Here is a 72,089-nt window from a genome sequence, read left to right as displayed (position 1 = left end):
CCACTAAATACCATAGTCGGTGCGTCCGATTCTGTGCTGCATCTCTGAGTGCCAAAAATCGGGACGCATGTGCCGTGCGACTGGGACACATATACAGACTTAAAACCTCGGCTAACTGCGTGCGGTATTGACACAGCGTGCGACTGAGAGTCATGCCCAATCTGTGTACCCGTTTTATGCTGGATACACATCTCAGACACTATAGAACCCACTTACAACCCTATTGTACACCCTATTAGGCATCGTCAGGGCCGTAACTAGGGGTCAGTGAGCGGTGCCGACACTTAGGGCCCACAGCCCTGGCGGGCATCAGTACTTTTTGGGGGGCAAGGCCGAATCACCGGAGGTGTGGCTGGGGAGAGAGGCCGCTGCTCCTGCTGAAAGGTGATAGGGGGGGGGGAGTCAGTGACGGACCTGGGCCCCCTCCGGGACCCTCCAACAATCCTGGACCTGTTTAATTAGTACCATCCCCTCTCGGCGGCACTGAGCCCAGGGGGTGGCATCGTTGCTGCCTTATGGCAACTGCACTTTGCACAGGGTGCCTTGAACGGCACTTTGCCGCCTGTAGAGTCATCTAGAGTATCCATAGGATGCTCCAGGCACTCACCCTGTAGCCTGTAAGGTCGTCTGGGGAGTGTCCCAGCGATCCCGCCTCCTCGATGTGACTTTATGATATTCATGGAGGCGCGTGAGACAGTGGCATCACTAGGATTGGTGTCACCCAGTGCGGTAACTCATGGTTTCACAAACCCCCACCCTATGGACTTCCTCCCGTATCCATACCACCTAACATGTGTGATATTAAAATCGCCCAAAACGGGGCAGTCGCTGCTGTTGTCATCACTCGATCCGCCGGTCTAAATCCAGACGGGGGAATGAAGGCACAGGACTTAAGATAGGCGTCAAAATACTATCGCCTATCTTATTTCCTACGCCAGAACACAGGAGGACGCCAGCCCAAACAAGGTAAGTCTGCGGCGCCCTTAGAGTTAGTCGCGGGTGGGGGGGGAGGGATAGTTTTATGCAGCGTAGCAGCAGGTTTTGGGGGGAGGTTAGGGTTAGGCACCCCTAGGGGGGAGGGTTAGGCACCACTGGGGGGAGGGGAGTTAGGGTTAGCCACTAAGGGGTTAGGGTTAGGTTTAGGCACAAAGGGGGGAGACTTAGATTTAGGCACTAATGAGGAGGGTTAGGGTGCGGGGTGGGGAGGGTTCGGTTTAGGCTACAAGAAGGGAGGATTAGGGAGAGAAGGGGGAGGGTGAGTATACTTACCCAACTCCTGTCAGTATACTAACCCTCGGGAATGCCGCTGTCTGTATTTTGATAAGAGGCATCTCGATAGCCGGCATTGCATACCTAATCCAATATAGGTACTGTATGTTATTTCAGTTTCATGATGATATGTGGAGGCAGCTATAGAATAACATTTATAATGCTGGGATATTTTGGACATTTGCATTGATGTTATTTGTAATGATGTTACTCTTAGGAATACTGCATTGTCTGTGGATTTCGGCTGTGCTATGTACAGTTACTTTCAACACATCATGGTCATCGGAAAACAGGAAGTGAGGCTGAAGAAGTCCAAAGTATGTGTAGCCAATGGGTAAAATTATATAAGGTGTCACAGTCCGCAACAGAGACCACAGGATCTGACCCCGTCACTTACCTTTGTGGGCGCTGACCCGCGGTGTCTCCCGGCTCCCACAATGTGCAGCGGTGTCTTCTCCCTCTGGTGCGGGTCCCGCTGCTGTACTCTCTGTCGGGTCCCACCGTCCTCTCACTTCCACGCCGGCTCCTGCTGACTGCTCCGGTTCCAATACTCACATGCTGGAAATGCTGCCCTCTGGTCCATAGGCGCGGTCATCTTGGTTTTGCCCATGTTACTCCACTACTACTAATGAGGATGTTTCTCCTTTCTCAGTCAATCAGCGTCCTGTGGATCCTATGAAAGGATTGCCTGTTGCACTCACAAATTCCTAGTGCAACAAGTCCCTTAGTCTGACTAATTGAGCCTCTTCACTGAGCTCCGTGAGTATTTGCTACCATCCAGCAAATACTTCTCCAAATGGCCTCCCAGTCGCTCCAAGCAGTCCGTACTGCCATCATTCTCCAAACGGCTTCCCAGCCGCTCCTATTAGCCCTGTGCTAACACCATTCACCTTACAGCTTCCCAGCCGCACCAAGTAGCTCCCGTGCTACCACCATTCACCTTATGGCATCCCAGCCACACCAAGTAGCTCCCGTACTACCACCATTCACCTTACGGCATCCCAGCTGCACCAAGTAGCTCCCGTGCTACCACCGTTCACCTTACGGCTTCCTAGCCGCACCAAGCAGCTTTTGTGCTGCCATCCTTCTACACGCACTCATAAGTATCTACAGTTTTATACTCTTTCATGTGTAGAAACTTCATCAAACCAAGTCTCCTCCAGAGAGCATCTGAGCTTAATGGTACAGGTCCAAGACCCAGCCCAGGAACACAGCCTCAAAATCCCACGACTGTGACATAAGGAAAGTAAATATAAATATGCTTTATATAAAGGCAAATGCCAGCTTGTCTCTGCAGCATGTCACATTTATTGCCAGTAGAAGTGTTTGTCCCTGACACCCCAGCTGTGCTACTCTAAAGGGGCCCATACATCTGAGGAGCATTCCCGATCCAATTCTTTCTGTCAATCGGAAATGATGATCGCCGACCCGTTGGGAATTACAAAAAATCCCCAATTTCCTGATAACGACCATTTTCGCTTTGGGATCGGGGAATCAAGATCTTTCAATATGTTGAATATTGCTCATTCCCTGACCCCGCCTTCAGCAGAACAGGGAAGCCCCAATCCATCGTAGGTATATTGGGGCCTTTAGTCAGACTGGAACAACCTGCAGCTCTTCAGCTGCCATGAAGGTACAAGTCTCAGCATACCCGCTGAGTAGCTCCACAGCAGCTGTTGTCATGACATGCTAAGAGTTGTAGTTCACCAGCAGCAGGAGAGCCCCAGGCTGTGTATAATTGTGTGTATTTGTGTTACTGACTTCCCTCTGCTTTCTCCTCCCCTGCTTTGATGGTCACGGTGATGGAGTTTGCTCCTCGCCCTCACACTGGAACTCCCCCATACTTGTTGCAGCTCACATCGAGGAAGAATCACTTGGAGTCCTTGGTGATGGACATGCCCCCCCCCGGGGAGCACTCTGTACAGCCCACCAGCCGCTCCTCAGCCGCTACCTCCCCATGGGCTGCCTGTCTTTCAGTTACCCACTCTCTGCCACTGCTTGCCACTCTTATTGGTGTCACCCATTCAGATGGTGCCACAGTGTGGTCTGGTCCCTCCTAATGACGCCAATGGCGTGAGGAGAAGTGGCTGCAAGACTTTTTCCTTTAGTTCATCCCGCCCTAACTGTGTGGAGTTTGTATATTCTCCCTGTGCTTGCCTGGGTTTCCTCCGGGTGCTCCGGTTTCCTTACACACTCCAAAAATATACTGGTAGGTCAATTGGGTCCCAACAAAAATTAACCCTAGTGTGTATGTGTGTGCGAATGTGATAGGGAATATAGGACCTCATTCAGAGCCGGTCGGTCTGAATGAGGGGAGGACCTCTTGAATTTTCAAGACGTCCTCCTAAGGTGACGTCCTCCAGCCTTACGACCGCCTAAGGTGATGGTCGCGATGGTCAAGACCATCGGGGCTTACGACGAGACCCTAGGGTAGGGTCTCCCTTGTCGTAAGCCCCGGAGAGCTTTCGGCTCTGTCTGAGCTGGAAGCTCTCCACTGACATCACTAGTGATGTCAGTGGGGCCGCCCCCAAACGGTGGGCGTTCCCATGGGAACGCCCCCGTTTGGGCTGCCACCCCCCCGGTCCGCCTTCCAAACGGGGCGAGCTGTCAATCAACATCGACAGCTCGCCCCCTTTGGATCGAGACCTGCTACGACTGGCGCTGTCGGTCGTAGCGGGTCTCACGCATGCGCACGACGGTGCCGGCGCCGTCGTGCGCATGCTCTGTGGGGGGCCATCGACCCGGTCTGAATGACCCCCATAGAGTGTAAGCTCCGCTGGGGCAGGGACTGAGATGAATAGACCAATATTCTCTGTAAAGCGCTGCAGAATATGTGTGCGCTATATAAATAACTGGTAATAAATATATAAATATAGGTTGCTGTGTGAATTTGTTTAGCTGAATGTGGGATGTATCTGTGAGAAACATCGTGTCTGTCAGGTTTGTCTGCAGTTTTTTTTTAAACGATTTTATTGCATGTAGGGTAGGTTAGCCCTGCCTGCTGGGTCCCCTGTTCTGTTTCTTGCTCCTGTGTCCTTTCAGTCAGCCGGTACAGAGCACTTAACATTATTGCCTGAGAGCACAAAACTCCAAACTTTAGCCTCAGCCATGCTCGAGAGTGCATGGTTTTTGGTAAATTTAAAGTTTTTTTTCACGTTGCTTGTTAAAAGTGCATTGATTTGGTGCATTGAGGTGCGATTTTGCAAAAACGATTTTTAGTAAATTTGTGATTTACGTCTTGGTACCAATGTTATTTTGACGATGTATGTTCCGATGATGATTTGCCACAATTTGGTGTGCGAAGTCGGATTTTACATGCAAATTCCATACGAACTGCTCCTTAGTAAATTAGCGATTAGGAAAATTGCGCCACTTTAAACAAAAAAAACCCCTACAAATCGCACCAACACAATTCTCAGTAAATTTCCCTCCACCGTCTAATTACTTTTTGACAGGTGAAGAGATAAATCTTTCCACTAGAAGTCTGGGCCTGATTTAGACTCGCTCGCTAGGAAGCGTTCGCTCATAGCTGGTGATGTTTCGCAATGAGCGCATGCGTATGCATCACAGTGCGCAAACCAGTGCGAGAGATCAGGAAGCGTTCGCTCGCTGCGCATAGACAGCCCAGCAGAGTGAGTGACAGGAGAAGCCGTTTGTGGGTGGTAACAGGCTGGGCATGAAAAACGGGGGAGTGGAAGTGCGAACGCAAGCGTGCCCGAGAGTCATAACGCCGTTTCAGAGGCGTGCATAATTAAGAGGCAGCGTCATAGTACACGTCACTTGGTCGAATTTTACAATGAAGTGCTCGCAGTGCTTGCATTCGTGTATAGTCAACATCAAGCGCTGCGTTCACTTCCGATGGTACCCGATGTACCGATGGTTGCATACACTTCCTGGAGATGAAGTGCGCAAGTGGGCATCCTAAAACCGGCTGGTGGGCGTCTACATACACAAAGCGATCGCACGCCAAGACATAGTGGGCGTGCTAAGCCTTGCCGTGCGATCGCCTGCCATGCCGTCGCTTAGCCGATTTTGCATATGCTGAGAGCGAGCGTATGCATCTAGCTATCGGGTCTGAATCGGGCCCTCTGATCCATGGGGCAGATTGTAATAAAACATCACCGCTCACTACATGTTGGGCTGTCTGTCCCCTCCCTGCTGTAAATCTCATAAATCTGACTGGCGAGAGAGGTATACCCTATACTATATATACCCTATACTATATATAACCTATACAATATTTACCCTATACTATATATACCCTATACAATATATACCCTATACTATATAACCTATATTATATATATCCTATACAATATATAACCTATACTGTATATACCCTATACAGTATATAACCTATACTATATATACCCTATACTATATAACATATACTATATATACCCTATACTATACCCTATACTATATATAACCTATACTATATTTACCCTATACTATATATAACCTATACTATATATACCCTATACTATATATAACCTATATTATATATACCCTATACTATATATAACCTATACTATATATATCCTATACTATATACCCTATACTATATATACCCTACACTATATATAACCTATACTATATATATCCTATACTATATACTCTATACTATATATACCTTATACTATATATAACCTATACAATATATATACTATACTATATAACCTATACTATATATACACTATACAATATAAAACTTATACTATATATACCCTATACTATATATAACATATACAATATATACCCTATACTATATGTAACCTATACTATACCCTATACTATATAACCTATACTATATGACCTATACTATAAATACCCTATACTATATATAACCTATACAATATATACCCTATACTATATATATCCTATACTATATACCCTATACTATATATAACCTGTACAATATATACCCTATACTATATATATTCTATACTATATATATCCTATACTATATATACCCTATACTATATATAACCTTACAATATATACCCTATACTATATATACCCTATACTATATATATCCTATACTATATACCCTATACTATATATACCCTATACTATATATAACATAAACTATATATACCCTATACTATACCCTATACTATATATATCCTATACTATATATCCAGCTGAATCTGCTGACATTTAGCGCAAGTGTTGCCTCCGGTGATGCCCTGATGCATTGGAAGATTCCTCCGCTGTCACTACTCCTAAAGGAGCATACACACGGTCAGATGAACGATTGAACGATTTGAACTACGAACGATTTTTGACTGCATTAAAATGACTGTAAAATCGTCCAAGTCTGACTGCAAACACATCAGATGTCAGATATCGTTATCTGAACTTTGGGAACGCGCATGGTTCATCGTTCAGACATGTCAGATTTTCCTTCAGATATGAACGATTGAGCGATTTTAAAATCTTTATCGTTCAGATCTGAAGAAAAATCTGACCGTGTGTATGCACCAAAATAATCCTCTCATTAGCTGCAGGTTATAAATGACAGAGAGACCTGATTCAGAGGCGGAAGCTATTGCAGCCTCGGCTGGGTCTTTTAACGCAGCGCGCCTGCGTCATTGTGCTAACTCCACCGCTGATGGGCTTCCCACTGAGACGCTCGATGGCAGTGCCGCTAACCCGCCGCTGTAAATATATCAGTTGCAGCATCGGCGATTACATATACGCTGTGGCAGGTACAATTTCTGTGTCTGAACTTGGCCGACGGGGTCAATGTAACTGTGTCTGGCCACCCCCGTTTCCTCCCAGAAACTCTGATAACTGAATAGCTTGGAGTGAAACTGTACACTAATACTAATTCCCACAGGAGAACAATAAAGGAAATATGAAGGAAATCAATGAATAAGACACACACACAGCGGTCATTTTATTGTTAATCACTTATTTCTGAACTTTAATCACAATTCTAAATCTATATATTTTAATTATTAGAAATTTTTTGTTTCACAAACAATATACAGTATGACTAACATATATTGTCAAAAGTAGAAATTAAAAGTTAAGTTTTAATTTTCAACACGAGTATAAGGATATACTATCGAAGCCGTACGTAAGACATATTCCCGCAGTGCACCTATATATCTCACCTGTACTTGTCTTGATGTTTTTGATGTATATATTGTGAGACTGTAGCACCAGCTCTCTTGTATGAGAGTACAAATAGATATTAAGGTTACATCTTAACCAATAATAGGATATAAATCCTCTAAAAAGGGAATTATAGAGAATGAAGGGAATTTTTAGGAATTACATGAATAAAACCACCTTCCTTACTTATGATTAGGTTCTGTGCGGAGCCACAATATCTTTTGAAGGATTATGAGATACCCTAGTTACTGAAATGTAAATACAACTTTAGCGTTTCCTAATAACACTGTCATCTTGTATCCCTGGACGCAAACCATTTACATGTTTATAATCACATGGTGGTTATTTGGTGCATGTCCCTCAGAACCAGGCTCTATGGGGGATACATTTACTAAATGTTGGTTTTTAGATGTGGAGATGTTGCCCATAGCAACCAATCAGAGTCTACTTAACATTTATTTAACACATTCTAGAAGATAATAGCTAGAATCTGATTGGTTGCTAAGGGCAACATCTCTTTAGTAATTATACCCCTATATCTTGTTTTTACCTTTCTTTGAGCTACATTGAAAATACTTTTGAGGGAAGAAGGAATGCTTAGGAGGACCCTTTATTTTGCGTTTTGAATGTGTACATTGGTACCGAGTCCATTCACTGTAATATATAATAGTTTTGCACTAGAGGGCGCCATTGTTTTACTTTTTTTCACTACAGACAACGCAGTGGTGTAAATACAGTGTGTATATATATATATATATATATATATATATATATATATATATATTGCTCCACAACCACCAGTCAGCTCATTTTGGGCATGACCCACGTCGGATAACCCTGGTTGCACCGTTTACACTGCACCATTACCCAGGTTGGATTGCTGGGTCACTTGACCAGGTTTTTTTTTCAGGGATCCTTTTACACTGAGCTGAGTCCCGGGTAGACCCAGCAAAAACCCAGGTTTTTGCTCTGGTGTACAAGGGGTATAAGTAAGTGGTGCGGGAATCATGGCGTAAGATTTAGCTGCAGGTTACGCAGTTTTGAAGGAAATTTGACGCTAAATGGACTACGTAGCAACCAATTACAGTACAGTACATAACGCTAATAATTACTAGAAAAATGATAGAATCTGGTGAATCTGGTCCCAGAACTGACCCCCACAAATTTTATATGACAGAAAATAAATCAAGACAAATGAGCAGATTTGATTTTTTTTTTATTTAATTATTATATTTTTATTAAGAAATGACAGTGGGAATTACACATCACTGCACTGCCATCAATAAAACCACATGGCTATTTTGCACTTTGGAAAGGTTAAAAAATACAAATTTTAAAAGGCTCGTCACATTCTACAGAAAGTCAGAGCTTGTCACATTATAGACCTACAGAAATGTGATCATACAGGATTCAGAAGTAAGTACAGCTGTCATGTACTGCATATGCTCTGTGGCGGCAGGTGGCGAGGTGCGCTGCGTGCCGATATGCAAGTGAACGGTATGTTGTGATTCTCATACAGACACCGTATATATAAACTGGAGTATAAATTGGAGTTTTTAAGTCTGTCAGGCTCTCCGCACTAGTTTATTGATGATCAGCGAGAGTCACCTACGTAATAGCATTATGGATTCAGAAAAAAACAAACAGGATTAAATGCCCGCCTCTATCGTAACAGTAACTCCCCTTGGCATTTTTTTGATATGTGATTTTTTTTTTTGTTATAAGCAAATGTTGTTAAGTCAATTACAGAAGATCAGCATTTCATGCATTAGTTAATGAAACGCGTGGGAAAAATCAATCAATCAAACCACTATAATAATGAAATGCCTGTCAGGTCCCCAATGTACAAATCCTCTATTGAAATTACAGTGTGTTACAGAGTTTCTAAACCCTATAATTCAATGACGGATCATGACTTTACAGCAATGTAAAAAAAGAAAAGAAATAAACTTGTTTCTATAAGCATCATGCTTGATGTTTGAAGACCTTGCACATTAGTGATCATGTTAGTTGGTACCTAAAAGTTTTCTTAAAAACAGCTGTACTAAACAGCGCCTTCTTGTGGCAAAAAAAGTGAAATGCAGGTTTAAGTATCGTAGCACTAATGATTAAATAGTGATTCCACTGCTAAAATTAAATGGGTATCATTGAAAAAGTCTTTGAAAATATATGGGAAAAAAGGCACTGATTCTGTGTTGCCATGCTTAAATCATAGTGAATGAGCTTATTCGGAGAATGCGTTTATGAAAAGAATAAACTTTGGTCAGCATCAACAGTGAACTGCAAACAGGATATTGTTAGATATCATCTGTGTTTATACAACAGAGAAATACAAAGTTCTTAAAATTGTAGGCTGAAAGCGCCGTTTTGCAGAAGCCTCCAATACCTCCCAACACAGACGCCATTTACAAAAAAAAAATCAACTTTATATAATTATGTTGTACATGCAAAACAGTTGTGCTTGTGTTACAAACATTGCTTTGCGACCCTACAGCTTCAGTGGTTGTGTTAAATGTACGTCTGCGCTTCCACAAATCAAAATTGCTAACATTGTATTACTTTTTTCTTTAAGTTCACGTAGGTCTAGGGAATTATGCACAATATAATTATTACATTGCATGCAAATCAGGGTTGCATAAAACTGGATTTTTAAAAAAATAAAAATAAATCAAAAACGGATTTATTTGATTTAAATAGGATTTTTTATAATTTTTTTTTTAAATAAACGTTTAAAAATTTAAACCGTTTACTTAAAAAACTTTTTAATAAAAAATCCTATTTAAATCCAAAAAAATCTGATATAAATCAATAAATCTGTTTTTTGATTTTTTCTTTTTAAATTCCGATTTTTATGCAACCCTGAAAAAAAAAATGACTTTTTTCTTTTGTTATGCACAGAAGTTTTCCCTTATTAATTATAATTAGTACAGCATTGACAAGTATTCCTAACAATGGTGTCTTTTTTTTTTCTAAATTAATTTTAGCTAGTTTATGATTATATTTCAACTTTAACAAACCATTTGATTGATCCATTTATATTACAATAGGATTGCCCTAAACAATCAGCCTGTTTTAAAGTGTTAATGGCAAATAATGGAAGCAGCCATTTTTATGCTCATGGAACTATAGTCGAGCATTTCACTAGTGCTTCACAAATCTTAGGCCAGTCTTGGAATATTTGCTTGTGAAGTTCCTGAGTGATGTCACTGTTTTCTAGTGATTTGATAGGCTGCATTCCTATAATATGGATTCAGCTGATAAGATGGCTGCTCCCACTCTGCAGAATCACCAACACGGGGGAAATGTATCAAGCTTTGGAGAGATAAAGTGAAGAAGTTACCCATAGCAACCAACCAGCTTCTGTAATTCTAAAGACTGTACTTGACAAATGACAGATAGGAGCGGATTGGTTGCTATGGGCAACTTCTCTTTCTGTCTCTCAAAGTGTTGATACATCTCCCCTCAAGTGATCTCGATGGGAAAAGGTTGGAAAAAAAAACCACTGATGTAACCATTTTCCTCACCCGGAGCCCTGCAAACTAAAACCCACACAAGATTTTGGACACATTGACTTGCATATTGTTAAATAACATTTAGATTTGATACTAGACATGTTCTTGTATGTTGTATCTCTATGGAGCAGTCTTGTAAATTGTACATTATGTTATTATGTCTCTTAACAGTCATACACCTCTAGGTCACTGACCAATATTAATTCTGAGTATCGCAATTCCACACTGGCATTGAGTGTACACGTTTGCAAATCAACTTATTCTTATAAATAATCCTATACATTTGCTCAGTTCCTAATATTTATATATATATATATATATTATCTCACTACTGTACAATATTCCAGTTAATTGATATGTATCTAGTAATATATTCCTATAAACATTCTCATTTGAGAATATTATTTAAATCCCTCTCAACAGCCATTTGCTTATTTTGTGTAACATAATTTCCCAAAGTCGTTATAAATCTGTCACAATGTGTATATACATTATGTAACCAGTAACACTCAGTACACTGATAATGTTTATACATTGTGCACCCAAAATGTCACTCAACGCAGCCATTTGCAACATTGCATTAACTGGTACCCACGGTACTTCCACAGGATGCAAATACTGTATTACAATTAATATTGTCAACCCCATCTTAATATTGTTCTACTTTATGGCTCTGAATCTAGGCAAGGATATTCGCCCCTAGGCAGAATTGTACAAATCTACGCCATCGGGCCTCCCCTATCCGTATGCTTGGCTGTACAGATCTTACCATTATTAGTCAGCACTTGCCCAAACATTGGGGTCTATGTACTAAGCCTTGGACAAATATAAAGTGGATGGAAAATGACAGTTAGGAGCTGATTGGTTGGTGCTTTATCGCCATCCAATTTATCTCTCCCCAAGATTTAGTACATAGACCCCTATATCCCTGGTGCAAGAAATCCATCTAAAACCAGCATATACGACACTTTGCATCCCGCAATCCCATCAACAGACTAAACTGTGTCTAAAGTAATACGCCCAGTTGCGCCCCATAAGCCGCAGCTGAGTTGCTTGTGACTATGCAACTCCCGCGGTCGCCTGCACTCGGCTCTAGAGCATACGCAGTGCGGAAGCACCCAAGATCCGCCCGCAAAACTGCCTCGCGTTAAACTCTGCTTCAACCCTAAAGTGTACGGGATGCATCATGAAAATGGATAGGCCCGCCCACAGCGACACGATATGCTGTAACAAGTAGATGAGTGTTTGATGTCATATAGATAACTGGAAAAGACTTGGCAGAGGTTGGAGAAGTTATACAATCTGTGAAATTAATGGCGTTGCCATAACCTAACTCTGTAACTGGTGTTTTACAGGGGAAATGTATCAAGCCTTTTTAAGAGTAGATAAGAGCCCAAGTGGAGAAGTTCCATCCTCCCCTCCATAGCAACCAACCAGCTTCTAGCTAGCATTTATCAAGTGCATCCAACTTGCCCACTTCTCCACTCTCTAGAAGGCTTGATACAATTCCCCCTTAATGGTAGATTGGACAGTGATTACTGCACCAATATTCGGTTATTTACCGTCCTGGCAACAGTGCTTGCGTTGTTCCTGCGTACAATTGCTACGTCAATCATGTCTGACGTCACCTCAGAGGGGAAATAGAAGTTCTTTAATGGAATCGATCTCTCTACCTTTTACGACTTTAGACAAATACACAGCAGCCACGGAAATAAAAAGCCGTAAAGCTCCCCAGTGTTACATAAAATATTCTGTATGAAAATCCGCTGTATAGGGCACAGGAAGAATTGCTTTCCCTTATTATATAGTTGTGGCTATATGCCTGGCTTGCGGAACGCACGTAGATAAAGGAAGGATGGAAGTGACTTTGTATAAAGGTTAAATGTATACAAAATGAAATAATGGCAGCGCAGTGATTTATTGATCCCCTGTAGTAATTCTGCAGTCGGTAAATCAATGTTCTCCTGGGAAATTCTGACAGGTATTACCAGAATTGAAGCACATACCGTGCTGTGTGTCATGTAGGGGACAGTTATTTATTACTTCTTCCAATGCTGGATCTTACATTTGTCAGGAAAACTAGTTTTTACAAAGGTATTGAGTTGATTTATGTTAATAGTTGCTCTTTACGGGCCTTTCTCTAGGGCGGCAGTGCCTGTTTATGTTCATTTTTCATCCCAGTGATGTCTGTGTGTAAGTCACTGGGAGTGGGGTTGTGGTCACCCAGCAATCAGAGCGTTAGAACGTTGTCAATACAAAAGTAAACAGAACCAGCTCTTATGAAAACGGCAATACAATGGACGAAACGCGCTTCTGAACAAGATTTTTTTTCCTATTTGTTTCCACCTTGCCAGACGTCTTGTTATGGCCAAGTCTTTCATATTGCACAAATATAATGGGCTTTGCGTGACATCATTATTTTGAATAAACTGACATCTACTAAATCCCTCATGTGATATGGGAAATATTATCTGCCCACGTTAATTTCAGCAACAGGGTCAAATCTGTAGTTACTGTGAATACTCAAATTTTTTTCTCCACACTGATAATTGTGTCCTTATATTTCTGTCTCCCAACAGTAATTTCCTGGCTTCAGGAGGGTTTGAGGTCTAGAGGTTTGGGGGACGTTTATGAAAACTGATGCCCAAGAAGAAAATGAGGTACCAACTAAATTGTAATGCACAAATTCACATAACGTCTAGAGTGACATAGATTGAGAATTTGGATACGGATACACCAGTGATTTAACTAATGCAGTGTGGGAAATATAAGCTAACATCTGATTGGATGCTATGCTTAATGCCACATTATTCCATCTATCCTCGTATATGTCGTCTGTTTTCAGTTTGTCTACAATACATGGATTATTATCAGGGCCGGCCCTGGACATAGGCCATGTAGGCGAATGCGTAAGGCGCCACTGTTGTTGGGGGGGGGGGACAGACAAACACTGAGCAAGTACTGGAGCCCACCCCCATGTCGCCCTGAAAGGAAGGAGCCACCAGCGCTCCTCTATGCGTCTCTCCACCACATCAGCAGACCACGAGACCACTCCCAGCAGCGTGACCACGTCACCGCCCGCGAGGAGATGGGCCATCAATTGGTGCCATATTCACGTGAGCTGGGGGCACCGGCTAAAGTCTTGCGCAGGGCACTAAATCGGTGAGGGCCGGCTCTATTGATTTTGAAACCTAACCCGCAGAAACAAGGTGAGACCCTCCCGAGATAACACGTATGTCCCATATATTGCAGAAGCGCGTATATATAATTAGACCGAGGAACGGCTCTAAGCAACATAAAAATGTACAATATTTTCTTTATATATGCAATAAATAAGAAATCTCTGCACTTCTGATCTTACCAAATGCACCCAGGTTTATGGTCCGTTCTTCTACACAGGTACAAAATACATAACAACATTATATATACCTCCCACCCACCTCGACTCCTGTCACAGCATAATAATGTTTTCCCTCTGATTTTCCAGCCTATAATTATGGGGGCTGAATTAATAACCGGAGTTAAAGGGATTTTTACACTTCTATTGATTGATAAATTCAGCCGGAGTTATTGCACGCAAAGATAAGCAGGAAAAGCAGAGACCTATTATAGTCACCGTGCGCAAAAAGGAGTGAGGTTGGAAGGTCGGTAAATGGGTGAACTTTTTTCTTTTTTAGAACTAAAATTTAGAAACCGGATTGGCGCATGAAATAAATTTAAGATTGTAAGCTCTTCTGAACAGGGACCATATAATTGTATTATGTTTGAAGTTGCTTGCTCCCTCACAATTTGTCACTCATGCTGGATCCGTGTGTATTCTGTTTACCCATAGAATATAAACCTTGTATGTAAAATCTAATGAAATGCAAGATTTACATTACTATTATGGCTACCACCAGCGGAGAACCAGACTCTGGGTGCTGAAATGTATTTACATTTATATCACAGCGCCCCCTAATGGAGGTGACTGGACAAGACAATGGGTGCTGAAATGTATTTACATTTATATCACAGCGCCCCCTAATGGAGGTGACTGGACAAGACAATGGGTGCTGAAATGTATTTACATTTATATCACAGCGCCCCCTAATGGAGGTGACTGGACAAGACAATGGGTGCTGAAATGTATTTACATTTATATCACAGCGCCCCCTAATGGAGATGACTGGACAAGACTCTGGGTGCTGAAATGTATTTACATTTATATCACAGCGCCCCCTAATGGAGGTGACTGGACAAGACAATGGGTGCTGAAATGTATTTACATTTATATCACAGCGCCCCCTAATGGAGGTGACTGGACAAGACAATGGGTGCTGAAATGTATTTACATTTATATCACAGCGCCCCCTAATGGAGGTGACTGGACAAGACAATGGGTGCTGAAATGTATTTACATTTATATCACAGCGCCCCCTAATGGAGATGACTGGACAAGACAATGGGTGCTGAAATGTATTTACATTTATATCACAGCGCCCCCTAATGGAGGTGACTGGACAAGACAATGGGTGCTGTCATTGGCTTTGACAATTTTTTATAATGTCCATTCGCTAGCTTCCAACACAATGCAGGAAATGAAAAGTTCCCCTTTAGGGGGTAACGTAGAAAGCAATGCAGGCCCAGCTCAATATTTAAAAATGCATTGCCTAATTATGGACATTACGCCCTCCCTGCTGTAAATGGTATAGGTCACCTGGATGTTCTGTACAAGCACCTGTGGCTGTACAGTATGCGGATATTTCAACTCAGTATTGCATTATATATGTATATATAGTCTATATTATCTCTGCATGCTGCGTAAGGTACTATGTAAAACATATATAATAAAATGGACCATTTAGCGTCAATGTGTGATTAATAGCAGAAGTGGTCGAACTAATACAAGTTACAAAGATCTGGCTTTTAAAGGTAGATTTAAGTTCTGGCTTCTGTATTCACACTAACATCCATAATGTAATCTGCTATGTACTTAGCATAGAACACATGGAAATGCCTCTCGCACTCTGTGATGAAATGATTCTTATGAATTTATTTCGGACCCAAAATCAACCTAAAAACCTGGGCCCAAAACACCAAAAATGATTTAATTTTGTGATGAGAGAATATAAAGTGTAAGGTACAAAAGGCAGCGATCTATCCGCTAATAACTCACGTCACCGGCCCAGAAATGATGGCGCTATATAATGACTAACATCGCCAGGATGTCCCGCACTGCAACTGTACAGCCTAGCACGAGGCACAAGACCAGGCGCCTCATGCCGCAAATTACAGGCATCCCCCGGAAAGTGATGCTGCCAAAAACCTCCATCAGACGCTTTTCCGAGACGGGACGAGCCGCCATCACCGTGGCTAGTCGCCTTTATAGTCAAAGTCTATAGTAAATATATGTCATTAACAATTTTGTATACTGTACATCTATTTCTATTGAAGCCTACTTTGTTCACGTAACGATAATATCAATATATTGCAACAAGTGTTAGGTGTGCGCCTAGTAACAAACCCGGCCACCTATAAAGTACTGGAGGCGTCAGGAGGCTCCGGGGTTCATGTGAAGCTACTCGCGGAGCCTCCCGAAACGCGACACACAGCGCATGACGCAAGATCGGCCGTGAGGTGGGAGGGAAACGACACATAATTTGCTGGTGATCTAAATGTCTACAAAAGATGTTGAACTACTGTGCCCAGCATTGTCTACACGACACACACCGTGCAGGATGGCAGAAGAACCTTTGCACTTCCAACAATACAATATGCTATTTGCTCTTGAAAAAAAATTGCACTTAAATCCTAAATTACCCCGCATAAAATACCCCCATTATAGGATATGTAGATATATCGCCATATAATACCTCCAGTGTTACTACTTGAAATACGAGCTACGACGCTTCCGGAAGCGTTCAGTCTTTGCGTCCTCGATGTCCTTCGCCCTCTGTGCGGAATAGGAAATAAAAAGTCACCTGGATTTGCTACAATAAGTTCACTGTGGTTTTGAAGGCTAGTTGGGGTCCTTTGCTCGTTAGTGCATGAATTGTTCATATTATTTTCTTAATAAAACCTGAGCTTGAGTCATGGCGGGTCCTTTGGGACCCAGCGGTTTCTTGGTGAGTTTGTTTTGCCCTGAATTGGTGACGCTCAGTATGAAGACTTCTTGTTCTCTATGCTCTACACTCTATCTTCTGGCTCAGGCTTCTCCAGCCTTGCGCCAACTACGTCCCAAGGTAAACCACACGCGCGGAATCGCCAGTAGACTCCGCCTCTTCACCTTACGTTTTTCGATCCCCGGTTCTACGCTCTCCGTACCGGAAGATCCCAGTAGACACTTTATAGCCCGCTGGAGGTCGACACAAAAAAAGTACTCCTGACACGGTTTGCTGTAGTCTCATAAAATGTCATCGTAATCCAGCATCTTGGAGTGTTGACGAGTCTTCCAGAGGCGATATAATCGAAAGTCAAAATAGGCTTCAATCAATTGCTTTCCTGAAAGTAGAAAAGATAAGGTGGTCTTACTACGAGTGGCTGATGATCAGTGACTGGCTAACTTATTTTCTGTCATTCAATAATATTTATATTAAGGGCCTTACGTAATAGCCTGCAAGAGGCTGGCACAAGTGCGCTTCTGGCGAGATAGCTCATATTTCTTAAAGCGGCAATCATTTAGACGGCAACACCAGGTTGGCTTTGCCTTTTGAAATTATTGCGGCTTCAAAAATAGGGGGTAACTCGCTGTAATTACGTCGGTGCATGCACCTCGCAGGCTAGCACATAAGGCATTATGGCCCTCATTCAGAGCCGTACGCTCTGAGCAGAGCGCACGCTCTGAATGAGGGCCGGCCTCCATGAAATGGAGCGTCCTTCTGGACGCTCGTATAGCTGTGGATCACCACCCACAGGCTATACGAGCGTGCATTTTGATGGCCGCGATGGTCGAGACCATTGCGACCATCGAAATTGCGAGCCGGAGCCTGCGGTTGAGGTTTTCAACCGCAAGCTCCGGAGTGATTTTGGCTCTATCAGAGCCAAAATCACTCCCACTGACATCACTAGTGATGTCAGTGGGCCGGCTTCTGACGGGAGGCGTTCCCGTGGGAACGCCCCCGGCAGGGAGGCACGCCCCCGGCACGCCTACCAAAGGGGGCGTGCTGTCAATCAACATCGACAGCACGCCCCCTTTGATCAGACACAATGAGCGAAGGACTTTCCGTCGTGCGCATGCTCAGTCCGTAACATCGACCCACTTGCGAGCGGACAGCCGCTCGCGAGTGGGTCTGAATCAGGCCCTATATCTATTTTCTGGACTTTGCTTATTATAAGACACCATCAAGATCTCGAGGGGTGTTCACTAAAAAGGCAATTAGCGCTAGATTTGATTGGATGTCTCCGTAACACTATATTCGCTTTTCCTGCAACACTACTCTAGCTTAGTTCTCTGTAGCAAGAATTTTATATGTCATTACATGGCATAATGCGCCTCCTACAGGGAACGTGCGGTCAGGGTAGGCAGGGGAGGCCGAGCCTCCCCTCTCATACTCCAGAGATTTGATATAAAATGATTAGAATAATATAAAGAAGATATTTATAACTTATTCATCTTCTTTGTTTATTGTGATCATTTTTATAGTTAACACTCACCAGCTTTGTGGAGCTACCTGGGACTGCAGGGAGACGAGAGATTTGATAGCAACAGCTCAGCGTTGCTTCTGTATAGTTAGACACTGCTTGCAGAGCTGGGGGCGGGACCATACCACGGGCAGTAAGCTGCACAGAAAGAGACCTAATAGAGGCATGCCTCTGAGTATGGGGGAGAGTGCTTTGAGCACTGATGGATACCTTGGCTGTGTCATGTGACCAGGAAGTGCAGTGCAGTGTTTAGAGATCGGAACTCAGTCAGCAGCAGCAAGAGAAGACACAGTGATGTAGGTAGGAGAGCTTAGTGTAGTGAGGGGAGAGTTACAGTGAGTAGGGGGTGAGACAGGCTCCCAGCACTCAGACCCATCTCCATGTGTGCCTCCCCAGCCACTGACCTCACCACACATCACTGGCCTCCTAAGGGTATGTTTACTAAAGTGCAGGTTTTTAGAAGTGGAGATGTTGCCCATAGCAACCAATCAGATTCTAACTATTATCTTCTAGAAGGTGATAGATAAATGATAAGTAGATTCTGTTTGGTTACTATGGGCAACAACTCCACTTCTATAAACCCGCACTTTAGTAAATATACCCCCTAATCTAAGTGGTGAGAATAGTAGCAGAAGAATTCTGCGACCTACATATATTAACGTCGCCTGGGGCCTTTTGTACTGACCGAGGGAACTCTGAGTATCATCTACAGTAGTCATTATGTCATTTTGTAGACTAATATGAATGACGTTGGCAATCATTATATACAGGAGATAACACGTACAGTATTGTATATTAAACAGACATGCATGTAATAATACAATACTTCACAGACATACACATTTAGTAAAATAAATAATACATTATACAGGGAGAGATTGATCAAACCTTCTAACGAGGACAAGTGATGGTGCTGACCATAGGCCAAATCGGATTTAAGCAATCATTTATATTTCTAGCATTTGTATAATGTACTAGAGATAAATGGTAACTAGATTGGTTGCAATCAGTTACTTCTCCACTTGTCATCTTCAGAAGGATTGATAAATCTCCATCCTTAGCCTGGGAATAGTGTTTCCCAGTCCAAGAAAACACGTCTGTATCCATTAGTCTGCTCGTCTGTGCGTTTGACATGACATAAGTCCGGTGACGGAGCTCTGGGTGAAAAGTTAATAATTGCTGCTGAAGTTGCTACGATTTGGAATCATACCGCGTAACATTGAATCTGCCGAGAGAGTGACAAGTGTGGACTGCATGACTGATCCCAATTATTCCCAATTATCATCAAGTTGGTCCAATTACTGGAGGGGAAAATTAAACCATCGAACAGATGCTCTCTCCGACCTCCAAGATATTATATTCATCATGAGCTTCGGCCAGTGTCAGAATGGGGCATGAAGGGCACACCGAAGGGTGTGGCCAGCCAGCAGAGGGGGTGTGGCCAACCGTTAGAGAGAGAACATGCAAAGCACGGAGCCCCTTTATAAAGGAGGGGAAAGGGGTGAGCCAGAACTACCCACTGTGATTGGCAGGAGGGCTAATCTTGCTGTAGTTTCCGTAGAAACAAATCAAGCGCCCAAGTTCATCCATGACCCTGCCCCACCAAGTTACTGACCCCTAGAGGAGGGGGTGGGGCCCACCGGAGATTTCCCCTACACCCGTGGGCCAGTCCGACTCTGGATTCAGCTTACGCTCCCAGAGGCTGATTCTGAGTTGGGAGTAAAGAAAAAAAACAAGAAGTAACTTGGCACCTGGGTAAAACCATGCCGCGCTGCAGGGGGGCCGATTTAACATGTGCAGAGAGATTTAGATTTGAGAACAGCGTGTCTCCAAACTGACCTCTAAATTGCAATGTAAAAATAAAGCCGTCTAGTATTTGTGGGCTACATGCAAAAGCAGCCAGTATTTACCCTGCATGCAAAAAACGCACCCCTTGCATTGTAGCATGGATGGTTCCAGATACAAAGTTACTTGACCTTTTTGCTTTGCCCCCAACTCCGAATCAGGGCCCCAGTGAGGCATGAGGCATGTAATTGCTATGTCAGTCACTGTGGAGATGCTGTCATGGGAGGTACAGATAACTCTGCTATATGAACTGTCAAACGGGATTGTTGGACCTGGGTCGCAGAAATTACCTTGTGCCGAAAGCTCGAGAGGAGACTTAAACTCGATCCGGTATGGGCTCATAAGGTTCTTCAGATTCTGGAAAAGCTGCGAGGGGAGAAGATCACAGTTACAGGACGGCCGCTGACACGGCTACATAGAGATCCCATTACAGACAATCCGTCAGCCTCTCAATCGGTGGGGCTCCTCCTTTCCTGCTGCTAAGGGGCCTCTTTCTGAGTCACACGCAATAGGCCGATGTTATCAGTCTTCACATGCATCCCAATCACAATCTCCCTGCACACACCCCATATACAGTACTGTGCCTCACTCTCCCTGCACACATCCCATATACAGCACCGTGCCTCACTCCCCCTGCACACATCCCATATACACCACTGTGCCTCCCTGCACACATCTAATATACAGCACCGTGCCTCACTCTCCCTGCACACATCCCATATACACCACTGTGACTCCCTGCACACATCCCATATACAGCACTGTGCCTCACTCTCCCTGCACACCACTCTTCCTGCACACATCCCATATACAGCACCGTGCCTCACTCTCCCTGCACACATCCCATATACAGCACCGTGCCTCACTCTTCCTGCACACATCCCATATACAGCACCGTGCCTCACTCTCCCTGCACACATCTCATATACAGCACCATGCCTCACTCTCCCTGCACACATCCCATATACAGCACCGTGCCTCACTCTACCTGCACACATCCCATATACAGCACCGTGCCTCACTCTCCCTGCACACATCCCATCTACAGCACCGTGCCTCACTCTCCCTGCACACATCCCATATACAGCACTGTGCCTCACTCTCCCTGCACACATCCCATACACAGCACTGTGCCTCACTCTCCCTGCACACATCCCATATACAGCACCGTGCCTCACTCTCCCTGCACACATCCCATATACAGCACCGTGCCTCACTCTCCCTGCACACATCCCATATACAGCACCGTGCCTCACTCTACCTGCACACATCCCATCTACAGCACCGTGCCTCACTCTCCCTGCACACATCCCATATACAGCACCGTGCCTCACTCTCCCTGCACACATCCCATATACAGCACCGTGCCTCACTCTCCCTGCACACATCCCATATACAGCACCGTGCCTCACTCTCCCTGCACACATCCCATATACAGCACCGTGCCTCACTCTCCCTGCACACATCCCATATACAGCACCGTGCCTCACTCTCCCTGCACACATCCCATATACAGCACCGTGCCTCACTCTCCCTGCACACATCCCATATACAGCACCGTGCCTCACTCTCCCTGCACACATCCCATATACAGCACCGTGCCTCACTCTCCCTGCACACATCCCATATACAGCACCGTGCCTCACTCTCCCTGCACACATCCCATATACAGCACCGTGCCTCACTCTCCCTGCACACATCCCATATACAGCACCGTGCCTCACTCTCCCTGCACACATCTAATATACAGCACCGTGCCTCACTCTCCCTGCACACACCCCATATACAGCACCGTGCCTCACTCTCCCTGCACACATCCCATATACATCACTGTGCCTCACTCTCCCTGCACACATCCAATATACAGCACTGTGCCTCACTCTCCCTGCACACATCCCATCTACAGCACTGTGCCTCACTCTCCCTGCACACATCCCATCTACAGCACCGTGCCTCACTCTCCCAGCACACATCCCATCTACAGCACCGTGCCTCACTCTCCCTGCACACATCCCATCTACAGCACTGTGCCTCACTCTCCCTGCACACATCCCATACACAGCACCGTGCCTCACTCTCCCTGCACACATCCCATATACAGCATTGTGCCTCACTCTCCCTGCACACATCCCATATACAGCACTGTGCCTCACTCTCCCTGCACACATCCCATACACAGCACTGTGCCTCACTCTCCCTGCACACATCCCATATACAGCATTGTGCCTCTAATGTACCTTCTCTCCATTGGGGTTCCCCAGTACGTAGCACCCCATAATGTAGATCTTGTTGGGTTCTGGGTTAATTTTGCTCATTAACTTGCTCAGCCTCCGCCAGAACCTATAAAAGCAGAGATACATTATTGATATCAATCCTACAGAGGATAAAGGTTCTAACACGTCGTGCACATATAATTACATGGTAATAATAGTATGTTACTGTATAATCACTGAGCTGCATCTCTGCATTACATCAGCAGGCAGACTTATCACCATGAGTAAGTCATTCATTCATCCTTCAAACTCAGCTCTCTATTATTATTATTTTTACTTAGTTTAATTTAATTTATTGTTTTGTTTTTTTTGTTTTTTTAATTCGGACGATTTTACTAAAATTTAAATATTTTCCCATTTATTTAAGTAGGCATTGTTATTTCAATGGGAGCAGAAGGCACATTGAAATGCATTGCCCATTGAAATTAACGACAGCAAAGCAAGACAATACTACTGTGGAACTGCTCCAGCGTATGACAGGAAATGCTGGCATTTGCGGTTGCGCAAGTGCCAGCATGTCTAGGCAGTGATTGGATGCTGAAGGTTGCATAAACTTGTAATTACACAATAGCATTTCATCTTTTTTTGGGGAAAGATTTAAAAAAATAAATCAAAAACTATTTTACTTAGCAGCATGGTTGGCATCACTGAGGCCATAAGTTCAGTTATTGAAAAACACCCTATCTGTGTGGAGTTTGTATGTCACCTCAGTATTTGTGTGGGTTTCCTCTGGATGCTCCGGTTTACTTCCACATTCCAAAACATATAGGTAGGTTTATTGGCTTCTGACAATAAAAATTAACCCTAATCAGCAATGTATTATATAGGTTTTTCTACACCCCATTGAAATGCATAGTGCATTGCAATGAATGGGAAATCCCACCTATTTCACCTGAAGTGTAGATTTAAATGGCAATCTGCCTTTAGCAGATCAGGGGAATTGCAAATCACTGTGTAAATCACTAACAAAACACTCGTCAAAATACATTAAAAGTCACATAGCGAGGCCATCTCCCCGGCGGCAAGGTAATCGCTTGGTGCAAGAAAACACAACTTACTGAATGAGGTCCTCTTCTTTCTCCACTTTGGCAAATGTAGCGACTTTATTTTTTAAAAGGTAGAGGTACCCCGGTCCCCCCTGGAAAGAAAGAGAAGCTGACTTAGTAACACTGATGTTGCTGCTTCTTAGTGAATTGAAAGGCTTAATAATTAATTATACATATTAATGAATAAATAGGCTAATAATAATAATCCATCATTGTTTGTTTATTAACTCGCTTGTTTGCATAGTAGTGTTATGCAGTTTACATCCTATTTGTTTGCGCTATATCTGTATTTGTAATCTGTAAGACGCTGTGGACTCTTTGTGTCACCTAATAAATAAAGTTTATTATTATTATAATAATAATTAGCTACATTCTTTATGCTTCCGCCTATAAAATAGATGCCCTCACTATGTGTAGATGACTATAAGTAGATTAATTTACTACCCCTCACCATGTAATTACAATCACACAAACCCCAGTAGTCCCCATAATAGAATACGCCCATATGCTGTCAAAAAAATAAAAAAATAAAAACAACAACACTGGAACACATCCGCCCACATCAAGCCACGCCCACATCTGGAGAAGCTCCGACCAGTTTTGCCCAAACTCCGCCCACATTACCAAGAGGCCACACCCTTTAAAGGTCCACTATTACATGGCTCAGCACACCTCTGAGTGGTCTATTTACTAAGCAGTGTTAGGAGACAGAGTGAAAAGTGATTAGAGAGTGATAAGGTGCCAGCCAATCAGCTCCCCTGTCATCTCACAGGCTGTGTTTGAAAACTTGGGAGCTGAATGGCTGGTACCTTATCACTTTCTTATCACTTTTCACTCTGGGCCTGATTCAGAGCCGGACGCTATTTGCGCTCGCTCGTCCAGAAAAAGGGGCTGGCTATTTAAATTGACCGTTCGCTCTTTGCGGTCTGTTGACGCCTCTATGTCTGAACGAGCGAACAAAACATGCAGACGTTTTTTTGTAAAAAACGCCCCCTGGCCGCTCGCATCATACGTCATCTCCGCTATTTATTAGATTAATCGAGTACATCGAAAGGCGAATGAACTGCTCGCTATTCATGTGGTTGCATTTTCCTACCGCAATCATGCGAGCAGTTCTGGCTAAAAGACACCCAAGAGACGTGGTCGATGACGCTGCTTTGTTAATTATGCACACCCATTAAACGCACGTTTTGACCGTTTGGCACGCCTGCGTTCGGATCTCCACTCCCCGTTTTCAAGCACCTTCCCCTGTTACCACCCACAAACGCCTCATCCTGTCACTCAAATTAGCAGGCATTCGCTATTTTGCGAGCACACGATTTTCGGCCGCACTGACTGGTTCGCGCATGCGTACTAAATCCCATACACATGCGCAGATGTGCGAACATCGCTCGGAGCGAACGAGCGGCCGCTTACAAGCGGCTCTGAATCAGGCCCTCTGTCTCCTAACACTGCTTAGTAAAACAAGAGATATGGTAAGAACTTACCTTTGTTATCTCTGTTTCTACGAAGTCCATAGGGTCCACAGGGTTGACCTTGGGGATATAGCTGGATCAGGATCCATGGGCACCACACAGTTAAGCTTTTAGCTCCCAGGATGCACTTGGGTCCTCCTCTATACCCCGCCCCCGAGCCACAGGCACCTCAGTTGGTAAGCAGCCTAGGCCGGAGGAGAATATGGAACAGAGAGAAGGAAGACTGGAACACACAAGAAACCATACTCACAGAAAAAGGAGACGGAAATACCGGTGACCAGCAACACAGCCCATTAGAAGCCAGGTGCGTCAGGGCGGGCGCCCTGTGGACCCTATGGACTTCGTAGAAACAGAGATAACAAAGGTAAGTTCTTACCATATCTCTTGTTTTCTACTTCAGGGTCCATAGGGGGTCCACAGGGTTGACCTTGGGGATGTCCCAAAGCAGTTCAACTAAGGGCGGGGACGCTCCTGTGCAGAAAGGAGAATCCTGCGCCCGAAGGATGCATCCTGAGAGGCAAAGGTGTCAAACGCATAAAATCTTAGAAACGTTTGAACCGAAGACCAAGTGGCTGCCTTACACAGCTGAACAGCTGAGGCACCACGTTTAGCAGCCCAAGAAGGGCCCACAGAACGAGTGGAATGAGCCTTAACAGAGGGTGGAACAGGTAAATGCTCTCGTATCTAAGCCTCCCTAATAACAGAACAAAACCAACGGGCCAAAGTCTGGTTGTTGGCAGGCCAACCCCTCTTATGAAAACCAAAGAGGACAAACAAGGAGTCGGACTTTCGAGCAGAAGCAGTCCGATCAACATAAACTCTGAGAGCACGGACAATGTCCAACGAAGTCTCCCCTGCTGTAAGATCAGGGGACTGAAAGGCTGGGACCACCAGTTCCTGATTGATATGGAACTTAGAGACAACCTTAGGTAAACACTCAGGACGAGTGCGAAGCACTGCTCTGTCCTGGAGAAAATAATTAAGAAGGGGGGACTACATGAAAGTGCCCCCAACTCGGAAACCCTCCTTGCTGAAGCAATAGCCAGGAGAATCCTGAGAACACCCCGGAAAAAAAGTCTGTACGTCCGGTAACATAGCAATTCTACGTTGGTACCAAACCGATAAAGCAGACACGTGCACCTTCAGAGAGGAAAGGCGTAAACCTAAGTCCAAACCCGACTGAAGAAAAGCCAGAATCCTTGAAACTCTGAATACCTGAGGATCATAAGTTTCTGGACTCACACCACTGAAAGTACGTGTGCCACACTCTATGGTAAATCCTTGCAGAAGCAGGCTTGCGTGCCCTCAGCATGGTGGAAATAACGGAACTAGAAAAGCCCCGGGACCTTAAGACGGCCGTCTCAAGAGCCACGCCGTCAAAGACAGACGACCCAGATCTGGGTAAAGGTAGGGCCCCTGAGACAACAAGTCCTGCCGCTGAGGAGGAAGGTACGGAACGTCGATGGACAGACTCTGTAGGTTGGAGTACCACGGACGTCTTGGCCACGCTGGGGCCACCAGTACCAGAGTGCCTCCGTCCTGATAGAACTTGCGCAGGACCCAAGGCAGAAGGGATATCGGAGGAAACAGATATGCCAGCTGAAACGTCCATCTGACCTACAGAGCGTCCACCAGACTGGCGCCGTCGTCCCTTGTCCTTGACCTGTACACGGGCAACTTGTGACTGTGACGAGAGGCCATCAAGTCCATCTGCGGCAGTCCCTACTTGTCCATGAGTAGTTGGAATACCTCTGGATGAAGCGACCATTCCCCTGGATGCACGTCGTAACGGCTGAGAAAGTCTGCCTCCCAATTGAGGATTCCGGGAATGAAGACTGCAGAGATCGCTGGAAAGTGGCACTCCGCCCAGGTTAGGATGTGAGACACTTCTGCCATCGCAGCCCGGCTGCGAGTTCCTCCCTGGTGATTGATGTACGCCACCGTGGTGGCGTTGTCTGACTGCACTTGCACCGCCCTTCCGTGAAGAGTGGTGCCGGCCGACTGCAGAGCCCTGTACACGGCTCTTAGTTCCAGAACATTAATGGGGAGAGCCGCTTCCTCCGCTGTCCAACGACCCTGAAGTGACAAGGAGCCTGTCACCGCCCCCCAACCCCGAAGACTGGCATCTGTCGTGAGCCGAACCCAGTCCGGGATCCAAAAGGGGCGAACCTCGAGAAGGTGAGCTGTTTAAAGCCACCAATTCAGGGACTGTCGTACATCCGGAGATAGCACCAGGGTCTGTGACCGGATCCGGTGAGGCAACCCATTCCAGTTTGCTAGAATCAGCCTCTGCAGAGGCCTGGAGTGAAACTGGGCAAATTCCACCATGTCGAATGCCGACACCCTGGAACCCAGCACTCTCATTGCCGAGTGTACCGAAAGACTGGCACAATCCAGGCAACTGCGTATCCGCAACTGTAGGGAAGATACCTTTTCTGGAGTTAGAAAGATCCGCTGCTGATGAGAGTCTAGGAGGGCCCCCAGATGGACCCTCTGCTGAGATGGGATCAGGGATGACTTCCTCCAATTTATTAACCACCCGTGCATCTGCAGACAAGCCACCGTCAGTTGAAGATGTTGCAGCAGAACCTCCGGAGAGCTTGCCAGCAATAGGAGGTCGTCCAGATACGCTAACAACCGTACCCCCTGGTTCCGAAGGTGGGCAGCCATAACTGCCATCACCTTGGTGAACACCCTCGGCGCTGTGGAGAGCCCGGAGCTGGTAGTGACGGTGCAACAGAGCGAACCGCAGACACCTCTGATGTGACGTTGCTATCGGCACATGGAGGTAAGCGTCCTGGATATCCAGGGAGACCATGTAATCCCCTGGTTCCATAGCCAGAATTATGGAACACAAGGTTTCCATTCTGAACCTGGGAATCCTGAGAAACCTGTTCAAAGACTTTAAATTTAGAACGGGTCGATGGGAGCCATTGGGTTTCTGTACCAGAAACAGCAGAATAGTACCCCATCCCATGCTGAGATTGTGGAACAGGTACAATGACCCCTGCAGTCAGCAAGGAGTCTATAGCTTCCCTGATCAGCATAGCCTTGGCTATGTCCTGAGAAGGACTCGTGCAGAAAAACTAGTGAGGTGGTCTGCGCCGAAAAGACAGGGCGTACCCCTGGGAGACCACTTCTCGCACCCAGGCATCGGTGGTGGTATTGAACCAGCTCTGGGCAAAATGAAGAAGTCGGCCTCCCCTCTGGGATCCCCCAGAGGGAGGCCCGTCCCATCAGGCGGAAGGCTTATCTTCCTGTTTGGAAGAGGGACGCCTGGCACTCTAAGCTTGTTTCTTGGACCTAGCCAGTCTATCCACGATCCTATCCAAGTCTCGACCAAAAAGTAATTCCCCATTAAAAGGTAAGGCCTCCAGGCCCTTGTTTGAATCAGCGTCTGCTCTCCAGGACCTCAGCCATAAGGAGCGGCGGGCATGCACAGCCGCAGCCGACACCCTAGAGGTTAGCAGACTAGCGTCCAAGGAAGCTTCTCCAATATAAGAAGCCGCATCACTCATCTGTCCTAGTAATGCCCTCTGGACTTCCTGAGTATCCTCAGGAAAAGTGTCCCCTAAGGCATTGGCCCAACCCTAATGGCCTTAGCCACCAGGAAATGGCCCTGGACGGGCGAGCAATTGCTCCCGAGAGGGAATAAATAGACTTAAGGCAAGCCTCAACCTTTCTGTCCGTGGGATCCTTTAACGAGGAAACTGACGGTATTGGCAGCGTAGCACTCTTAATAAGGCGTGTGACATGGGAATCCACCGCCGGTGGAGCTACCCACTTCCTACAATGCGCCTCCGGGAATGGATAATTGGAAGCCAACCTCTTTTGAGGCACAAATCTCTTACTGGGTGTCTGCCAAGCCACCGCCATATGATCCGTTAATTGATCAGATAGGGGGAATACCGCCGAAGTCACCTTAGTTTTTTTTTTTGTTTTTTTTTAAACTAGGGAATTTCTACTTAGAATCAGGTGCCTCATCCTCTATCAGGAGAATGGCACGCACCCCCCTAACCAAAGCTCGTACATTAATAGACGACCGAGATTCCAACTCCTGAGCCGAGGTGTACGAATCGGAGTCGTCCTGGACATCACCCTCATCTGAGGACCCCTCAGTGTCCGAAATCTGCGCCGCATGAAACTTATGTGCACGCTTAGACGCCCCTGCAGACCTGTCATTGTGCAGCATCGACTGAAAAGTCGAAGATGCAGCTGCCAGACTCTGGACTGAACTGGAGAGCACGTCCACCCATGGTGGAGGAGCTGCCACATTGGTCTGGAAAGGCATCACAGACTGTTGTGTAGAAGGAGTGGCCTGAAAATAGATAGGCAATCCTGAATAAGGGTCCACAGTCTGTGACCCAGAGGAACTCTGCAATAATTGCGGGGTACACTGGTAATGGGAAATGGTAGGCTGGGACAGAGTCCTCGTAGGGGCAGCAGACGGAGCCGCAAGGCGGTCCGCCAGAGACACCAGCACCTGTGAAAACATAGCCCATGGTGGCTCCTGTGTCATAGGGGGTCTGGATTGACCAGGAGTCAACTGACACCGCTCACAAATGCCATCCAGAGATGCCTCTTCCCTATGTGATCCCGCAGAGCAGCGCCTGCAGGAAAACAACACTGGAGTCCCGGAGTGCTCAACTTCACCCTCAGACATAACCAAATATAATGTACAGACAAAATATATATGGCAATAGAGGAAAAAAGAACTGCACTTCCCTGTGTGCTGAACAACAGTCCTGAATATGGCACTGTGTAGCACACAACTGTATGTGACAGACCTCACAAATACTTGATTTATATATGTGAGGTTAGTAGAAAAGCCCCTCCTCCACACCTGTAGGGCTAAGGAAGAAGGAAAGAGATAGATATAAGCTGACAGTAATAAGAGAAAAATACAGACAGCAGCACTAGCAAAAGTCACATACCATGCAGGAAGATATACTCACTGCACCTTTACACTACACTCAACCGCCCAGATTCAGTGTCTGGGAGGGCTATAGTGCTGTGTACGCCGTCCTAACAGGGGAGAGGTACACAGGGGGACCGGTCCGCGTGCTCCCTGAGGGATCTGCGCTGCCACATGTAGAAAAAAATGGCCGCCAGAGACCTCAGAGGAGGAGTGGCCGAGTGAACTGCAGCTCAGGGACGCTAGACATGCAGGCTGAAAAGCGCGCTGAGCTGAGGAGCCGCTGAACAGGGAAGGCTTCCTCCCCTGGCTGGCCATTAACCCCAGGGATGCTGGCTTCCCGCTTGCCGGTTATCCCTGGTGGTCTAGTGGTCCCACGGGTTATGGGGGGGGGCCCGCCGCCACTGCCAGCAGCCTCCGGTCTGTCCCCAGGACCGGAGGCTAAAGGACTGCATTTAAGGTATTCCGCGCGCCGCTGCTAGCCAGCGACGCGCGGCTTACCTGAATCCCCGGCGACTCCGGCAGCAGTCCTGGGAGGTAGACAGAGTCCGGCTAGTACGGACTCTGTCCTCCCGCCGCGATCCCCAGATCAGTACTGACGTCGCGGCGCCAGTCGGGGATCAGAGCGGCAGCGTGGGCGTCTGTACAGACAGCCCTTCGCTGCCGTCTGTAGTAAAAAAAGAAACTAAAATAAATAAAATCTATTAGAAAATAAAAAGCTTCTGGGGGCTGCTCCTGCAGCCCCCCTGCGCGGTGACCGAGTCCGGCCGGGCACCAGCTTACACTGAGGTGCCTGTGGCTCGGGGGCGGGGTATAGAGAAGGACCCAAGTGCATCCTGGGAGCTAAAAGCTTAACTGTGTGGTGCCCATGGATCCTGATCCAGCTATATCCCCAAGGTCAACCCTGTGGACCCCCTATGGACCCTGAAGTAGAAATAGACCCTTTAATTGTTTATGTTCCAAAATATGGTTTGAACGTTGTGTGTCACCCACCTGGCAGTATATAAGCATCTCCCAGATCTTGCAGCCCTTCCAATATACATTCAGCTTCTTCTCAATTTCCTCTGCGGAGAGAAAAGGGACATTATATACATAGGTGACAGCTCCCTGATGGAAGATCGGTGACATAAACGTGACATCGAACAACGTCCCATATCTACACATCAGTCACACAGCGACGTTCCCTAGGAGCGTTTCGCAGGATAATCCGTTTTCCGCGAGGTCGGATTTTTCTCGGTGCCATAAATAGATGGTTTATTTTATAATGACATTAAGTAAATTAAATGTCACATTTGCTTCACATCAAATTATAGGGACGCTGCCAGATGACGTTGTAACAAACTGCAAAACGGAAGCCTAAATATTTCCAGCCTCACAGATGTCACCTCGCATTAATATCCTGCAGTACGCAGAGATGCCGTCCTTTAGCATTGCGGTTACAGCTCTTACAGTAAGACATATGGAATAAAAGCCCACTCGGTAAGGACCCATCACAGTGAATTAACATTTTATGTAATACTTGTTATTATATCTGCCTTATAGTCTGAGTCATTTAGAGGCATCTAAGGGGACTAGTGTGGTTTTCTGTATAAAACCGATCCAAAGGCCACAAGTAAATCAACTCAACTCCTTCCAGGTTGTAACTGATCGGTTGCTGCACGCCCTCCTGCAACTTTTTCTTACCATCTTCCATCAGTGCTCTTTAGCCATATCTATTTGTCCTGTACAGAGGGGTCTATTCCCTCGCCCAGAGATAAGACCCCGCTAGAAGCGCAAATGGTTGTACTGTGTTTAGTAAAAGTCGCGAGACGGCACGTACAAGCCAATAAGTTCAAGTCAAATGGAGGCGGAAACTCCAACCAATGATAGAAACAGTAGGAGCTGAACACCTACCCAAGATGTCATCAAATGCTGCGTGTTCATGGTCCTAGACAATGAAAGAGAATAATAGACATGAATAAGCTATAATACTAAAGCTGCACACACAACGATTTACTAAATGAACGATTTTAGTAAGCGATTTTCGTTCATTTTTTCAAGGGAAAAATGAACGAAAATCGTTTACTAAAATCGTTCATTTAATAAATGTAATGAACGATTTTTGCATATTCCCTTACTGAAAATCGTTGAGTTGGTCAGTCTGACTGAACTACAAACGTGAACGCGCATGAACGATAATCATTCATCGTTTTAACGATTCTGAACGATTTTTTTCAACGATTGAACGATAAACGATATCGTTAATCGTTCAAAAAAATTGTTGTGTGTGTATGCACCTTAAAGCTGCATACACACAACGATTTTGTTACCAACGATTTTCTGAACGATTTTCTGTCAGATTATCTGTCAGATTTTTTGAAGTGTAATGAACGATTTTTTTGAACTACAAACGATTTTTACATATTCCCTTAATGAAAATCGTTCAGTTGACAAGTCTGACTGGACTACAAACTACAAACGTGAACGCGCATGAACGATAATCGTTCATCGTTTGACTCAGAAAGTGAACGATTTTTTTTTCAAACGATTATCGTTAAACGATATCGTTTAACGATAATCGTTCAAAAAAATCGTTGTGTGTGTTTGCAGCTTAAGGGGTACATTTACTAAAGTGAGAGTTTTTAGAAGTGAGTTTTAAAAGTGATGTTGCCCATAGCAACCAAGCAGATTCTAGCTATTATCTTCTAGAAGGTGCTAGTTAAATGTTAAGCAGAATCTGATTGGTTGCTATGGGCAACATCACTTTTGAAACTCACTTCTAAAGACTCTCACTTTAATAAATGTACCCCTAATAGTCAGTGTATACACAATTCCCTGGATATGCGGTCTAATTACACTTGGCCATCTGTAGAAACAAAAGACAGCCAGCATTTAATGGAACATATAGCTCCAAAATATTATTTAATATGTTCTACTATCACTATTCAATGCTGTTTGGGTTAGGGCTGGCTTATATTAAGACAGGGAGGACTACAGACTGTGACCCGCGAGCCGGGCGATGCCATGTTAATGTTTTTGCAGGGGAACCACATCCTCGCTGCGTGCTCTGGATATTCAGGTGCACATACTGTATCTGAACAACTGAGAGACAACCGCACTAGTAGAGCATAGTGTAGCACAGGGGTAGGAAACCCGTGGCACTCCATCGGCTGTGGAACTACAAATCCCAGCATGCCCTGCAACAGGTTTAGCATGCACCAACAACAGAACTGTGAGAGGGCATGCTGGGATGTGTAGTTCCACCGCAGCTAGAGTGCCACAGGTTGCCTACCGCTGGCATAGTATAAAGGCCGTGCTGGGTTTAATGACATCTCCGTGGCACAGACGGCTATCCTATTTTACTTCTGATAACCACACAGGCACTGGCGCAAATTGAATATGTGCCCATATGTGTGGCGTGTGATGCGCGAATTCGCACTGTGCATGTTCAAAAAAACAGTGCTATGCTGAGTCGTGCGCAGTTTGGGCGCAAATTTACTTTTCAGTAATTTACTCCTATTTTACGCCTAACAGCCCCAGAGTGAGGAAGGAAATAGGCAGTAACTAAATACAATGACTTTGGGCGACGCGTGGATAGATCCTTCTTAATGCACACTGGGCCTGATTCAGACCCAGTCGCAAGCGCCGAGCATTCGCAACCGGGTCGATGGTGGCCCAGAGCGCATGCGCACAACGGAGCCGGCTCCGTCGTGCGCATGCGCGAGACCCGGATAGCGACGGGCACTCCGTCGCTCCGTGTCTCGCACCAAAGGGGGCGTGCTGTCGATGTTGAGTGACAGCTCGCCCCCGGGGGCCGGGGGGTGGCTGCCCAAACGGAGGCGTTCCCATGAGAACGCCTACCGTTTGAGGCCGGCCCCACTGACATCACAAGTGATGTCAGTGGAGAGATTCCGGCTCTGTTAGAGCCGAAATCTCCCTGGGACTTGCGGCAACTAGACCCTACCTCAAGGGTCTCGTCGCAAGCCCATTGGTCGCGATGGTCTTGACCATCGCGACCATCATCATGGCCGCTCGCTATAGCTGTGGGTGGTCACCCACAGCTATGCGAGCAGACAGGAGGCCGTTCCAAAAAAAAATAAAAGACCGGCCCTGATTCAGAGCGAGCGCTGTCAGAGCAAACGGCTCTGAATCTTTACCACTGTACTAAGCTACCCTTTCCCTGTACAAAACTGCGGTACTCCCATATCTGAGAGACGCTGAGTGGTTGTGGTTTGGAATAGACCAGTGGTTCTCAAACTCGGTCCTCAGGACCCCACACAGGTCACGTTTTCCAGGTCACCGCGCAGGTGCACAGGTGTACTCATTACTCACTGACACATTTTAAAAGATCCACAGGTGGAGATGATTATTTCACCTGTGATTCTGTGAGGAGACCTGGAAAACATGCACTTTGGGGTCCTAACGACCTAGTTTGAGAACCTGTGGAATCGACAATCATTCTACCAGGTTCAGAACACTGTGGCCACCGGGGGGCGCTGTCACATTGGAGTATAATGAGCGTGATTTCACAGGAAGACGCTTGTCACCACTGGGGATGGAGGGAGCTGGACCTCTTTGGCCGTAACTTGTGTCAGCTGTACACCGCATGGAGGGGATTGGCTCACGTTTCTACGGAATGTTCTGTGATGCCGATTATATAGCAATGTGCAGCATATACAAACATGAGATCCTATAACACGTCTTACATAGAGAATGGGGATGATGGAAGGGTCATCTCTCCGGATTATGGTCGGGATATAGTCTGCTTTGGGAACTTTGGATGAAATTAGCTGTAGGTGAGAAAAGAATAATTAGTGATCTTAGGGGTCATTCAGACCCGCTCGCGAGTGCAGGACGCTCGCAAGCGGGTCGATGTTCCCCCACTGCGCATGCGCGAGATCCGGCGAGCGACGGGCTCTCCATCGCTCCGGGTCTCGCACCAAAGGGGGCGTGCTGTCGATATTGAATGACAGCACGCCCCCTTTGGTGGGCGTGCCGGGGGCGTGGCTGCCAGACGGAGGCGTTCCCATGGGAACGCCTACCATCTGAAGCCGGCCCCACTGACATGATGTCAGTGGGAGTGATTTTGGTTCTGATAGAGCCAAAATCACTCCAGGGCTTGCGGCAGCGAGACCCTACCGCAGGGTCTCCGTCGCAAGCCCGATGGTCGCGATGGTCAAGACCATTGCGACCATCATCATGGCCGCTCGCATATGCTGTGGGTGGTCACCCACAGCTATGCGAGCGGCCAGGAGGCCGCTCCATTTTCATGGAGGAGGGCACTGATTCAGAGCGAGCGCTCTGGTCAGAGCGTTCGGCTCTGAATCAGGCCCTTAATCTGAATATCCCATTATCCCACATACGCTGCTGGTTTTTCTGCAACACTTTTTGTGTTGTGGACGTCACCATATTGGGGGCGTGGCTACGCCTCCCTGGCTGGACTGGGACACCATAATTGCCTTGTGCTTTGTACAAACCCCTCCTCTCAGCGCCCCTACACTTCAATACTACATGGCGATAGTGCTAGCTGCTTACTGCCACCCCCCACAGCAATAGAAGACCACCTATCACCTGTCGTCTGTGATAAATAGGACAACCAGGGGCAGAACTATGGGAGACAATGGAGGTGCCTGCCGCCAAATACATGGCACCCCCTTCCCGGCACCTGAGTAGCTACCATAGTGGAGAGCTCCATGTCAGACCATCAGCTGCTGCCTTCGTCTATCTATAGCCTGTCTGCATGCAAAGTGCTACGTTACAGTGTCAGGCGCAGTGACAGGGGGGCGGGGGAGCAAATTATAACTTGCCTCCAGGCATCTGGGATGAACTTATGCCACTGAGGACAACTGCTTGTATGTAACGAATAGCGGCTTCTACGTCTTTTGCACCTCCTTAATAACTGTTTGTACAAAGCCGACAAGTACCCCCAGCCAGGTCCCAGGCCACGGGGGGTCACAAATTAATCACAATTACAGCTGTTGTGCACTTCTTACCATTATCTTGGGTGGAATAAAATCTTCCCCTTCACAGGACAAGAGCTCAATCTCCCTCTCAGCCTCCCAGTTCAGCCCCTCGCAGTCTTCATCTAGAGCTGTGCAGGACGTCTGCAAATCATGGCCTGAGAGATAAGCAAAGCTGGTTAGGCGGAGGCTGGGCCTCCCCTCAGGGTAATGCTGAGCCTGACACAATACGTCGCTTCCTACAACTGTAAGGCAAATGTTATTTACCCTGTACATGGATAGCGGCACAGGAAAATGTACAAGGCGATTACTATATTATGTCTGGTCACATGGTACACAAACAATACGCTCATCTCTATATGTACACATGGCAGGTCCACATGGGAGACACTGGCTACAATAAAATGGCCTCTTCTCGAGTTCAGTGCACCTAGCCTAAGATTGATGGTCTAACCATCTGTCAAATAAAGTGTATAAATTGCATAGGCAACCCTTCGGTAATATGGGGCTCAGATTTAGTACATTGGGAAAATACTTAAACCCCCAGATGTTTTTTTTATTGGGATCAACCTCTCTCCATCTCCCAGGCTGCCATAAGTGCCACATTCTCATACCTGGCACCACTGCAGTCCCCAAAACACTTCCCCCCCCCCCCCCCACCTCTAGGATATGTAATTACTCTACAGGTCTTGTCGCCTTGGAGAAGATTTAATGAACAGTGAAGAATAGGTGACAGGTAGTTAGGCCTGTCCCTGGGGTCCATATAACCGTAGCCTCAGGCAAGTTCCCAGCACTGGTAAAATTCCTAAACACCCAAATTCTTACTTTCTCTGGAATCATGGATGGAATCGGCTTTGACTGGGGTGGGATCGCTCCAGGACCGGCTGAAGCTTCTTTCTCTGCGGTCAGCAAATGCTACGAATATATAAATATAAGACACTGGTTGATCCCCTTGGTGATAATTAGTCAGGAGCACAGAAGCCAGACAGATAGATATACAGACAAATAGATATACAGTGTGTTATTATAGTGTTCTCCATACCCACACACAACCCTGAAGCAATGAGATTGCAGCCTCTACCCTAACTGGCATCTAACAACACAGATAACGCACTTGGTTGCGTTATCTGTGTTGTTAGATGCCAGTTATGACTGTGTATGATTGGCACATTAGCCTGGGCACCAGATACAGTATGGCTGTGTGTATTAGACTGGGCACCAGATACAGTATGGCTCTGAATATTAGACTGGGCACCAGATACAGTATGGCTGTGCGTATTACACTTGGCACCAATTACAGTATGGCTGTGAATATTAGACTGGGCACCAGATACAGAATGGCTGTGTACATTAGACTGGGCACCAGATACAGTATGGCTGTGTGTATTAGACTGGGCACCAGATACAGTATGGCTGTGAATATTAGACTGGGCACCAGATACAGTATGGCTGTGTACATTAGACTGGGCACCAGATACAGTATGGCTGTGTACATTAGACTGGGCACCAGATACAGTATGGCTGTGTGTATTAGACTGGGCACCAGATACAGTATGGCTGGGAATATTAGACTGGGCACCAGATACAGTATCATTGGCACATTAGACTGGGCGCCAGATACAGTATGGCTGTGTGTATTAGACTGGGCACCAGATACAGTATGGCTGTGTATTAGACTGGGCACCAGATACAGTATGGCTGTGTGTATTAGACTGGGCGCCAGATACAGTATGGCTGTGTACATTAGACTGGGCACCAGATACAGTATGGCTGTGTACATTAGACTGGGCACCAGATACAGTATGGCTGTGAATATTAGACTGGGCACCAGATACAGTATGGCTGTGTGTATTAGACTGGGCACCAGATACAGTATGGCTGTGTACATTAGACTGGGCACCAGATACAGTATGGCTGTGAATATTAGACTGGGCACCAGATACAGTATCATTGGCACATTAGACTGGGCGCCAGATACAGTATGGCTGTGTGTATTAGACTGGGCACCAGATACAGTATGGCTGTGAATATTAGACTGGGCACCAGATACAGTATCATTGGCACATTAGACTGGGCGCCAGATACAGTATGGCTGTGTGTATTAGACTGGGCGCCAGATACAGTATGGCTGTGTAAATTAGACTGGGCACCAGATACAGTATGGCTGTGTACATTAGACTGGGCACCAGATACAGTATGGCTGTGAATATTAGACTGGGCACCAGATACAGTATGGCTGTGCGTATTACACTGGGCACCAGATACAGTATGGCTGTGTATTAGACTGGGCACCAGATACAGTATGGCTGTGTACATTAGACTGGGCACCAGATACAGTATGGCTGTGTACATTAGACTGGGCATCAGATACAGTATGGCTGTGAATATTAGACTGGGCACCAGATACAGTATGGCTGTGAATATTAGACTGGGCACCAGATACAGTATGGCTGTGCGTATTGTGTATTAGACTGGGCACCAGATACAGTATGGCTGTGTATTAGACTGGGCACCAGATACAGAATGGCTGTGTACATTAGACTGGGCACCAGATACAGTATGGCTGTGTATTAGACTGGGCACCAGATACAGTATGGCTGTGCGTATTGTGTATTAGACTGGGCACCAGATACAGTATGGCTGTGTATTAGACTGGGCACCAGATACAGAATGGCTGTGTACATTAGACTGGGCACCAGATACAGTATGGCTGTGTGTATTAGACTGGGCACCAGATACAGTATGGCTGTGTACATTAGACTGGGCACCAGATACAGTATGGCTGTGTACATTACACTGGGCACCAGATACAGTATGGCTGTGTATTAGACTGGGCACCAGATACAGTATGGCTGTGTACATTAGACTGGGCATCAGCTACAGTATGGCTGTGTGTATTAGACTGGGCATCAGATACAGTATGGCTGTGTATATTAGACTGGGCACCAGATACAGTATGGCTGTGAATATTAGACTGGGCACCAGATACAGTATGGCTGTGTATTAGACTGGGCACCAGATACAGTATGGCTGTGTATTAGACTGGGCACCAGATACAGTATGGCTGTGCGTATTGTGTATTAGACTGGGCACCAGATACAGTATGGCTGTGTATTAGACTGGGCACCAGATACAGAATGGCTGTGTACATTAGACTGGGCACCAGATACAGTATGGCTGTGTATTAGACTGGGCACCAGATACAGTATGGCTGTGTATTAGACTGGGCACCAGATACAGTATGGCTGTGCGTATTGTGTATTAGACTGGGCACCAGATACAGTATGGCTGTGTATTAGACTGGGCACCAGATACAGAATGGCTGTGTACATTAGACTGGGCACCAGATACAGTATGGCTGTGTCTATTAGACTGGGCACCAGATGCCCAGTCTGACATACAGCCCATATCTGGTGCCCAGTCTGACATACAGCCCATATCTGGTGCCCGGCCTAACATACAGACCCACAATGCCCAGCCAGCAGCACTGTAAGTGATCTAAGGTGGAAAAGAGCGCGGCTAGTGACCCCCATTGGCATCTGCGACTTAAACCATTTTGGCATTGGGTGTTTCTTCCCTAAGAATTGCAGAAAAGCTCTTGCCCTCCGCTGACGGCGTGAATACATATTAGCAAACAGAACCCTACAGCCCAGCACACTTAGGGATTCCTATCTGAGTCTCTCTAAGTACAGATACAGACACATCTGAGGACAGCGATAATCAGCATTCAGACATGGCTCTTACTCTGAGCTTTCATCCTCCGGCTGCCGACCATCCGTAAATGTTTGCGGAAATTCCTGCGGGCAGAGACCAGAGCAAGACGTGAGCGAGATGGACAATCAGAGCGTATGTAGAAACTATTACATGTAAGATGTCTCCAGCCTCCAGGATATGATTAAAGGCTGAAATTAAACTGGGCAGCTCAGTAACCACCAGCGTGGACCATAAACCGCCAGTTCCTGCAATACCAAGGCCAGTGGTTTATGCCATGTCTTTTCTGTCCCGCTGTGTGATGCCAATGTGTGTAGGATATGGCGCAGAGGCTGGCATTCATGTCTCCTAGTGCCAATACGGACCCTGGGCACTATCTGCATCCTCCAATTCTCTACATGGATATAATTTACTGAGCTGCCAAGTTTAGGTTTGTATATAACTTTGTTGTGAGTGGTATATATATATATATATATGTGTGTGTGCGCTTATGTTACACTAAACACAATAAAATTATATCTCCATTCCAAATGCTTAAAGAAAACAAACAAAAAAAAGTACTGAGCTTATAAACATGGACAGTTCCCGCGCTGCATAATGGGTCTGATTAAGACGCAAGTGCGACCCCCATTGCGTGCTTGGGAATAAGCGCGTATGCACCGGCCCTACCCTTGATGCCTTCCATCCAGCTGCAAGTGCAGATGCAGCGGAGATGTGAACGGTCCCGAATTCGCCTGTAGCAGCAGCTCAAAAGCTGCATATGCTCAGCTCCGACGCATGCACAGCGCAAATAATCGCTAGATCCGGCCGCAAAACAGCTTTGTGCGCAGAGCTGAATCAGACCCAGTGACTGCTGGCTTGTCACACATTCATTTGAGCGTCTGACTGATACAGCAGGGGGTCTGCAACGTCCAGCACTCCAGTTGCTGTGGAACTACACATCCCAGCTAGCCCTGCCAGTTTTAGCATGCCCTAACAGCAAAACCTGCGAAAGGGCATGCTGGGATGTGTAGTTCTGTGGCAGAGAAACAGGCTGTGATTAGTCATTCATAATAGTTACTTGTCAGATTTAAAGCTCCCAATAAGTTTTGGTCTGGATGTGTCCTGTGCGACTCATGAATGATAATACAAAGTCATACAGCTGAGAACCTGTGGAAACTTGCATTGTTTACTCTGGAGCAGGATATAGGGTCGCAGCTTGTCAGGTATTTGAATGAGTGCAACTACAAGTCTCAGCATGCCCTACCCACCAACCCTGTCTTTTTCTAAAGTTTTTGAGCTGCATAGGGGAGAGGAACAGAACACTAAAAAGTTTATATTCTAAGCCTTGGAGAGAGATAATATGGACGGACATAAAGGACCAACCAATCAGCTCCTAATTGTCAGATTACAGGCTGTGTTTGAAAAATGACAGCTAGGAGCTGATTGGTTGGTACTTTATCTCTCTCCACTTGATCTCTTTCCAAGGCTTAGCACATCAACCCCTGTGTTTGAAAAATGACAGTTAGGAGCTGATTGGTTGGTACTTTATCACCGTCCACTTTATCTCTCTACAAGGCTTAGTACACAGGGGTTAATATATCACTTTTGTCTGTGTAAATGGTAAATAGAAGACATGTCGTCGCTTTGCGGAGGATGTGTCGCTACGTTGCTGGCATGTTGAAGCCTCCGATGCGTTGACACATGGCAGCTCCCTGATTAGGGGGCCCCTGCGCCGTGGGTGTCGGCAATGGTTACATTTACTATTTATTATCCTCCAGAAAGCAGCAGGGAGATTTTCCACTTCAACGCCCCCTTTGATAACTGTGACAAGAAGACGAACTCGTTCCGCAATGCGAGCTCGCTTGATGAGTTTCCCTTTGTATTGGAATCTGTTCTGGAGCCGTTAATGGGGAATTATAGGGAAACTATTAATAAGACAAAAGGTTTTATTATGTAGAATAGAGTGAAATATAATTAAACATTTATGATGTTTTTATATAAATGGCACATTGCTATTAATGTATTGTTTTCTACCACCATATACCACCACTAAATGGGCAATTAAGGCGACTATCGCTGATTAATATATATCAAATGTTAAATAACAGCGACCTGTGATGTAGGGGAGCGTCTGCAGTCTTTGTGGGTTTGTGCAGGGTTTCCCAAACTCAGTCCTCAAGGCACCATAACAGTCCAGGTTTTAAGGATATCCATGGTTGCACACAGAAGGTATAATCAAACTAATACCCCTTTTACACCAGAGCTAAAACCCGGGTAATTGCAGAGTTCACCCGGGTAGCTCCTTGGTGTAAAAGGAAAAGGGTTGGATTGCTGGGTCGAGTGACCCGGCAATCCAACCCAGGTAACTTGCAGGGTTTAACACGGAATAACCCGTGAAACCCTGCAGTATGAACGGCACGCTGACGTCATCTCCAGGCATCCACTTCAACGCCAGAGAAGCCAGGTCAATGCAGACCCGGCTCCATTGTGAACAGCGCCAACTCAGGAATATCCTGGGTTGGCGCTGGGGGAAATTCCGGGTCTGATCCGGGTTGAAACTCTGTTCCAACTCCGGGTCAGACCCGGAATTTTGGTGTAAAAGTGGTATAACTGAGGAACTAATTAAGTCACCTATGCTTAAGGATGAGATATCCTTAAAAGCTGGACTGCTAGGGTGCCTTGAGGACCGAGTTTGATAATCATGGAGTTATTGCACAGGTTCTCAAACTCGGTCCTCAGGACCCCACACAGTGCATGTTTTCCAGGTCTCTTTGCAGAATCAAAAGTTAAATAATTATAATCACATGTGGATCTTTAAAAATGTGTCAGTGAGTAATGAATACACCTGTGCACCTGCTGGGTGACCTGGGAAACGTGACCTCTGTGTGGGGTCCTGAGGACTGAGTTTGAGAACCAATGAGTTATTGGATTCCTCCATCAGGACTGTGAAGTCACGTCAGTTTAACTGACTGAAATTTCAACTTTTTGTCCTGGATCCGATCCCATTAGGACGTGGGATGTGGTACAGCTGCCTGTAATGAAGTGAGGAGATAATATTACTCTTTAACAGAGCTGGAGGGGGACTAAGCGAGTAACATAAAAAAAATATTATTTATATGTAAAAAAAACCCCTAATTTGTGGCCCTTTAAACCCGCTAATCTCTAGACCGGCCCCCACAATGCGTTGTTACTTTAGCCGAGCGCTGTTTTGCGTGGAACATGTGCATTGCTGTATATTCCCATTGTCTGGCAATAACTTGTTATCCCTCCGTATAGTTTAGTGCAGTGTGTCTCAATTCCAGTCCTCACACGCCCCCCACAGATTATGTTTTCAGGATGTCTGTGGAAACAGGTAGGATAAGCATTGAGTCAGCCAAGTAGATTAAAGCTGGGCATCCACTATACAATTTTCTGTCAGATATCTGTCCAATCTGGCTGGTTGGAATGAAAACCTGGTAATATATGGGAGCAAATGACAGTCGTCCATTTGCTCACAAACACTGGAAAATAACCAAAAATGGTTGTTCAGACAAATTGGTTAAAACACACAAATTTAACCAATTTGAACAAATTTTTTTTGCCCTTTTTTTCAGTGTTTAAAACCATATGATCGACTGTCATTTGCTCCCATACATTACCAGGTTTTCATTCCAACCAGCCAGCTTGGACAGATATCTGACAGAAAATTGTTTAGTGGACGCCCAGCTTAAGTCACCTGTGCATGATTAAAAAAATCCTGAAAACCTGAGCTGCAGAGGGTGTGTGCAAACTGGAGTTAAGAAACACAATTTCAATGAATCTTTTCTCTTGCAAGGAGCATAAACCCCAGTGACTGAAAATGCTGTCAAGAGTCCACAGTCCTTCTCATACATGAATAATCCAGCTACGGCACGTTCCCGGTCTATCCTCGCCCATGCACCAGAGAAGGGGCTGTTTGCACAGACCTCCGGCGTTTCCGCACTGCAAACCAGGAGATCACCCTACCTCTGTATGACAGCTGCAGAGTCATTCTCTCGCTTTCGCCTCTTCCTCTCGGCATAGCCTCGGAAGGCCCTGAGAAACCAGCGGGTGTCATTAACTGACCCATCACACAGGGACAAAGCCAAAACGCAGCGGCACACCACATCCGTGCGAGGGACACACACCATGAATAGACAGGACAGGCCGATGCTTCTGACCACACACAGGTGGGGGAATGAGTACAACACAGATCAGGAATCACAGCCAGACCAAAAATCCGAGGGGGGTGAGTAGCCATAGAGAGTCCGACACTGAGGTGACGGAATAATGTGCAATGTGACCGCCATGTGGGCCTGATTCAGATGTGGGCGTAATGCCTATATGTGCGCAGTTATTTACGCGGTCGCACTGTGCATGCGCCAAGTTATCTGTGCGATGAGGATTCCTTTGCAAAGTTACTGACATTCAGGGATCGTTCGGGGGCGGTTACGGGGAGTGGCAGCAAAGGCGCAGGCGAGTCGCATCCGTGTTTGTGGGAGTGTCCCGGCATACTACTGCGATCCCGTACGCAGAAAACTTGGTGCCAGTGTCTCAGTTCTTGCAGCCATTCTGCGCGACCACAAGGTTACTCAGACGGTCGATTATCGAAGAATCTGCGCCCGCCGCTGCGTGTTTGTACGCACGTGCTGGGATGTGCGAGGCCGCCAGTGGGCGTCTCTGTACATTCCCATCCGGCTGCAGCATTAGCGTATTTTTGCCCAGCAGCTCCGTAGGGGATCGCAGTTGCGAATGCATTAGCGTCCACATCTCTGAATGAGGCCCTTTGTGTCTCTACGCCGTGGTAATATACCGGCACAGTGTGAAATTTTATATCATTGGACTTTGCAATAAGTTCATTGGAAACATATTGCACAGTTGGCTATATTTAATTTTTTCTCATAATGCTCGCACCATTTTTAAAGAGTTTATACCTTCAGATTACTTTGTATTGGCTTGTATGCGCCTTCCTGCAACTTTTACTAAATAGAGTGCTTTTATCTTTCTATATACAGGAAACAGCTCTGTGCTGTGTACAAGGCCAATAGACCTGAATAATGCTGGCTAAAGATCCAGAGATGAAGCTGACACTATATAATATATATATATCTATCTCTATCTGCCCAAACAAAATAGATGTAATATTGCAGGAAGGTGTGAAGACAGCCAATAACTTGTTATCTGAAAGTTGCTGTTCACTTTTGTTGACCATGACTGTCGATAAAGCATTGTGATACTTTGTATAAATGATCAGACTTGACTGAAGCATCAAAATGCATGAACATAGCATAAAACACATTATAAAAGCATTAAAAAAAAAAAAAAAATCAAATCAAATAAAAAAAATCATGCAATTACAGTGAGCGTGTGCATGTGCATGCACATTACAAAATAAAAGAACAAAAGTAATCCATATTTGTAGCAAGAGAGTGCCCAAAAGACTATGGTTCCTGATTAAAATTTGACATAACGTTTTAAACAGAACATGGTACTTGTTAATTATAGGGGTGCCGTACATGACATGGAGGGCAATCTGCGCAAGATTCAACCTTGTGCCCTCCCATTTGCCCATGAGGGCGGATAACCAAAGTCCTGGAATGACAGGCGGACAGAGCTCCTCTGTTTCAAGTGCGGTGCCCTTATAATTAACAAGTACGCAGGGTGTCGTAGCAGATTGCTAAAAACATCAAACCTATGCAATTGCTTCTCATTTTAAATTGCAGCAGTTGTTAACTTTCCAAAACAACTTAAATTTACTTTGATATTGGCTTTATTCATCAGTTACATTACTCCTCCTGTTTCTTCAGAAGCTCTGTGGCCTTGTTATAGCAGAACATAGTAAGCCCGGTAAGCATATAGGAGGGTGCTGTATTACAGAAGCAATCCTGCTTGCGCTGAAAAATAGCAATTGATCTAGAAAATGGGGGAGAGGGCGTGATGTGCCGTTAGACACCAAAGGGCATTCATGTTGCAGGAACCCAGCACGTCATGTTATACAGCAACGTGTTGAGGGTGGTGACTGAATCCTGCGGTTTCTTGCAGGCTGGACTTTATTAAGGCTTGTTTAACCCTGTCCAGCTTAGAAGAGGTGAGACATTCTAGTCTGTATTGTCCGGGGCAATATCTATATTAAAGTGGGACCGACTTGCACAGTAGTCACAATTAAAAATTTCTAATTGTTGAATAAATTAGAAGTTAAAGCAGAATCTGCAGCTGGTCTATCTCAGCGGCTCGTCCCTTATCACTGTGCTGCAAACAATAGGTGGTTGAATGATTAATATTTAGGGGGTCATTCAGACCCACTCGCAAGTGGCAGTACGCTCGCAAGTGGGTCGATGTTCCCCACTGCGCATGCGCACGACGGAGGGAGCTCCGTCGTGCGCATGCGCGAGACCCGGACTGCGACAGCCAAGCTGTCGCTCCGGGTCTCGCATCAAAGGGGGCGTGCTGTCGATGGTGACTGACAGCACACCCCCTTTGGTGGGCGTGCCTGCCAGACGGAGACGTTCCCATGGGAACGCCTACCGTCTGAAGCCGGCCCCACTGACATCACTAGTGATGTCAGTGGGAGTGATTTTGGCTCTGATAGAGCCAAAATCACTCCAGGGCTTGTGGCTGGAAGACCCTACCGCAGGGTCTCCGTCGCAAGTCCGATGGTCGCGATGGTCAAGACCATTGCGACCATCTTTTTGGACGCTCGTATATGCTGTGGGTGGTGACTCTCAGCTATACGAGCGTCCAGGAGGACGCTCCATTTTAATGGAGGAGGGCCCTGATTCAGAGCGAGCGCTCTGGTCAGAGCGTCCGGCTCTGAATCAGGCCCTTAGCCATTGTCCGAGTGGGATTTTAAGCAATTTTCCCGGGAACATCGCCTGAAAATCTTCCTATCGTAACTCGCTGATGTACTAGAGAGCTGGGAAATGAGTTGCGTGTTGGTATAATGTGACAGCAAAGCTAGGATAAAATCTATCAATTTACCTGATTAATTCTGTGAAATGGAAGGAGGTAATTTTATCTGGTAATACCAGCCAGTAAGGGCGCCCATACACGGCGCGATATAGCAGCCGATCCAACAGATCGGTACGATATCGCTGCTATATCGTACCGTGTATGGGCGGCTTATGGGTCCTTTACAAGCGCTTTTATAATTTGTGCCTCCAGGTGTCACACGAGAATATTTAAAATTATACGCGCACTTCCCAATCTTTGGAACCCCCCCCCCCCCCCCTCCCCACTAAATGGGAAATTAATGGGTAAAACTCACTAAAAGAGACCAACCTGCATCAGATTGAGGAATATTGATCCCATATGTCACTTTTGTTGTTTAAATGATTCTATTAAAATTTTCAAAGTGACCCAAGAAGCTCACTTTTCCGCAAAATGCGCATTCTGCTTGATGACCTATCAATTATCCACTTAAGTGCAAATTTAGCTGCACTTATAAATGAGCCCCAATCTAACCAAATTGTCCATTCATACAATGACCCCACCCTTACTGCATACTAACCCCCTCCCCCTTCCATCTAGGCAAGGGAACTTTTTTACCTTTTACCCAAAAATATATTTAGATACACCGACGTTACCCCATTGATTTTGAAAGGAAGGAAATCATATAGAAGTGCCCCCATATAATGCCCCTGTAGTAGTGCCCCCATACAATGCCTCTGTAGTAGTGCCCCAATATAATGCCCTTGTAGTGCCGCTTGTACAAAAAAAACCACTTAACTTAATCCCCGCTCCTGCATCTGCCGCCGTCCTGTCCGCCCGGCTGCTCCTCGGAACTATGGGAGAGACGTCATGACGTCTCTACCATAGTGCGCATGGAGAGAGCCGGAAGCTGGAGTTCAGAAGAGAACTCCAGACTCCGGCTAATGCGGCGCTGCAGGGAAGGAGTTGGGCGCCCGCTGGTAATAACATCTCAGCAGGCGTCCGGCTTAGAGCCTCCCTGCGGCACAGCCGGGCATGCATATGAATCATGCCCGGCTGTCCATCCATTACCCCCAGGAATTTAATTTTTACCCCATGTGGGGTAATTTTACCCCTGTTCCCCGACCATTGGTCTAGGCCCTCAAATGGAACCGTCCAGCGCTTAACCATAAAACTGGTGCGTTCATCTAAAAGTTGGCATCTGGTGCCACAAAATCAGGACTTCTGCCGTGACCCTTAGTGACTGCACACCAATATCATGGATTTCTAACACTGGCTGCAAGACTCTCTACTTAAAGCATAAACTCTAAATTATTTTGATTGTCCGTTTGTAGTTTTTAATTGATCACGATCCTGTCTGTTTATAAACCATTAAGGAATTGCGCAATCTTCCCCCTCGCTGCCGATGACTTACAGCGCCGCTGTTTTATAGCACGGAACAGCTGTGCGCATCAACGCAGGACATGGATCAACATAAAAGCAGCATGCAGCTCCATGAGAAATCAAATGTACATGCAGAGAGACTGGAGGCAAGGCAATAAATAAATATACAAGACATTAAAGGCTGAAATTCATTCATTCCAAACATAAATACTTACGAGATACTGTACACGGATAGAATGGGGAGGAGAAAAAAAAGGGAAAATTAATGACCTTGTTCAGAGAACATTAGATTGTGACATATAAATGGCATTAATGTGTCGGAATATAACGCCGACCCTTCCTCACTGCTGCCGGTGTGTCTGTACCGGTAACTGAGACACCAGACCGGTACCTGCACAATGGGATTTTACACCCTCAGATAACTTTATTACATTAGCTTGTGTCCTCGTTCTGGGAGACGACACAAAGCTGCGTTCTTAATGCAACTGCATCTAATGTTAAGTTTGTGCACCCCTGAGCTCCCCACAGACTATCTAGAATACCAGGGGTGCCCGACATTCTGCATACACCCATACATAGTGTAAACCGTGGCATTTATCTGCCACAGACTTGTATTATTATTATTAGAGTCATTATAGTCTCCTTTTGAATATTATTCTTTGTAGACAATTTGATTTGGTTTTTCTATCTTCAAATATCCCCTGAGGTTACAGTAACCTTTATTTAATTTTCTCTGTAATAATCTGGGGCAGCGCTCTATCCCAGAACGCGTTTTCTTGCGTAATGGAGGATATACTCGGCCTATCCTGCGAGCTTCCTGTTTGAATAAGCTGCACATTGCTGCTGCAACAGACACGAATCCCTGTCAGGGCACCGTGTGAGGCTGCCGCGCTCCTGACTGTGAGATGCTGACAGGGGCAGGTTTATGGGGGCTGGTCTCATTCTGTCAGAAGCTATAAATCACTCCATGATTTAAATCGCTAAGGCAGCTCACTGGTCCGAACACAGGTGCGTCTTAACATGCCCGCACCAGCTGACACTGACCAAGGGCAACTTTCCTGAGTACGTCAAGCCTATTTTTATGTTCCTGAACGATGGGTCTTTCTGCAAATGGCTTAATTCTATGTGCAAAGCCACCGGCATTGCCTGCAACGCGTTCTTCTGTTCTTGCACAAATCACAAAAATAGAATCCAAAAAACTACATCTTTTACCACTGTTTAGAGGAGATTCTACCATATGGCCCAAATAGCCAGCGATTTGCGTGCACCGGCACCATTTTGCACGCTAGATCTCAAGTAGAAGGTGTTTTAAGGCAAAACCAACCTGGTCTTGTCTTAATACTGATTGCCTCTTGGAATCTAGCGTCTATATTGCCAAATTTCGCGCCAGCTCCCCCCAAATCACAGACTATGAGGGGTATTCAATATGGGAGCGAAAAGTCTGTGCTGGACTTTTCGCTCCACATCGGAGATTTTCCTGGGATAAAGTATCGGGCGCGCGCCCGCTTTATCCCAGTATTCAATATAAAAGCTACGAATACGGGAAACTGCGAAGTGGGATCTGCGTAAAAAAATGACATTTTCCTTGAATAAATTGTAGGACCCCCCCTAAAGTTGTAAAAACATGGGGGATCGCTATGGGTACCCCTGTTTTAGCCTGCCAATGAAAGTCGGGGATTTAAATAGCCGCAGCAGGTGTTTTTTCCCAACATTGAAGAAGTCTTGCAGAAGAGCACTTAGGTTATTTTTTTCGTTTTTTTAAGTGGTCCCATCAAATTTGGGGTACATGAAAATGAGTACTAGCATATTTTTATGTCCCTAAAGTAAGTTTTAAAAAATTCTGCAACTATGCACCTGCCGTTAATAGCCTATTCTAGAATACACCTGCCGCTAATAATCTATTCTAGAAAACACCTGCCGCATACTTGCAGAATAGCCCTGAACCTATTTCCCTATTTTTAAACACTTTTTTCCCATTTTTTTTTTTTCACCCCAATTTTTAAATTAATTTTTTGGGGTGTCCCTATTTTTTTTGAAAACTTTTTTGACAGTTATTTTTAAAATGTAATTCCCAGGGGTGCAGGCTATTTTTTTTAAGCCTGCACCCTTAAACCCCAATTCTGCACTTTTTTTCGCCACCTATTAAGTGGTGAATAGTTATCCCCGTTTTTTTTCAAAGACTTTTCGAACCTGCAATAAGTCTTTGAAATTGAATACAGTGTAAAACCAAAACTAGCGAAAATTACGTGATTTTTTGCGAAAATATCGCAAAAAAAAGACTTTTCGCTCCATACTGAATACCCCTATATAACTTTTGGGCCTTTATCTCCACACAAACTTAGACCATTTTACCAGGTCACCTGACAGTGAACAGTTAGCCGGTGGCAGTGAGATTTAGTGGTGATGCGGGAGGTCAAGAAGCTGGAGATTGGGGCAGTACTTACGCTTGCATAGTTGTGGTCGCCGTCTGAAAGGTGAAAAGGTTTTCCTTAGGGAACCAAGTCCGAATAGGGACATCATCTGCCCAAAATGGAGAGTGATTGGAAAATTAATGATCGGATTCGCACGTGAAGTCATTCGCAAGCTGACAACTACCGCTAAGCTATGCGACTACCTCATGCCATTCAAAGGAAACAATACTGATTGGCGCCATTCTCTGCCTCAGACATGTGACTTTGAAGGACAATGATAGGTTGCCTTCTGCTGAACAATATGGCTGCCCCTGCTGTGTGTGTCTGTGTATGTGAAAAGGGCCTTTTAAGAGCTAAAGATGACAACTACAGATTTTTATGAGGTAAACAAGTGGCACAAGTCTACAATACAGTAACATAGCTACCTAAATCAAACATTACTAAAAGGGATTATCTAATTTCTCATCAGCTCCCCTATATTTACAGTACTCGCACAGGCACAAATACCCAGAGACACTCACCAGAAACTTTGTCGACACTGTACATGCGTTCCAGCTTCTTCCTGCGCCAGCCAGACTCGTTGGCTTGATGCTGCTCTAGATCAAACGAGTGCTGCGCTGGTACGGTGAGTTTGGCACAATTAGGACACTCCTTGGAGTTCTGCCGGCTGCCCGACCAGCTTTTAGAGGGCCTGGTGATGTTGTGAGCGCTGCCTGAGTTTTGCAGGGGCTGGTGGTGGTGGTGGTGATGATGGTGGTGGTGATGCTTCTCGTCCGGTCCAGTCTTCATCACCACCAGCTCCATGCTGTCACTCTCGTGGTCAGACAGCATGGGCCGCTCTCCAGAGATGGTGTACACGTGAGGCTTCGGGCCTTCACTAGGCAACTTCTCCCCACGTTCCTCAGAGAAGCTTCTTTCCAGCTTGCTGTCCGAGATGGCTGAGAGACGCCGTTTGTTCTGAGAAGCCTGGAGCATTTCCGGGGAATCCTCCTGGACAAGGAGATGGTCTGTGGAAGGAATGCAAAAGGAAAGCGAATTCATTGTCTGTATTGTTGTGCTGGAAATTCCCATTATCCTAGGTGTAAATGCTGAAATCTCCACACATGGGTAGACTATGTGCCCCAAATCTCTTGTGAAATTTCTCTTTATCAATATTTTAATAGTTTTTCTGTCACGTTTTCTTTATCCCACCTCAAGAAGAATGCAGCTAGGACTTATTTTACACTAGAAATGAGACCTGGCCAGTGTGAGGTCCTTGCAGGCTATACTGCATCACCCTTCTGGGCTGGAAGAAAATATATGTAATATCCAGCTGTGGAAAGCGTTCTCTTAGTACCAGCAGTAAGTGTGGGGGTTCTCTACAGTACCAGCAGTAAGTGTGGGGGTTCTCTACAGTACCAGCAGTAAGTGTGGGGTTCTCTACAGTACCAGCAGTAAGTGCGGGGTTCTCTACAGTACCAGCAGTAAAACCAAGGAATGAACTCCCACAAAATAAAATTATATTGGCATTTGCTGTAGAAGAACCAAGCGAACATCTTCCTAGGTAAAGTGAAAATACGACACTACTGGAATCGCCAAATGCTAATATATCTGAGGAATTTTTTGATTACCAGTAAGGAATCTGGAAGGAATTGCCTTTTTTTTTCTTTTGCAGGTAGCTTATTTTTGAGGGCTGGGTAACTTATTGGTAGTATTTTTGAAGATTAGAAGTATGGAAACCCAGAACCCTTTGCAGGGCTTAAGGCGGGCCATACAAGGTGGTTCCTAGTGATTGATGGGCAGATGATAAGTTTACTTTAGGAAAAAGGAGGTTAAATACAGACCCCTGTATGCATACATTTCCATTACAGATAGCAAAGTACTATCTGTAATGGAAAACACAGGATTAAATCAGAATTTTCCCTTCCGATCCCCAATAATCTCAGTATACACTGTACATTTTCAGGTGACAATCCTTCCAGCAATGACCAGGAAAATTCCGTCCACTGGCGGAAAATAATGTCTGGGGATTGTGACTTTTGATTTCAAAAACCTGTATTGCAAACTGAAGACGTGGACACGTATAAAGCTAGCAGGGCTGCTTGTGTGCCGTGCTCCACTTATAGCTGCCAATAGCCACACGTTCTATTCTTGCCTGGGCTGATTCCTTTGTCTCCGCGGTGAGAAGGTCAGCTGTCCTGGGCAATGCAATACCAATCCCTCACGTGCGGGCGACGCTGGAAAGCTGAATAAGCAGGAGTGGCATTTTACGGCTGGAGCTTCACTAATTAAAAACTTGACCACCGGTAATTAAAAACAGCTTAGGCACAATCTACGCTCACAGCTTGCACTGCTCCATACGTGGCTCGGCAGCTGGGGAGCGAACGGCTCTGAAATCAGAGCAAACGTCTGGGAAATCTCTGGTCAAACAGCAGATTTTTTTTTTTTACTAAATAAAGAACAAATTAGCCAAATGTTACGTACCAGAAAGGCAATGAGATCCTAATACTCAGGGTTATAGCAGCCATATTCATGCAGCCTATTCACTGGCGAGGAACTTGTGACTTATGCGGGGTATACATCTATGCAGCAATTGCCCGATGCCTATCCGTGGATGGGCATTCAGATTGGTGGATTCTGATAGTCGGCAAAATACATGTTGAAAATCCCTGACTCGCCGATCATTTTTTGGGGGTCGGAATCGGCGAATTGAGATTGTCCAACATGTTGGATTTTGCTGATCATCCGAGATAGGCATTAGCACGGGGAACTGCCACAATTCGTTACTGAAGTATGGGCCCCATAATTTGAGGCACGATTATGGGGCCTATACATCAGCAAAATAATTGGATGGGGCTCTGGGCCTGTTTCAGAGCCGGACGCTATTTGTGCTCGCTCGTTCAGAAAAAGGGGCCGGCTATTTAAATTGAGCGCTCGCTCTTTGCGGTCTGTTGATGCCTCTATGTCTGAGTGAGCGAACGAAACATGCGCTCACTATTTTGTAAAGACGCCCCCTGGCCGCTCGCATCCTACGTCATCTCCGCTATTTATTAGATTAATCGAGTACATCGAAAGGCGTCTGAACTGCTCGCAGTGCTTGTGGTTGGATTTTCCTACCGCAATCGTGCGAACAGTTCAGGCTAAGAGACAACCAAGTGACGTGGCCGATGACGCTGCTTTGTTAATTATGCACACCCTTAAAACGCCCGTTTTGACCGTTTGGCACGCCTGCATTCGGATCACCACTCCCCGTTTTCAAGCACCTTCCCCTGTTAAAACCCACAAACTCCTCATCCTGTCACTCAAATTAGCAGGCACTCGCTATTTTGTGAGCGCTCGATTTCCGACTGCACTGACTGGTTGGCGCATGCGCATTACGACCCATACGCATGCGCAGATATGCGAACATCGCTCGGAGCGAACGAGCGGCCGCTTACGAGCGGCTCTGAATCATTCCCTCTGTTCCTAATGCAGGCGTACCAGTGCGTTTCAACATCGTTTCAGGGACGTGCATAAGTTAGCCACTGCGATGCCTTACGCAACCTGAGACCTGATAGCGTGCGTTGAAGTTAGCAATTCCTTAGTAAGGTCAGAGCTTGTGCAAGTGTGCGTGAGGTTGCGATGGATCCTCAATTGTACCGATGGTTTCGCAGTCTTGCTAAACATTCCGGATGTGTGTACGGTTAAGTGGGCGTCCTTATGTACTGCTGCGGTGGCATAGCGATCGCAATGGATTAGCATACTAGCGCAGTGGAACTGCGTGTGTAATCGCTATTGCATTCACAGTTGCGTTCCGTAATGGCCTGTGTCTGCTCTGCTAGAGAAGCTCCTCCCACTTGACACAGAGGACCTTATTCAGAGCCACTCTCAAAATGCGAGCGCTCGCTCTGAATGAGGGCGGCCGCTTCTCTGTAAAGAGCCGGCCTCCTGGCCGCTCGCTAAGCTGTGGGTGACCACCCAAGGCTTTAGCGAGCGGCCAGGTTGATGGTCGCCGTGGTCAAGACCATCGCGACCATCGGGGCTTGTGACGAGACCCTTTTGGTAGGGTCTCGTCTGCCGCAAGCCCCAGTGAGCTTTCGGCTCTAATAGATTCGGAAGCTCACCACTGACATCACGAGTGATGTCAATGGGGCCGCCCCCAAACGGCAGCTGCTCCTTCGGGTACGCCTGTTTGGCCAGCCACCCCCCCCACCCCGCCTACAAAATGGTGCGAGCTGTCGATCACCATCAACAGCCGCCCCTTTTGTAGTGAGCCCCGGAACGAGATAATTTCTCTCTCGCTCCAGGGCTTGCGCACGTGCAGTGCGGCCGCTGTGCAGGGCTTCAACATCGACCCGCTTGCGAACGGGTCTGAATGAGGCCACAAGAGTATGTGGACTTATTTAGTTAGGATACCCCCTGTTATTATTTCATGTTTGTATATCGGCTCAGTAATACCCTTTGAAATATTTTAATTTTAAATATTGGTTGAAAAGTCCAAAATTTCCATCAGCACAAGTTCCCATTCAAGGTCACAGCAACAATGCACCAATGTAACACTGATCTTATAATCCTTTTTATGTTTGTCCGTGAAAGGCGTCCATGTAAGAGGGCACAAGGATTTAAAAAATTAAATAATTATGTAAAAGCCCATTTCAATACAAAGAACAGGCTTCTCTAAGGCTTTATACAGCTTTTGCGGGCTGTTCTGTACATTTGGAAACCCTGACATTTTCCCGTCTGAGCAGTGAGCGTGTTACCCGTGAACGCCTCCCACCAAGCCATCACTGCCCACAAAACACTCCGTGTGACATCAAAATGCAACTTTGCGCCCTGGGAGAACACTGGTTCCTTTGTGATCTGTACAGATTGAGTTTAGGCCAGAAGCAAATTAACTTTTCTGAGACCTAATTACTCGTTTCAATCACTGTTCTGAGAGCATTGCCAGGATGGGACCCTGCTGGGTAGTTGGGTAATGAGATAAGCAGATCAATGTAATTAGTTTCAATAAATGTTATTTTTTTGTAATTTTTTTTATTTATACAGCTGCTCCCTGCTGGCAAATCAAGCACTCACGTCCCGGGCAAAGAGTTCGCCAGACGCTGTATTTTTGGAAAAGAAATTAGCTACTACTCAATTGTATATCATGTTATACTCTACGCTGGGTCCATGAGTACAACCTTGAATCTGCCGGTGCAGTAGGTAGGGGGTAAAAAAATAATTGCAGAAACTAGTTGCTACGGAAACGGAATATTTTTTTTTTCCTTTCGCAGTCTTCTGTAAACCCCCCCACCACTCGCCTTGCCCCAATCGACTGGATTGGTTTCTGGTTGGAGATGTGACCTTCTGGTCTAGAAATGTATCCTCTTCAGACTCTTAAAAGGTTACCTCTTAAAAGTCTTTAGTTCCATTTGCAATGAGGATAATCAATTAGCGTCTGGGCAGACGATCGAGTAATGGATTGTGCTTTATATCCTGGGGATGGAGGACTTGGCTGATGTCTTCTTTTCTAAGCAAACCTACTTGGTACATGGATTGAACAGCTTTATTATTTTCTGCATGTAGCTCATTTTGGGGGCTGGGTGACCCATTAGTAGCACGCAGAAAACTGGGAAACGAGTTGTACAGAGACTCAGGAAAACTTTCCTGTGGTGAAAGAGAACCCTTTCGCCTATGCAGAGCGGGCAGAATCATTGTTTAGAACAGTTCTCAAATTTGGTACTCAAGACCCACTACAGGGCAAGTTTTAAGTATATCCATGCTTGAGCACAGGTGATTTAAGTAGTACCTCAGTCAGTCTGTGCTTAAGCATGGATATCCTTGAAACATGGACTGTTGGTGCTTCTTGAGGACCGAGTTGGGGAAGATTGCAGCCTGTAGAGTCAGACGGTGCCTTGTGGCTGAATATCGGCTCCCCTGTGTATACATGCCAGGTTTACTTTAGAGAAGAAGTATTGCCAGTTCTATCCCATGTAGGGTCTACTCTGCATTATAATTTCAGTGTTAGGACCCACAGCATTGTAAATAGCACGGTATAGTCTGATCCCTTAGCTACACCTGCTAGATCTCCTATACAGAAGGTGCTACCGTGCCTAATATATATCTCAGATTGCCCCATATTCTAATGACACACTGTATAATATCCATAATACCCATGAGCCTCCACAGTAATGAATCTCACTGTGCAGTGCTGGGCATATGATAACTAGGTATCTCTGAGAGTACGGTCTTACCTGAGCCGTTCAGGCTGTCCGGGTGGGTCAGATATTCTCCGAATGCCCTCGCTGCCCTGTATTCCAACAACAGAGGAGAGAAGGGAATGTTTTAGGGGCAATGGTAGATCTGATTTAGCCAATAATCTTGCATGCATCCTTAAAACACCTATATATCCTTTCCTGTTAAAATGTATTGTACATCCCCCGACAAATGGAAGCAATTTGTAATTTTGGGGTCTAGTTACTAAGCAGTGTTAGGAGACAGAGTGAAAAGTGATAAGGTGCCAGCCAATCAGCTCCTAACTGCCATCTCACAGGCTGTGTTTGAAAAATGACAGTTGGGAGCTGATTGGCTGGCACCTTATCACTTTTCACTCTGTCTCCTAACACTGCTTAATAAATAGACCCCTTTATCATAAATATTTTTTGCAGCTATCTAATAAAGAACAGTGTCATTGTTTTAAACCAGGGATGGGGAACCTCAGGCCCCGGGGGCCATATAAGGCCTCCGGAATCATTTGGGCTGGCCCTCAGAGCTTTTTTCTGCTAGCCTCATCTGGATAGCAGGGTGCCATTCTAGGCCAGAATCTGTGCAGCAGAGCCACCTGGAGCGTCCTTAGGACGCTTCAGACGGTCACACCGCTGCCCTTACAGCTCCCCGGAGCATCCTCAGGATGCTCCAGGCATTGCTGTAATCACTGGCGATTGTGGCCCCGTCCCAGTGTGACATCACACAGAGGGGGCGTGGCCTGCACCGGGCCCGCGAATGATGTTATATATATCAAAATGGCCCTCGGCAGAAAAAAGGTTCCCCACCCCTGTTTTAAACGATCGTATTTGACATGATGTGCGTAATGCACTATAACGTAGGACACCCTGTTTGACCCCCCCCTACAATACATTTACTCATGCATAATGTACTGTTCAGCGCCAGGAAAAGTGCACCACAGCCCAAACACTCCTGTCCGCAAACGGGACACAAAAGCTAGTAAAAGCTTGTATTGTGACACCAGTGGGTAAGGGGTCTTCAGCGGTTTCTAAATATGCCGGAGATTCCAGCCTACGTGAGTAAAGTAAGTTTAATTAGTAATCTGTTTCCATATACTGCAACACTTGGATGCCAAACAGGATTACTGGTGGCTTTTTATTCTATTGTAACAAGGTTCAAGCCCTCCGCAAAATGTGTTTCCCCCTTAGAACTGACGAGCTTATTTTTGTTGGTTGTTTTTTATTTCTTTTTAGTCCTAAAATAGCAAAATAGATAAACAGAACGCCTTAAAATGTACACTATAATGCAGAAATCACACACTTGGCCGAGCAGAAGACAATCTGTAATCTCTGATGTAGATTTAGTACTGTGGCTATTTAGCAAACGCTGTGCGCGCATCTAACAGCTGCCTACGTAAAATACTTTGTTTGCAAATGAAATAATATGATCCAGCATTTCTTTCCCCCACCATTCCCCGGCCTGGCAACTGCTGCCTGAATAATGGAAAAAGCAGCTGATGTATAATGTATCAGTCGTGCATTTGGAACAATTCCCAAACGTCACAAAGCAAAGGCGTTATTAGCAAAGTCAGCGTGCCCCTTATTATTCATTTCACGCTGTAATGTAATTTCCCAATAATCATAGCACTTAATAGAAGGGGACATTAATTGTAAGACGTATTGGTATGTCTGTGTGTGCGCGTGTGATATATATATATATTATATAAAAAAAAAAATTTTTTTAAATACTTTACGTCCCACGTGAATTTTTTTTAATTTTTTTTATTAGTTAGACTTATTATTGTTATTATTATTTTATTTATTAACAACCTTTATTTATATGGCGCCACAAGTGTACCGCAGCGCCTTACATAATACATAAAATAATAAGTGAACAAGAAACAAGTAACTTACAGTGCAGGACAAGGACACAATTTATATACATTGCTGCAATAGCGATTAAAGCACTCACAATAAGCAGCCGGGAGTTGGCAGTCACGTGTTAGGTGCCCTTATGGGGAGTAAGGAGGAGAAGTAAATGTAAAGCGAAGCCTATGAGGGAAGAGGATTCTGCTCGTGAGAGCTTACACTCTAAAGGGGACTGTTTTTTGCGCTTTCATCTGTCTGGTGCTTTTTTTTTTATTCAATGGCATAATACAACATAGGGGTAAAATTACTAAAGTGCGGGTTCTTAGAAGTGGAATTATTGCCCACAGCAACCAATCAGATTCCACTTTTCATTTATCTAGTACCGTCTAGAAGATTATAGCTAGAATCTGATTGGTTACTATGGTAAATATACCACTGACTATTTATCATGCCTTATATGTGTCCCACAACAATTTATGTACAGTGTGTATATGTATGTATGCTATGGAAATGAGAGGGAGGCAACAGACTGAGCAACATTCTAGTAATGTAAAAAGAAAGATGGACTCAATCACGGCAGCTATGTGGCGAGGACAGGAAGCTGGTGATGCCCACAACAATTAATAGTAATATACCTATAACTTTGTTCTAGGGCAGTTTAGAACATGAAAAGTAGAAATCTGGTTGCTCACCTTTCCTATGACTAGTATTATTATTATTATTGTTATTATTATTATTAAGTTACTTATATAGCGCCAGAATATTCCATTGTGCTTTGTCTGAGGTAAAAGTTTTCATAAATGCCTCCAGAAATAATATCCTGCAGTTGATGGTAAGGTACGTTAGCTTTCCTGTCCCATTCTGGTTGTAAAATATGTATATTTTGCCGACATTAATGTCGACACTGTCTTTTTTCATGTAAGCCTAACGCTAACCCTAAACCTAACCCTACACAACTGCATACCTAAATTTAAAGTGGAATTGGTATGAAATACCGTCGGCCGCACCTCCTTAGGGGTGCCTAACCCTAACTTCCCCCCCAAGTGCCTAACCCTAACCACCCCCTTCCCCGCTGCCTAAACCTAAGTCCCCCGGGGGGTGCCTAACCCTAAGTCCCCCCCCGGGGGTGCCTAACCCTAACCCTCCCTCCACCTAGCCTAACCCTAACTCTCCCGGGGGGGTGCCTACCCCCAAGTCCCCCCCGTGAGCCCTAAACCTAAGCCTCCCCCCCCCGCGGCTGTCCGCTCGCGGCGCCTGGCAGCACTACAATCGTGATGCCGGGCGCCGGTCTCCCGGCGTCGGGGAAATGACGGCGTCTACATCTAGACGCCCGGCATTTCACCCTTGCCGGGATACGACAGTCGGGAAGCCGGCTGCCGGTATTTAGGCAGTCGGCTTCCCGATTGCCTCCCTTTAAAGTTGCTTCTCATTAATGTACTTGTGAGCATGCTATTTCCGCTAACATGGATCAATACGGTTTAATAGTATAACAGGTCTTCTCTTCCCTTCTCATTCCATGCAGAACTAGTCTGTAGCAGCAACTAATCTTAACGCATTACTTTTCAGAAACCATGTTGCAGCTCCCTGCTGCAGGTAAGCGGGAAAAATTATCCATCAAGGAGCGCAATGTCATTTGCCAAACTTTTATCAGTGGGAGCTACATGTTAAAGAGTGGACTTTTACCTTAAATTACATTTATTGTATATACTACCCCATAAAACGGGTACTGGGTATAGACTACAGTTCCTGAGTACTAAAACAGGTATGTATTTTCCCGGGCCTGTAGTCAAAATGTTATACAGACAAAGCTTAGACCATTGAAAGGTCGACACCCAACTGTCGACGTGGGCAAACATGACGACAACCAAAAAAAAAGCCGACAGGGCCATAAGTTTGACCGTCAAAATGTCGACAATTAAAAAAATAAATGTTGTATGATCCCAGGAAAGTTGGCAACTGCGCTCCCTCATGGGTATCCCCTGCGAGGTATCATTTTGCAGTCACACCTCTGTTACACGCTGATTGTTGTAATTGTCAGAATAATGACCGTGTTGGGCGCTGATTACTCGTACTTGAGCCAAACACACTGTTTGGATTTATTCAGCAATCTCCATTCTGCTGGTTGTCTCATAAATTGGCTACTTGGCTTGTCTCTCCTCGCTGTTCCTTAACACCCGTAATCATCCTGTTTTCATCCCACGCCGTATCTATAAAAATAATCCTTGCAGAACAGCCTCCACTTACAGCTACAGCCTTTAGGGTCTGCCCCCTGTGATATGTCACTTCCACGGACCCCCACACAGGGCTGTGCAATCAGAGGATGGAGCTCTTCTATATTCTATACCTCCTCTTCACCAAGCCTTCATTATTCTCCTAATAATACGCTTGCACAGACGATGCTTCAGCCCCTGTCCCCTAGAGCTTGCAATCTAATCTCTTTGTCGCCTAAGCCCTAAGGTACCAGGAAACGCAATGGCTTCTGCAAAACAGGTTTTGCCGTGTGGAAATGGCATGAAGCAATCAATGTCTATAGATTTTTCTGCGGCCACTGCTCGAAAACCGCTGTCGGATTGACTGATACATTTCAAGGGGCCACAGTGGTCGACCCTCTCATCTTCGTAATATTGATATATTGAACCAAAGAAAGAGACACAGATGCGTAATGACACATCGGCAGACATTTTGCACAAGTGTTACACGCTATAACCAACTACCATGTCCGCACAGCAGGGAGGTGCTCTGGGTTTGGAGGGCCGCATGCGGCCCAGGGTCTGCTAACCCATGGCTGCTGTAAAGCATTTAGGGGTCTATGAACTAAGCCTTGGAGAGAGATAAAGTGGGTAGAAATAAAGTACCAGCCAATCAACTCCTAGCGGTCACTTTACAGGCTGTGTTTGAAAAATGACAGGTGCTGAATGGTTGGTACTTTATCTCCGTCCACTTTTATCTCTCTCCAAGGCTTAGTACATAGGGCCCTAAATGACATTTATTAAATAACGTACCCACAGTACGAAACTCTGGTGTAGTCAATCTTTATAGTTTGGTTTGCGGGACCATTGCGCGCCATTGCGTTTATCCTCTGGAAGCCTAGCACAAGAGTTTAGGTGTTTTGGCAGATCTCATTTTTGTTTGTTGGATTATTTCTTTCCAATATGCATTTATAGTAAAGGGGACAGGGCGTAAACCAGGATGTGTTTATTTTTTTTACTACCAATGTCACCTTAGGATTTAGCTATTTAATACACCTAAAGGACCGTAACATTCCTACTCCCTCCACCTGGAGGGGTAGGATCAACCTTCTACCCACATGTAAAAAAAATACTGCCACACAGCACAAATCTACTTCCCACGCATACTTTCTGAAAGCACTAGGTGGCGCTATACACTTTTTTTCTTTTTTTTTTTTTTTTAACTGAATGATGTCCATTTAACCCCTTCTAGAAAAAAAAAAGCCTGTTTATCTAGATGTAGAAAGTATTATTTTATTGTAAGCGTCGCTGCCATCACACCCCTTGCAGACATATATCAGGTACATTACAATTTATTATATTTAAGGGGACACTGCCATGTGCTGTATTGAATAAGCAGATGCTAGTATTGTCTTTTTAAGTTCGACATTGGATGTAGCAGGAAATATGTTCTTATGTAACCATGAATACCAATCGATTGGATCGGCAATAAAAAAAAAAAAAAAGGTTGACGCCAGAAAGTCGTCAACCAGAAAGTCAACGCATTCTGAATGTCGACAATCAAAAGTTCAACATGGTCATTAGGTCGACCATCATTCTGTAGACATGTATTTAGGTTGATAAGGTTAAATGGTTAATACATGTTTATTCATAATAGTTAGGGTTAGGCTTAGGGCTACGGTTAGTTAGGTGTAGGCTAAAATAACAAACATCATGTCGACATTTTAGTGCCAACAAGTTAAATGTCGACCGTTCCGCTGTGTCGACTGGTTAACCCAGTCGACCTAAATACAGTTCTACAGAATGATTGGTCCTAATGACCTTGTTGACCCTATTGAGTGTCGACATGCAGAAACAGTCGACCTTGTGGTGTCAACCTTTCTACATAAAGTTCTCATCATACTGGGCATTAGTTACTTTTTAACTTTATATTTTTGTGCCCCTTCACCTCCTGACCACAAATGGAGATAATTTATCAGTGACATGCAATAAATAACCTGGTCTCTTGGATTATGACCCCACCCTAATGCCAGTGTCATTACATGCAAATGAGGGGAAAGAGACAGAGGCCCTGATTCAGAGCCGGACGCTCTGACAGAGCGCTCGCTCTGAATCAGGGCCGGCCTTCTGTTTTTTCAGAGCGGCCTCCTAGCCGCTCGCATAGCTTTGGGTGACCACCCACAGCTATAGCGAGCGGCCAGGAAGATGGTCTTGCGACGAGACCCTTGTGGTAGGGTCTCGTTGCCGCAAGCCCTGGAGTGCTTTCGGCTCTACCAGAGCCGAAAGCACTCCCACTGACATCACTTGTGATGTCAGTGGGGCCGGCCCCAGACGGTAGGCGTTCCCATGGGAACGCCTCCGTCTGGGCAGCCACACCCCCGGCCCGCCCACCAAAGGGGGCGTGCTGTCACTCAACATCGGCAGCACGCCCCCTTTGGTACGAGACCCAGAGCGACTGTTTGCCCGTCGCTATCCGGGTCTCGCGCATGCGCACTACGGATCTGGCTCCGTCGTGCGCATGCGCACTGGGCCACCATCTACCCGCTTGCGAGCGGGTCTGAATTAGGCCCAGATTCAGCAGGTATTCTAGTACACTAACCTAGCAAGATGGCACGTTGCTGTGTGCTATAATAATATAAATGTTGAATATTACATTTCCTGTCTGATAGTTAACACTAAGGGCGGAATTCAATTGATTCCTGCCCCCATCGCGCCCGACCGAACTATTCAATTCTTGCTCCTGTCGGGCACGATCAGCTGCCAGCGCTACATTTCAGCTCGCAGCCCCTGGGGGATGAGAGCTGAAATGTGCGAAAAGTGACATGTTTGGGCGCCCAAACATCACTTTTCGCGATCGCGCCCAGCACTTTGGTCGGGTTTAGCTGCTTTATGCGGCTAAACCCGACCACTTTGGGCGCGATCAGCACAAAAATCTGGAATAATTGCAGAGCGGCCCGCGATCTCCTGTCACTTTAGACGGGAGATGCGGACCGTGAAAACAATTGAATTCCGCCCTCAGGCACTGATGGGGACATGAACGCGAAGCCGCTCGCGACGGGTACCTTGCGTGTCTTTGCTCTGTGCGCAGCCTGGTACCAAATGTACACGACTATGGGCGAAGCAGTGTTATACGCAGTTCGCTCGCGTCTCTGTTTACGACTAAGGGAGGGGGGGTAACTGCGCAGTAACAGGGCGTACCCCCGTTGCCTAAGTTCAGTGACAGCGCATCGATGGAATTGTGGGTTGAGCAGAGTTTCCAGTTTTCAGTCCCTTTTTTGCGCCTAGTACAGGGTTGCTGTAATTGCGTACTGATTATGATGGCGGATAGCAAATCAAGCGCATGGAAGCGGTTAATGAGGCCTCAGAAATGCGAACATCTCTCCTGCCTACGGCCGAAAAATATGCATGTAGCTCCGCGCACCGAGTGTGGGAACAATCGCAGCCGACTTGCGTCCAAAACCGCGTGGTTCAGCAGAATCGTTTGATAAATCTTTATCTGTAGTGTTCAGATCCAGCTGTGGTTTTACCTCAGGATTGCAGGAATCCCATTGATAGGACTGACACTACAAATCGATGTATGTATTTGAGCAGAGCACGTGAGAGGCATCCCCCGCTCCCTACTAATTCAAAAACTCCCAAAGAAATTAACCTCTAAGTGCCCTGTTCCCTCCTCCTCCCCAAGGTCAAATATAGGGCCCAATTCTCTACTGATCGCAACTGCTATTGGAATAGCGATTACGCGCGCAGTCTCATTGCGATAGTATGCTAATCCATTGCGATCACTATGCCGTTGCAACATAACATAAGGACGCCCACTTTACCTTACTCTCATCCATAATCTTTAGCAAGACTGCAAAACCATCGGTACAATGGAGTACCATCGCAGCCTCACTCACACTTGCACAAGCTCTGACCTTACTCAGGAATTGCTAACCTCAGCGCACGCTATGAGTACTCAGGCTGCGTAAGGCATCGCGGTAAATAATTTATGCACGTCCACGCAACGGCGCTCAAACGCTCTGGCAAGCCTGCGTTTCGCCAATCCTCCCCGTCGCCTCCCACAAACGGCACTTCCTGTCACTTTCTGCCATGGGTCTGCGTAGTCACTGCGATCGCAGTAGCCGGTTAGCGCGCACGCACTACAATGCATGCGCAGAAGGCAACAATAAGCCGATTGCGTGCTTAAACTCAGTTGCGATCGGTAATGAATATCTCCCATAGCGGAGAGCAAGATTTTCCTTACTGTGCTTTTAGGAGGGTGCTAATTCCCCTCAATGCCGCAGGTACACGCGAATGGCTAATCAATGCTCTGTGCATACGCCAAGCATCCAAGTGGTTAAATCCCTCCTACGCTCTTCCCAGTGGAATTGGCGGATCTCTGTAATCCTTCCACCGGACCACGTGCCACCAATCTCCGAGCTCATGGCTGAGTCACGTACTCCCCAGGTGAGGCTGCATGGCTCCGTGTGCCCAGGAGATGTCGTCACGCAGACAGCCGACACATACGTGTGACCCCAGGGACGGGGAAGAAGCCTGTTGCCGTCTGCTATATAGGATAGGTGATAAAACAAATCCACAATTCTTTCCACTATACAGCTCCGTGCAGTGTGCTCAGCAAATCACAAGCGTGGATATAAAATTTGATGGACGACATTGAATTAATTGTTTCCCCTTTCTATGTAATACCTTATGGGGTTACAGCACCAGATTTGCATGAATTATATTATATAATGCAAAAACATTCATAGTCATTTTTGCACTGGCGGTAAGTTACATCACCTGTATTCACCAACAGCACAGCCATTGGCAAATGGACGTTTTCCAGCACCTGGCTGGGAAATTGAACCTATCACTTCCTTGTAGATCAATGATACTCTCCACAGCTGGCATCTAACACGCAGGACGCTTGTATCTGATGCACAAATATTCCTGTATCCTGAGATCTCTGTATTCACCCTACAGGACGCCATATCCACTGCACAGGGCACCATAGGCCTGATACAGCAGCGATCACAACTGCGATTAGGCGCGCCATCGGACGATTGTTGCGTCCTGAGCATGCATCGCAGTGCGCGAAAACTCCACCGCAATCGGAGTGACTACACAGACCCATCGCAGTGTGACTGACAGGAAGTACCATTCGTGGGAGGTGACAGGGGTGTGGTCGGCGAAACGCAGGCGTGCCAGTGCGTTTGAATGCCCTACGCCGCTTGAGTACTCACAGCGTGCGATGAGGTTAGCAATTCCTGTGTAAGGTCAGACCTTGTGCAAGCGTGCGTGAGGCTGCGATGGTACTCGATGTTACCGATGGTTTCGCAGTCTGTATTACGGATGTGTATGAGGTAAGGTGGGCGTCCCTACGTTAAGCTCCATATGGCATTGCAATCGCAGACATTAGCATATCTTCGCAGTGAGACTGCGTGTGTGATCGCTATTGCGATCGCAGTTGTGATCTGTACTAAATCAGGCCCCATATCCGCTGTACAGGGCACATACGCGTGCGCAGGTGCCAGCAAAGGGGGGTGCCACACCTCCCAACGGGACTTATGGTGCATACACACGGTCAGATCAGACAACGATAAAGATATCGTTGTCTGATCGTCCTGCATGTGCTGGATGATCGTTAGCGAACATCCAGCACAGCACCAATCCCTAAACAACCTGCGATCGACGATCGCGGGTCCCTATAGTAACCTGGTCGATATTGACCAGGTTGGACTGCATGCACGGCGATGGTCGTTATCTGTGCCCGTGCATCGTCCATCGTTTGGGGGTTGGAATGGGCTAAAAAATGGACGATATAAACGATCTAACAATAAACGATATCGTTATAGTTTATATCGTACTGCTAAATCTGAACGTGTGTATGCACCAATAGACTACTCACCTGGATGCCAGGTGAGTCCAGGTGAGAAGTGTATATCCCGGAGGGAGGGGGGACAGGGTAGTGCCAGCACCCGCACACGCCTATGACCTGGCACCATATTCAAGAAATAAGACCAACCCGGATCACCTCACTCTCACCCCAATCTGCTGATAGATGTCCTCTGTCACTAATGACTGTTAATCATGTCACCCCTGCAGGTTGGATAGATGCACCCTGTCTTCATGATATCTGCTTACACGTTAGACAATGCTGAAAACCCCACGTATGGCCTTTGTGTCAGTGGGATTCAATATAATGAACTATCAAGGTCATATTACCAGACTCCAATTTCACTGATATATATCCATCTATTACAGCAATACACCGTGTGGTACATACATTAACAAGTAACGAAGTGGTTAGTTTGTACAGGATTTATAGGACCGCAATCTACGGGTGTTAATTGCTAAAGTCAACATATGGGTTGTCTAAAGGATCGCCCCTTTTGTGGAATTGCATCGGTCATGCTCCCCTGTTTCTGCCTTTAAATTCCCTTTTAAATAAAAATTTCATCCATTACAAACCATAGAATAATAATACGAACCCTTACACTTGTGCACTCTACATAATTACTTATCTCTGAGAAGGAAATAGTATTGAACTAGACTACTGTACAATGATTTGATTTAGCATTGCACATTGAGTCCAATAACCCAGCTATACGCTACTGTAATATACCAATCAATGGAATATATTATCTATGCTGCTGTACAGCACACACTGTGACCTTCCATTAGTTGATCTGTGCATACATATTTTTCATAGCCGTTTTATAATTCGGTTACTGACGGATATTTGTCTTTCGTTTTTTTTTACTGACACTGCTATTATGTCAGTAACCGCCTCTAGAAAAAAAGAGAGGATGGGGAGAGTTTGCAAGCCAGCAAAGTCTGGATATCATTGTGTTGGACTCGTGTATGCGCTAATGTCCCATTATTACCGACGATAAAAGCGGCATTTAATTTTTACTGACAGTCAGTAAGATTTACTGATTGCTAATGTGCAAAGCGCGGGAGGATTAAATCAATATGTGAGGTAAAAAAATCCCCAGGTGACCTTTGGTATTTCAGTGATTTTATTTTATTTATTTTTTTAATGTCTATGCAACAGAAAGAGCCCATAAAACACTGGATTTCTTACAATTTCCAAAAAACATTCAACAAAAATCTGAAATGACTCCATCATTGCTTGTACAAGACCATTCAGTGTCTTTACCTTGATATTGCACCAACTAAAGCCCCAGCCTGGTGCCATTATTATTATATACATCAGTACAATATAACTATGATTTTACATAGAGATCTTCACTGTTGACCTGTCATTTTCACACAACATTTACATATATACATCTGCAGCCCACATGGCTGATTACACCCACACAAACCCCCACCAATTATTACACCAGTGCTAGTTTGGTACCCCAGCTATTTAGATGGGATGAGTTACTAATATAGAATGACTGGTTACCAGTAAGTATGGTGAGTCCCAGCCTGCAAACATGAGGACGACTGAAGGGTCATCATTGGAAAACTTCCTAATACTACAGCCCTATAGCATGACCTTGGGATTATTGTATCATTGCACAAGATGTAAAGCAGAGAGACAGGAAATAATCTTACATACGATGTTATAGAAGTGTGAAACGTGGTAAAACAATGATATGACCTGTCAGGGGTGGAGGGATAAATATTCAAGTATAGCTTTCAGCCTTATCGGCTGTACAAGGGTTTACTGCTAGTAGCAGCGTGCACCTCTGGAAGTATGGTGTGTAATACGCTTGTGTGCATTGTGTTTATTAATGTCACAATAGTCTCTGGTCCCTGGTGTAATATACCATGAGGTCATACTATAATTAACTCCATCTTCCCCTCTGCCCTCTGATAAGAGAAGCCAGAAGGAAGGAGGCAGCTAATCTTCCCTATTGTACTATGGCGCGCAACTTCCATACCACTAACAGGGAGCTGGGAGCATTTGAGGATTCAATGCACAGCTGACATGCAGAGGGTTAATATTATGGGGACATTTGCAGCCTGGGGCATAAAGATGGGCAGGTGTTCTTCTTCAGATGTAATGGGGGGGGGGGGGGAGGGCATGGGTTTGGTGGTCTCTACATAAAAAAGCACTGAACATTGCCAATCCCTAACATAGTGTAAGTGTAATGTGTTTGTATATATGGATGCACACGCGTGTATGTGTGTACAGTATGTTTATCTATATAGGATGCATGTGCACATGTGTGTGTGTGTGTATGTATGTATGCGTGTGTATATGTGTGTGTGTGTGTATATATATATATATATATATATATATATATATATATACAAATATTTATACACACTCGGCTACTCAACTATGTAATATCTCTGGGGCCTAATGGACCAGTCAGGTTGTTCTGTAAGTGATACAGGGATAGGGTGGCATAGGCATACACTAGTGCATGGGTGAGGGTACAATGCAGTACAGTATATCATGTTGCCTTCTGCACAATACACTATATTCAGTAGCCATTGCAATACATTCCATTATAAAAGACTGTACCATAGAGCTTGCAATCTAATGCCCCCCTGGTAGTACAAGGATAAAGCCCTACATGCACGCTGCTGCCCAGCCTTCCCCCATGCCAGCCGGTCTGTGCCACCCTGTACTCACCGAACTTTGGCGGCTACATGCGAGATGGTGTCATTCCTCAGCGCCTTCTTCTTGGAGACAGCTGTGCCCATCCTCGGTGGTCAGGGAGGGGGTTAGGGGCCACATCCGACCAGCCCGGCGAGTGGCAGCCGCTATGGCAGAGCAGGTGGCTCAGGTTAGGACTGCTCTGCAGAGCGCAGACTGTGCTGCTGAGTGCTGCTCTCCCATTGATTGCTGCAGGAGGGAGGGGGGCAGAGCAGGGACCCAGGAAGCTCTGCCATGTATGGGCAGAGGATGTGCCTACCGTCCTCCCACTACCAACATGGGCAGGGTAGCAGGGGAAGGGGGCGGCAGCAATCATGGATAATTGTCAGTGTGGAAACTATATATGTACCATCATCGGATGACGGATATATGTAACATGTTACATTACTAATGACTGCCTACATTCTGTTTCCCAACTACTGTATGTACAGTTTTATGGGCTGAACAAACTTTGCTAGTGGCTACTGATATTAATCTGAGACATGAGGCACCGAGGCCCTCATTCAGAGGCGGACGCTCGGGAGCGATCGGTCGCACCCAAAGTGACCGAGAATATGCAAAACGAGCGCTCAGTCGCAAAGCACATCGTAAGCGTGGAAAGACCCACAACAATGAAAGCACACCTCCTATCTCTACGGCCTAATTCAGAGTCGGTCGCAGGCGGCAAACTACCTCAGCACGATTAACACCTGTTACATTGTTAATTGCCTACAAACATCGGTTGAGGCAGTAACCATCGCCAGCACTCGCAATGCTTAAGGTAGACCCTGGGCTACCCTTAGCTCTGCGACCAGTAGCGTCATTATTGCAACGAGATGACGTGTGTGATGACTCGCTCAGTAATATATACACGCCCTTAAAACGCCCTTTTTAAGGTCAACCATGCCTGTGTGCGCACCACCACACCCCCGTTCACAAGCACCTTCCCCTGTAACCACCCACAAACGGCACAAAATGTCAATCGCAGCTACGACCTCGTAGTGACTAGCGAGCAAGAGGATTGCGGTCGGGAAGACAGGCTTGCGCACGCGCACTGCCAGGTACACGCATGCGCAGTTGAAAAAAACATCGCTCGCTACGTCCAATTGCTCCGTGCGACTGCCCCTGAATGAGGTCCAGAGTGCCCTACTTGTGTCACCAGAAGGGATATTTATCAAATCTTTTCAAGAGGGTAAGTAGGGTGTTGCCCATAGCAACCTGACGGATTACAGCTAACTTTTATAGACTGCACTAGATAAATGATAGCTAGCCTATAATCTGATTAGTTGCTATAGGCAACACCTGCACTTGTCAAAGATATCTCCTGTGTCAAGCAATATAGGTTATTGTGGTCCATATACACCCATCAGCCATAAAATTAAGACCACCTAACATTGTGTAGGTGCCCCTCGTGAGGCGAAAACAGATCTGTCATTCCGTTGAGGCATGGACTCCACAAGACCTCTGAAACCGTCCTGTGGTATCTGCCAGCACATGCTTTAAGGGGGGAGATGTTTCAAGCCGGGGAGAGAGTTATGCCGGGTACACATTTGAGTGAACGTCAATCGGACATCGCATGATTACCAGTACACATTACCTTGCACTGCTGCGATTGCGGCATCGACAATATTGCATGCGACCCCGGGGAGCGCCCGAATAGCGCATGCACACTGAGCGATATGCTAAATATGTCGTTCTGTTTTGGCCAAATCGGAACGACATCGCTCCAGTGCGTGCCCAGCTTTAAAGTACAAACTAATCAGCTTCTAATTGTCATATTACAGGCTGTGTTTGAAAAATGACAGGAGCTGATTAGTTGGTACTTTGTCTCTCTCCACTTTATCTCTCCAAGGTTTAATACTTCTCCCCCTAAAACTGGGCACACGCTATACAAACCGTCTTACGATATAATGTTCAGATCGTACGGCGTGTGCGCCCAATTCGTAGTTTGCGATGGTCGTTCATCGCATCGTTCCATCCGATGTTCTGCACAGCAGTGGGGACGATGCAATGGACGACGCTTTGCTTGCAGCATGGAATGATACATCGCGTCGCCATAAACCCGATCGTGTGGTGTGTACGGCTGGCGTTCCGTCGCTGGGTACACACATTGTATAGTGTGCACCCAGCTTTAGAGTCCTGTAAGTTGTGAGGTCAGGCCTCCATGGCTCAGACTCATTTTTCAGCAAATCCCACAGGTGCTTGATCCTGACCCTACCAGCTGCACGTCGCACCAGAAATCGAGATCTCTCAGACCAGCTGGCGTTATTCCAGTCTTCAACAGCCCAGTGTTGGTGAGCCTGTGCCCACTTCAGCCTCACTTTCCTATTCTTAGCTGACAGGAGAGGATCTCGGGGTGGTCTTCTGCTGCTGCAGCCCAGTACTCCACACTGTGCCTTCATTGTTTTAGCCGCCGGTTCAAATCCCGACAGCGCAGGTAAGTTATACCTCCTTTCCACCAAAAATCCAGGTCTGACCTGGGTTTTTTGACATGGTTCCAACCCTGGTCAGACTGATTTACACTGCACCTTCGATTTGGGTTACTCCCAGGTCAGCCCTGTTCACACTGAACTCGGGTCTGCCCTGCTAAACTTGTGAGGTCATAAAAAGTGGGAGGTGAATGCTCCACAACCACCAATCAGCTAATTTTAGGCATGACCCAGGTCAGATAACCCGGGTTGCACCATTTACACTGCACCATTACCCGGTTCCATCCTGGGTCCAACCCTGGTAGCTACCTGGGTTGGATTGCTGGGTCACTTGACCTGGGTTATTTTTCAGGGACCCTTTTACACAGAGCTGCGACGCAGGTGGACCCAGCAAAAACCCTTGTTTTTGCTCTGGTGTAAAAGGGGTATAAAAAG

General features: G+C 45.9%; 1 protein-coding gene across 2 annotated transcripts; it reads right to left on the bottom strand.

The window, feature by feature from the left end:
* Positions 1-17,003: 17,003 nt before the first annotated feature.
* NSMF (NMDA receptor synaptonuclear signaling and neuronal migration factor) lies at positions 17,004-69,293 on the bottom strand. Of its 2 annotated transcripts, XM_088459124.1 has the most exons (15): positions 69,223-69,293; positions 56,620-56,675; positions 50,950-51,435; positions 50,462-50,537; positions 43,695-43,763; positions 39,762-39,814; positions 36,843-36,932; positions 36,051-36,175; positions 34,764-34,847; positions 31,972-32,005; positions 31,072-31,142; positions 23,701-23,780; positions 22,607-22,709; positions 20,660-20,735; positions 17,004-17,384 (listed from the first exon to the last, which is right to left on the bottom strand). In XM_088459124.1, exons 1-15 carry the CDS (start codon positions 69,291-69,293, stop codon positions 17,287-17,289), a joined length of 1,572 nt encoding a protein of 523 aa, XP_088315250.1. In that variant the 3' UTR covers positions 17,004-17,286. The 2 variants fall into 2 exon arrangements, with proteins under 2 accessions (XP_088315250.1, XP_088315251.1); XM_088459125.1 differs by lacking the exon at positions 43,695-43,763.
* Between the last annotated feature and the right edge of the window lie 2,796 nt (positions 69,294-72,089).

The sequence above is a fragment of the Taudactylus pleione genome, unplaced genomic scaffold (assembly GCF_031769625.1).
Source record: "Taudactylus pleione unplaced genomic scaffold, aTauple2 ptg000897l, whole genome shotgun sequence".
Lineage (NCBI taxonomy): Eukaryota > Metazoa > Chordata > Amphibia > Anura > Myobatrachidae > Taudactylus > Taudactylus pleione.
This window is presented reverse-complemented; position numbering and strand designations above follow the sequence as displayed.

Coding starts and splice junctions, on each gene's coding strand:
- NSMF (XM_088459124.1), bottom strand. CDS start 69,293: ATGGGCACAGCTGTCTCCAAGAAGAAGGCGCTGAGGAATGACACCATC. Junction 36,933..39,761: donor CCGGAGGATGAAAGCTCAGA/GTAAGAGCCATG, acceptor ATATATTCGTAG/CATTTGCTGACCGCAGAGAA. Junction 34,848..36,050: donor TTATTCCACCCAAGATAATG/GTAAGAAGTGCA, acceptor TCTCACCTACAG/CTAATTTCATCCAAAGTTCC.